This window comes from Martes martes, assembly GCF_963455335.1.
Source record: "Martes martes genome assembly, chromosome: 4".
In the NCBI taxonomy this organism is placed as follows: domain Eukaryota; kingdom Metazoa; phylum Chordata; class Mammalia; order Carnivora; family Mustelidae; genus Martes; species Martes martes.
Genome location: NC_137891.1, coordinates 170,969,600 through 171,041,430, shown reverse-complemented (window position 1 = coordinate 171,041,430; position 71,831 = coordinate 170,969,600). Strand labels below are relative to the sequence as shown.

The 71,831-nt window shown below is 40.4% G+C and overlaps 2 protein-coding genes across 2 annotated transcripts in view; both read left to right on the top strand.

Moving 5' to 3' along the window:
* Positions 1–23,898, top strand: part of FAM76A (family with sequence similarity 76 member A) — a 24,359-nt gene extending 461 nt beyond the window's left edge. The window contains exons 2-9 of the mRNA XM_080801120.1: positions 970–1,034; positions 4,401–4,455; positions 5,242–5,394; positions 8,355–8,512; positions 11,974–12,060; positions 18,869–19,004; positions 20,954–21,055; positions 21,570–23,898. Coding sequence (XP_080657246.1) covers positions 970–1,034; positions 4,401–4,455; positions 5,242–5,394; positions 8,355–8,512; positions 11,974–12,060; positions 18,869–19,004; positions 20,954–21,055; positions 21,570–21,656 — 843 coding nt within the window. The 3' untranslated portion in view covers positions 21,657–23,898. The remainder of the gene's footprint in view (positions 1–969; positions 1,035–4,400; positions 4,456–5,241; positions 5,395–8,354; positions 8,513–11,973; positions 12,061–18,868; positions 19,005–20,953; positions 21,056–21,569) is intronic.
* An 8,605-nt stretch (positions 23,899–32,503) lies between these two features.
* On the top strand, positions 32,504–69,051 carry STX12 (syntaxin 12). Its single transcript, XM_080801121.1, has 9 exons — positions 32,504–32,772; positions 47,716–47,785; positions 49,325–49,424; positions 53,405–53,542; positions 59,271–59,314; positions 60,874–60,979; positions 64,669–64,741; positions 65,469–65,551; positions 67,051–69,051. The coding sequence occupies exons 1-9, from the start codon at positions 32,655–32,657 to the stop codon at positions 67,141–67,143; spliced, it is 825 nt and encodes a 274-aa protein (XP_080657247.1). The 5' UTR covers positions 32,504–32,654; the 3' UTR covers positions 67,144–69,051.
* Positions 69,052–71,831: the final 2,780 nt, after the last annotated feature.

Genomic DNA, 71,831 nt, shown 5'->3' with positions numbered 1-71,831 from the left:
CAGTGGGTCCCCTGCTTGCCCCCAACCAGACGCACCGACACCGAGATCCCTCCTGGGCTGGCTTCCCCGCCGTTGGTTGCAGACTGAGGGACCCCCTGCCCCGCCTGGGACTGAACTCCAGAGTTGGGTGCTGCCTGGGAGGAGAGTCTCCCAACCCGGGCGCCTCACGGGCACTTTCCAGCCAGTCTGAAAGTCGGAGGTGGCGCGGCTTTATAGGAAAGCCCTACAATGAAGCGCAGGAAGCAAAAGGATTTTTCAGCACCCAGTTGGTGACCTTCGGTCCCGGCCCTAACCAGCTACTGTTCAGTTTTTACTCCTGAAGTTCCAAGTTCTTTTTTTCGTTTGAGTTGCTTCACCTGCTTTGCCTATTTAAGTTAATAGAAGTGCTGTGAGGTGACAGTTAAAAGTCACCAAGCCGGCCTGGGACGGATTTTGCGATATTCCCAGATAATTCAGTTTGTGCCTCTAATATGGGTAACTCATAACTGTATGTCGCCGTTGCCTCAAATGGCCATGACTTGTCACTCTGTTTACTCTGTAGGAAAGAGCTCAGATGTTTGAGATATTTATATACATATATATCTTTTAAGGAAGTTTCATATAGGTAAGCAATAATGATTTTAATTTAGCATTTTCATTTTCCAAGTGAACCTGCTCGAAAATTAAACGGTGGAAGTGGCAGAACTAGAACTAGAATCCAGGGCTTCTGATTTCCAGTCTGAGCCTTATTCATACATTCTTTGTTTTACAATTTATGACTAGTTCCTTATAAATTCCTTCTTAATTCCCACATCAATGCAGGCCAGTGATGCCAGTATTACAGAAGAGAAAAATAAGGCCCAGAAAGTTCAAGTGACTCACTCAAGCACAGTGGCTATGCTGGGAATAGTACCTAGGTCTTCTGCCTCCTACTGAAGGCTATTTCCATTTCTGACTGCCTTTTAAAATTATATCCTCATTTCATTTCAGGAATGTCGGATTGCACACCCTGTTGTGAAGTGCACCTACTGTAGAACTGAGTACCAGCAGGAGAGGTACAGTTTTTGTTGATCATGGAAGATGTTGATAGGCTTATTCCTCTTAAAATCGACAGTTAGTTGCTTTTCACGTTACAGATCTGTAATTGAGTGCATTATACACAGATTCTGTTTTTTTTTATTATAACACATTGACAAATACAAAACACACGTATCATTCCCTAGTTATCCATTGATTGCTTAAATTTTTAAAGTTACTTTTTTTTTCAGATCCTTGGTCATTTTATATTGTGTTTATAAATCTTTATGACACAAAGAAACCACAACAGTAAAACAATGAACCCCGTGTTTCAGTATGTTTGTATTCAGAGTGTCAAGAATTTATAATCCAAAAGAAGATACTTTTGGAAATGTGACAATTCTGATAAGGGTTTCTTAGCCCTAGTCACATTTGAAACTCACTTGCCTTATGTAAATCTCATTTTTTTTTCAAATGTGAAAAACATATAGGTGTCAGTAAACACACATTTTTAGGAGACTTTCAATAGTAGCAAAGTAGTTTATTGGTGTAAGTTCTGTGGGACTACAGCTGTAATAGTTTCTTCAGGGTGAAGAACAGGGTGGGGTCTGTTTGCAAGCTCACACATAGACCTAGAAACCTAATTTTAATCAGTCTTATTTCAGTTCTAGGAACATTTTCCCCAACATTTTATTATGGATATTTCCAAACCAGAAATGGTTGAAAGAATTAGACAGTAAACACTCATATATCCACCAGTTGGATTCTACAATTTATATTTACTATATTTGCATCTATGATCCATCTTATTTTAAAGTTGTGGACATCACTATATTTGATCCTAAACAGTTAAGCAGGCTTAACAAAGTTCCAACATTTGTTTATGGTCCTTTATTTTTTTAGAGGTAAATTTTGTGTACACTGAATGCTTGAATCTTAAGTACGTCATTCGATGAGTTTTGCAAACTGTGTACATCTGTGTAACCCCAAACCCCTTGCAAAATATAGAACATTACCATCACCACAGAGAGTCCTCTCGTGCCTCATCCCACTCAGTCCCTACCCTTCTTGTCTCCCGCACACTACTGTTTTGATTTTCCTTTCCACCACGGATCAGTTTTACCTGTTCTAGCTCTTCATAGAAATGGAAACATATAAAACATTCTCCAGAAGCATTATGTTTTAGCTTTTATATTTGGGTCTATGATCCATCTTGAATTAGTTTTTGGGTGTGGGGGGGGGGAGATAATGAAGTTTGACCCTTCATTCGCACCGTACATAAAAATTTATTGAAGATGGGGATGCCTGGTTGACTTAGCCGTGGAGCATGTGACTCTTGATCTTGGGGTTGTAAATTCAAGCCCCATGTTGGGTGTAGAGATTACTTAAAAAAAATAAATCAAAAAAAAAAAATCGATTCAGGGGCACCTAGGTGGCTCCGTTGGTAGAGTGTCTGCCTTTGACTTGGGTCATGATCCCTAAGTCCGGGGATCAAGATCTGTATCGGACCCCGAGCTTAGTGGGGAGTCTGCTTCTCCCTCTGCCACTTACCCTCCTCGTGCTTTTTCTCTCTCTCTCAAATAAATAAATAAAATCTTCTAAAAAAATTGATTCAAGATGGATCATAGAAATAGTTTTTCTTTGTATGTTTTCTAAGTTGTCAGGAGCATTTGTGTGTGTGTGTGTGTGTATCCCACTTCTTCAGTAATAAATCTAAACATAAACCAAAATGTTCAGCACCACAGAATTGCTGATGTGAAGCCTCTTCCTGAAAACGTTTCCTTTAAATGCACCTTACTTTTTTTTTTAACCTCACTTTTTTTTTTTTTTGAAGATTTTATTTATTTATTTGACAGAAAGAGATCACAAGTAAGCAGAGAGAGAGAGGAAGGGAAGCAGGCTCCCTGCCGAGCAGAGAGCCCCATGCAGGGCTCAATCCCAGGACCCTGGGATCATGACCTGAGCCAAAGGCAGAGGCTTTAACCCACTGAGCCAACCAGGTGCCCCTCACCTCACTTCTTGTACTGCCTCTTTAAAACGGCAGAAAATTGCCCTGGAAAATATTTTGTTTGAATATTCCATTTTTAATTTAAATGTTTTCTACTTTGAGACTTCTTTTTGTTTTAACTTTACGGTCACTTTTGTAGGACTCTATGAGAAAATAATCATAGAGGCTAATAGGCTGGATTTTTATGTGATTTTATTTTCAGCCCCAGAATATAGTTTATTCTTACACATCAAGCATTTGTTTGTACCTCTCTTTGTGAAGAATTAAACTTTATTTGAAGGTGGTTTTATTCCCCCATGGTAGTTTATCAGTTTAGATATTTAGGTAACATTATCATCTCTGGACCTTCACAAGACAGAAGATGTTTTTATTTTTGTCAGTGCTTAGTTCTTAGAGAAATTGAAAGTATTGATAAAATATTTGGTCATGGGTGCCTGGGTGGCTCAGTTGGTTAAGCAACTGCCTTCAGCTCCAGTCACGATCCCAGAGTCCCGGGATTGAGTCCTGCATCGGACTCCCAGCTCCACGGGGAGTCTGCTTCTCCCTCTGACCTTCTTGTCTCTCATGCTCTCTCTCACTGTCTCTCTCTCAAATAAATAAATAAAATATTTAAAAAAAAATTTGGTCATACCATCTATTTCCCCACATCTAGGATTTTCTTTTTTCTTTCCTTCTTTCTTCCTTTTTTTTTTTTTTAAAGATTTTTATTGATTTATTTCACAGAGACAGCGAGAGAGGGAACACAAGCAGGGGGATTAGGAGAGGGGAAGCAGGCTTCCCTCTGAGCAGGGAGCCCGGATACGGGGCTCTATCTATGCAGGGCTTGGGACTTGATCCCAGGACCCTGGGATCATGACCCAAGCTGAAGGCAGACGCCTAACAACTGAGCCACCCATGTGCCCCACATCTGGGATTTTCGTATGCTTTTACCTACACAGGAGAGTGTAGACAGAATATAGTCAACATGGATAGAGTCTCTTAAGTTTGTATTCCAAACGCATATACTTCATTTCTCATCTCAGGTTTCTCAGATGTTCATCCGAATTGAGGAATTCCTGCGAGTGCATTTCAGTCTAATCTAGTATTTTTTTGAGGGTCCTGTCCATATTTGATAATTTTGGTTAGTGATACTTTGAGATGTGATAATCAGAAATAACTCACTCTCTACTTTAAAGTCTCATTTAGTCTGAGCTAATAAAATTAATAACCACAAAATAAAAAAGAGATAGTGGCCAGATACTCAGCCTTCAGTTAGCCAAGTATCCAGACCACATATTACCTTGGCACTTAGCAGTGAGCAAATTCTGTGGGCTTAAGGAGAGACCAATTTTCAGATGTTGTAAGTAAAACAAGTTTTTTTCTTATAAAAGCCTTGTGTGTCTTTTTTCCTTAACAGTAAAACCAATACAATATGCAAGAAATGTGCTCAGAATGTGCAGTTATATGGAACGGTAAGTAGGGTTTCTCTGTACCTAACAGTGAGTACTCAGGTCCTTGGAACCTTATATTCTGTGGATTATTAATGTAATTACTATATTTTTATTAGAACTTCTTATGTGTAAATACTTTCTCAGTGAACTTTATCCAGTATTTGAGCTTTCGAGCTTAGCTAATAGTATTGAGAAGGTCTGTGTTTATGGTCATGATGGCAGGATTGTCATAATTTTCCTTGAGGGCTTCAGTAACCAGTGTGAAAAGAGGAGGAGAAAGATGGATCCTATGATGTGACCTCTTTGGTAGCATTTGACTTCATTTGGATGAATGGATTTTTTTTTTTTTTTGGTCTCTCAGTATTAGGGTTCTGGATATTATGTCCTTGCAGGGAATCTCCTAGCCTGTGATACAGTGATAATGACAAAGAGGTCTTTTGAGAAATTTGGAAGCACTTGCTGGTTTCTTCAAAGTACTGGTTCTGTTGAATTTCTCACAGAAGTCCCAGCATATACACGAATGGGCTTTTGTTATTTGTTCATTTATTTGTTTTAAAATCAATAGTCTTGTGCAGAAAAACACCTTACATAGTGTTGGGAATTGGGCTTCATTCGATTGGTGTAGAAGGAAATTTATGAAGTTGGGAATACATTTTTACAGTGACTAACGAACAATGTAATAGGAATGATTGCTTTAAAAAATGCACTGTTATTTTATAATATACTCAGTTGAAACTTTTTCTCTCTTTTTACACCAAAGAGCCAATTAAGACGGAAAAAAACACTGAAACTTTTTCTCTCTTTAAGCCCAAACCTTGTCAGTACTGCAACATAATTGCAGCGTTTATTGGCAACAAATGCCAGCGCTGCACGAATTCAGAGAAGAAGTATGGACCACCATATTCGTGTGAACAGTGTAAGCAGCAGTGCGCATTTGACAGGAAAGATGACAGAAAGAAGGTAAAGCTCTGTGTTTTTGTTGATTTTTTTTTTTCTTTCAAAGAAATTAAGGTGGGTCACTTATGTCAAAAAGACATAAACAAGGGGCGCCTGCTGGGCTTAGTGGGTGGGACCATATGACTCTGAATCTTGGGGTTGTGGGTTTGAGCCCCATGTTGGGTGCAGAGATTCTTAAAAATAAAAATAAATAAAATCTTAAATAAAATAAAATCTTAAAAAATCTTAAAAATAATCTTAAAATAAATCTTAAATAAAAATAAAATCTTTAAAAAAAAAGGGGGGGGGCGCCTGGGTGGCTTAGTCACTTAAGCATCCGACTCTTCATCTTGGCTCAGGTTTTGATCTCAGGGTTGTGAGTTCAAGCCCTGACTTGGACTCGGTGCTGGATGTGGAGCCCACTTCACTTAAAAAAAAAAAAAAAAAGACATATGACAGAGAAAAGAATTCTCAGTTCCTCTTCCAGATGTTATTGACCTTGAAGATTTTTAGCCTTTATTTTCTTCTTTTACTAAATGTGGACCATTTTATTCTCTTTTTTAAAAAAATAGCATATATATTTTTTTAAGATTGTTTAATTAAGTGATCTCTACACCCAAGGTAGGGCCTGAACTCATGACTCCAAGATGAACAGTTGCATGTTCTTTTTGACTGAGCCACTCAGGCACCCCCGGAGTATTGTATTCTAGTATCTCATGAGTTAGTATTTCATGAGAATCTGAATTACAGTGATCAATATCCCATGTAAGTGAAGTGATGACTGGCAAAAGTCTATTGAATTCTGTAAAGGAAAGATTGTGACTTAAGCAGGATGCATGACCAGTTTTACTCTCTGACTCTTTTAAGTGTTTCTATCCGTTGAAACTAAAAAATCACAAGATGACATGGAAGAGAGCCCTATGTGGAGGGATGGGGCGTTGGTAGAATAAAAGTGGTTTAGATTTGTTCTGTTTAAAACCCAGTGGCGGGGCGCCTGGGTGGCTCAATGGGTTAAGCCTCTGCCTTCGGCTCAGGTCATGATCTCAGGGCCCTGGGATTGAGCCCTGCATCGGGCTCTCTGCTCAGTGGGGAGCCTGCTATTCACCGCCCCCCGCCGCCTGCCTCTCTGCCTACTTGTGATTTCTGTCTGTCAAATAAATAAATAAAATTTAAAAAATAAATAAATAAAACCCAATGGCTTCCAGCTGCACTTAGAATAAAACCCAAACCCCTTCCCTGGCCTGCACGGCCCACAGCTGCCTCTCAGTCTCATCTGACCTCTCACCTCCCACCCCTCACCTTGTTTCAGCCATGTTGGCTGCCTTTCAGCCCTTTAGACATGCCCGTGTCATTCCCACCTTTGTGCTAGCTGTTGTTTTGCCTGATACATCCTTCTCCAAAGTGTCTTTAACCAGTTCCTCATGCTCAGATGCCTCTTCTTCACAAAGACCCTTTACTGACTCACTCACTCACCCCTTGTCATATTACCCTGTTTTATTGTCTTCATAGCATGTAACATCGTGAGAAATTAATCTTGTTTATTTGCTTATATGTTTGTCTACCTCCACTAGAATATGAGCTCTGTCTTGTTCTTTGCCACATTTCCAGTGGCCTGGCATATAGTAGGTGTCCCCTCCAATATTACAATATATGTATGTATTATAATATATATGTGTGTGTATGTATATATATTTTATATATGTTACATAAATGTATATGTATATATTTAGATTGATAAGAGTTATACTTTATTGAGAAATATTTCCTTTCTCTTTTGTTTTACCAAACATGGCCAAAATATTAGTCTGAAATATATCTCCACCTTGCTGTTCCTTACTGAGAAAAAGTTTACTTCTCATTTTCTACCTTTTCAAAAGTGACTGAAAAAGTGATTATTTTATGTATCTTTTTATATTGAGGCATAGCATACCTTATATAAGTTTCATATGTACAGCATAATGATTAGGTATTTGTGTGTACTGGAAAGTCATCAGCACAATAAATCCAGTTAACATCCATCATTATGCACAGTTAACAGAATTCTTTTCTTGAACTTTTAAGATTTACACTCTTAGCAACTTTCAAATATGCAACGTAGTATTATTAACTGTAATCATCATACTGTATATTATATCCCTGTGACCGATTTATTTTATAACTAGAAGTTTATACCTTTTGACTACTTTTACCCATTTTACCTACCCTCCACTCCCTACCTCTGGCAACTATCAATTTGTTCTCTTCAATAAATATTCTTTTTTTTTTTTTAAGATTTTATTTATTTATTTGACAGAGAGAGATCACAAGTAGGCAGAGAGGCAGGCAGAGAGAGAGAGGATGAAGCAGGCTCCCTGCAGAGCAGAAACCCAACGTGGGGCTCGATCCCAGGACCCTGGGATCATGACCTGAGCCGAAGGCAGAGACTTTAACCCACTGAGCCACCCAGGCACCCCCAACAAATATTCTTTTAATGAAAGAATACAGTACAGAAACTTTTTCAGTGTCCAGAGCTACTTTTTGGAGATGCTTAGGCTCACAAGAGCTAACTCTTACTAACCAAATTCCATTAATTTACAATGGGAGGATATAACTCTCCAGTGACCAGAATACTCCTGCCTGCCAGTGAGAGCACATTTTCCCTAAATCAAGATACTGGAGAAGCTGACTTAGGAATCAGGAAGTAGCATGTAATAATAGTTGGAGTATAAGCCTCGCAGTCCCATAGACCTGGGTTAGCTGAATGATCCTGGGCGAGTTACTTAATCTTATTATGCATCAGTTTCATCTTTCCAGTGGGAAACAACAGTAGCTGCTTCACAGGACACAGGGAGATTTAGTTGAGGTAGAAGACTTGCCTAAGTTCACACACCTCACAAGTGGCAGAATTGGGACTTAACCCAGAGGTTCTAGCTCCCAGTACCTATATTCTGTAGTACCCATGTACAACATTCTCTTTTCTTTATCTTTGTCTCCTTGTCTTTCAGGTAGATGGGAAATTGCTGTGCTGGCTTTGTACACTTTCGTACAAACGAGTCCTTCAGAAGACCAAAGAGCAGAGGAAACATCTGAGCAGCTCTTCCCGTGCCAGCCACCAGGAGAAGGAACAGTATAGTCGACTAAGTGGTGGCAGCCATTATAACAGGTAACCCCAAGATGCACAAGATAGGACTGGAAGTACTGGTTGGTCTGATAGAATACACAGTCAGCCACGGGAGATGCCATTTAGTATACATTTTCCTGGTCTTCTCTCTCTAGTTACTAGCCTCTACCACATTTTACAGTTCGTATATCTTCCAAGTGCCAGAGAGATTTCCGTAAGGTATCAGGATTTCCTGACTTTGTTTGTACTGTCTGAAAAGTTTGTGGAACTTTCCCTGTAATGTTCTCCTCACCTTTGGAGTGGGCTATCTCCTTAGAAGTTTGGACATTTCACTTTCTGAGGCATGCAGCATTTTTATGCATATTTGATCAGGAGGTTGGTAGATGTTCTAGGTTTGTCCTGGTGGAATCTAGTCAAAAAGACGTCCTTTCATTGTAGCCTTGCTTTCTTTCAGAGTATCTGAAGTGTTGTTAAGAGTTCTGGGTCTGGATTGAATCCCAGCTCTGTCAGGTTCTCTGTGTGGGATCTTGGGCAAGCTTTTTTCATCTTTAAAATCGGGAAATAATGGTATTACCTCATGGAATTGTTGTGAAGATAAATTATATAGTACATGCATAGTGATTAGTTTTATAACTGGCATTTAGGAACCATTCACTATATTTTAGTTACTGTTTGTTACTGTTACCATTATGATTTTGTTTGTTCATTTAGCAAACATTATTAAGTACTCTCATGGGCCAGCGACTCTGCTAGGAAGGCAGAGATGAATACAAGAATCAAGCTGCTCATCGAGAGTATGCAGTCTGGTAGGGAAGACAGACCTGTAATCCAATCATTGTAATATAATTCGATGAGCATGAGAAACATCGAGATACAGGCACGAGAGGCAGTAGTAATTAACTGCCTTGGAAAGTCAGGCAAGAGAGCCTCAGAGAAGAGCTGGTGTTAGACCTGGAGCTTAGGATGAGTTGGAATCCTCACAGAGGGAATGAGCAGAGGCTTCGTAGGCTGAGGGAATAGCGTTTGCTGAGACATGGAGGGTGTGAGACCCTCCATGGAACCCTGGGGAACTACAGGTCCTTTTATGTTGCTGGACCTTATGTTCGAGAGCCAGGAAATGGAAGAAAAAGGGGTTTTGCAGACATGTTAAGGAGCATGAACCTGAGCCTGGCGTCCTTAAAAAAAAATCAACCCTGATTATTGTGGAGAATACACTGGAAGAGAGACTGGAGGCTAGTTAAGAAGCTTTTCATATGAGTCCACGATAAGAGATATTAATATTAGAATCTCAACTGAGGCCGTGGCACCGGAGATCAAAGAAGCAGATTCAGGAAGATAGTTTAGAGGGAGAATTATGAGAGATTTAGATAATTTGATGAACAGGTAGAAAGGCAGGAGCTGGGTGAGTAAGGGATAATTCTCAGGTTTTTTACTTGGGGGAATAGGTAGATTCTTAACGGAGAGAGAATATAGGAAGAAGAGAAGTTCAGTTTTTAAAAGTTGAGTTTGTGGGGTGCCTGGGTGGCTCACTTGGTTAAGTATCTGCCTTCAGCTCAGGTCCTGATCTCAAATCCTGGGATGGAGCCCTGCGTCAGGTGCCCTGCTCAGCAGGGTGTCTGCTTCTCCCTCTCCCTCAGTTTCTCCACCCACTCGTGCTCTGTCTGTCTGTCTCTCAAATAAATAAATAAGATCTCTTTTAAAAATTTAAAAAAAATAAAAAGTTGAGTTTGCGGCGTCAAAAAGAATTATTTTTTGGGAGCTTAGCCTAGAACTGAGAAGAAAGGTTCAGATGTGGCCCATTGGTAGCAAGGAAGAGTCAGTGGGAATAGAAGTTGGTATAAAGTGTGGATTCCTGCTGCTTCACCCCAGACTTTAATTCATTAGGATGTAGGATAGAGTCCATGAAGCTGCATTTGGGGAATACCATTTCCAACCCATATGATAAGTAGTTGTTAAAATCATGCTCTTGGATGATGTAATTCAAGTTGGAGGCTGAGAACAGAACTCTAGAAGCCCTCAAGAAGGATGTAGTAGGGGTGCCTGGGTGGCTCAGTGGGTTTAGCCTGTGCCTTCGGCTCAGGTCATGATCTCAGGGTCCTGGGGTCAATCCCCGAATTGGGCTTTTTGCTCAGCCGGGAACCTGCGTCTCCCTCTCCCTCTGCCTGCCTCTCGCCTACTTGTGATCTCTATTTTTCTCTGTCAAATAAATAAATAAAAATCTTAATAAAAAAAAAAAAAAGAAGAAGGATGGAGTATTTGCAGACCATGTATCTGATCAGGGGTTAATATAGAAAATATATGGGGGCGCCTGGGTGGCTCAGCAGGTTAAAGCCTCTGCCTTCAGCTCAGGTCATGATCCCAGGATCCTGGTATCGAGCCCTGCATCGGGTTCTCTGCTCAGCAGGGAGCCTGCTTCCCTTCCTCTCTCTTGTCTGCCTCTCTGCCTACTTGTGATCTCTGTTAAATAAATAAATTAAAAAAAAACTAATAAATAAATAATTATAAATAAATTAAATTATTTTTAATAAATTAAATAAATTAAATTTAATAAATTAAATTATAAATAAATTTAAAAAAACTTAAAAAAGAATAATATTTCCCTAGGGGGGAAATATATATATATAAATATAAAATATATGAAGAGTTCATACAACTCAATAATTAAAAAAGCAAATCATCCAATTTAAAAATGGACAAAGGACCTGAATAGACATTTTTCCAAAGAAGACATACAAATGGCCAGTAGATACATGCAAAGGTGCTAAACATCACTAATCATCAAGGAAATGCACATCAAAACCACAATGAGCTATTACCTCACATCTTTTAGGATGGCTATTATCAAAAAGACAAGAAGGGTGCCTGGCTGGCTGGAGTTGGTGGAGTGTGCGATTCTTGATCTCAGGGTCATGAGTTTGAGCCCTACATTGGGGATGGAGCCTACTTAAAATTTAAAAAATTAAGAAGATTTCTAGAAAAGTACTTTTTAAACCATAAGATGAATTATACTTCTTATTAAGATTTTATTGACTCTGTTCCCATAGTTATTAATAAAGCAAGTAATATTTAGTTAAAGCTAAGAATTTTGGGGGCCTATGAAAGAGAGCTAGCCATGCGTTCAGGACCTATGAAATCAACATGTTGGTGGATTTTAATAATCAAGAATAGGGCACCTGGGTGGCTCAGTTGGTTGAGTGTCTGCCTTCAGCTCAGGTCGTGATCCCAGGGTCCTGGGATCAAGCCCCACATCGGGCTCCTTGCTCAACGGGAGGTCTGCTTCTTCCTCTCCCTCTGCCTGCCGATCCCCCTGGTTGTGCTTTATTTCTCTCTTTTTTGTCAAGTGAATAACTGAAATCTTAAAAAAAAAAAAAAAACAAGACCGATTAGCTCTTCTTGTATAGAAGAGCTATGATATCATGTTGGTCCCATTTAACAAACTTTTATTGTGATGTATTATAAATCTTTGATTTCTAATGTGTGTGTCTCTATTTTTGCATTAAAAGCCAGAAAACACTTTCTACATCTTCAATTCAAAATGAAATCCCAAAGAAAAAATCCAAGTTTGAGTCAATCACAACCAATGGAGACAGGTAAGCCAGTTGGTGTGTGTGCGTGCTTCCGTTTGAGCTTCTGATACAGTTCCTGAAACAGGACATTCCAGGGTATGCCTTGGACCTAATCTAGGGTTGTTATTGAGCCTCTGAGCATCATTACATTAGCCGCTTGGTATCTTATCAATAAGTGGTGCCGATGTTTGTTTATAACTAATCCTGTCAGTAAAAGACAAGCACATATAACTGGATTTAATAGCACCCGAATTCTGTAGTCCACAAATAAGTCCCCCACACTGATTCCAAGAAGTCAGGAGCTGTATGCTTTTCAGTATGATCTGTGCCTGTGGCCTCCTCTAGGCAGGACAGGAGTTGGTCTTGAGAGGTGGAACAGAGACCAGTTAGAGTTAAGGCAGTATTGCTCAGTCTGTGAGGGGTAATCCAAGCTTCCTTAGTATGCAGAAAGCCCAAGGCAGATACTGAATTAGCAGAGAATGAGATGCATTCAAATATTTTTACTTCTTTTAAACCTAAATACATATTTTTACTTAATATAAGCCATTTATAAAGTTTAAATGCTGCAATTTTATACCAAATACTCCTGTGTTTATTCGCTAAAAAAATATATATTTTTATTCTTTGCTTTCTCTTCTCCTGAACGATGCTTCCTCTTGCAAGCTGCTTTGTCCTAATGTCCAGAGTGCCCCATCTGTGTTGGTAGAGTGGCTGGTTTCCAGCCAAGTCTTGGGGCCACCCATTTTCCCATTTCTGCAGGCCCAGGCATCCTGAAGAGAGACACTGATATACTCTTCTCGAGAATTCTTACAATCATGTCCATTCTGAAAACTCCTAGTATCAGTTCTTCCTCACAGCCAGTGGTGGGTATGGGAGTAGACTAGTACATAGGCTTACCAGGGCTGAATTTCGTTTAGGGGAGCACAAAGCATCTGTGAAATTTATTCTTTCCTGTTACCTTTTTTATGAAGTTGATTTTAGATTCTACAAGGTGTCTAATTTTTTTTTAAAGATTTATTGATTTATTTGAGAGGGAGAGAGTGTGTTGGGGAGGGGCAGAGGGAGAGAATATCCAAGCAGACTCTCCACTGAGCGCTGAGCCCAACCTAGGACACCATCCCACAACCGATGAGATCATGATCTGAGCCAAAACCAAGAGTTGGGTGCTTAACCGACTGAGCCACCCAGTCACCCCTACAAGGAGTCTTTTTATCAGCCAGTATCACTGATTTATACTTTTTGAATTGAACCTTCTGGAAATGTTTAACTTATATGGGAGAAAGAACCATAAAGACCATCTTCTCTGGTCAACTTCACTGTTCACTGAGCAGATATTCCGGCCATTACAAAGATTGTCCCATCACCTCTGCCAGGATGCATGATCCTGCAAAAACCATGTCAAGGGGTGAACCTTTCTGAGTTCCCTGCCTTTATAGAGGTCTAGGCCAAGACCCACAGCCTTTAGATGCATCATTTCTGTTTTGTGCTCACTTATGACCCAGACTGTACTTGAATGACCTGGAAGAAATTCATTTATAACCCTTAGTTGAACCAACCAGTCCTTAAAGTTTACCTTCTTTTAGCTTATTTTGTTCTTGAGATACTGCCATTATTCTTGCTGTCCACTGCTATGAATATACAATGTGAAACCTAAGTTTTCTGTTCAGAGTGTTTTCTTGCATCTGGTCACCAGTAAAGATTGTTTTCTCAATGCTGACCCTAACACGGTCTTGCACAATCTCCTCTGGAAAAGATCTGAAAAGATCATTTCTTTCTTGAAATGTCGATGCTAATTTTTAAAATAAGTTCCCCTAATAACTTGAAAATTTGGAAAATTTGGGGGGGCCTGGGTGGCTCAGTCATTGAGCATCTGCCTTCGGCTTGGGTCCTGATCCCCAGGGTCCTGGGATTGAGCCCCGCATCAGGCTCCCTGCTCAGTGGGAAGCCTGCTTCTCTCTCTCCCACTCCCCCTGCTTGTGTTCCCTCTCTCGCTATGTCTCTTCTGTCAAATAAATAAATTAAATCTTTTAAAAAAATTAGGAAAATTTTTTGCTTCCACAAAAATTATTTTTGTACATGTATAAGGTCTGTTGTGTTTGAATGTTTGTGCATTAAGCAGGTCCTAACTACCAATTCCACTTGTTTGCCTTTCTTTTAAAAGTTCATAGCATAAGTTAAATTACATTTTTTCCTTTTCTTTTTACTTTTTGTGAGGTTCTTTCTTGCTTTCCTTTGAGAACATTTATTTTATTTTTTTTTTAAATTTAAGATTTTATTTATTTATTTGAGAGAGAGACAGAGCACAAGTAGGAGGAGCAGCAGGCAGAGAGGGAAGCAGGCTTCCCTATCGAGCAAGGAGCCCAATGAAGAACTCGATCCCAGGACCCTGAGATCATGACCTGAGTTGAAGGCAGATTCTTAACCGACTGAGCCACCCAGATGTCCCAAAAACATTTTTTTAAAAAAAGATTATTTTAGAGAGAGAGAGTGTGCACATGCACATAGGGGTAGGGGCAGAGGGAGAGAATCTCGAGCAGACTCCCCTCGGAGTGGGAGCCCCACACAGGGCTGGATCTCACAACCCATGAGATCATGACCTGAGCAGAAACCAAGAGTTGGACACCAAACCGACTGAGCTACCTAGTCACCCCTCACTTTGAAGATATTCTGATAAGCCTTTTTTTTTGATGGTCCTTTTGTAATGTCATGCAAACCCGCAGTTCTTTTCCTGAGTATCTGTCTTGAATTCAGTTCTGTACCAGATGTTGGCAAGTCTCACTTGTGAGCTCTCTGTTGTAGCTGCTTCCCCATTTTCACTTGACTGTTTTCCTGGCCCCATGTTTAAAATATCCATGTATGCTCTTGTCCTTTCATTGTTATCCCCTCTTGTCTTCTGCAGGCTGCTAACAACTTTCCATTCATCTTGCTGTTCTACCGCATTCTTCTCTCTTAGTTTTTAAGTTTTGACACATATTTGATGTTTTTTCTCCTTTTTTCCTTTTCCATTAGCCTTCTGTATCCTGCAGAGAGAACACATCACTTTAGGTTAGGTTTTGTGTTTTGTTTTTTTCAAGATCTTATTTTTTTATTTAAGAGACAGAGTGAGAGAGAGTGCATGCGCACAGGGGGAGGGGCAAAGGGAGAGAGACAAGCAGACTCCCCGCTGAGCAAGGAGCCTGACTTGGGACTTGATCATGACCCCGAGATCATGACCTGAGCTGAAGTCAGATTAACCAACTGAGCCACCTAGGCACACCTAGGTTTTTTATAAAACCTTTTCTCAAATAATTTTATTTTTTATTTTTAAAAAGATTTTATTTATTTATTTGAGGGGGGAGGGGCAGAGGGAGAGGGAGAGGGAGAGAGAGTCTTAAGCAGACTCTGTGTTGAGCGCAGAGCCTGACATGGGGCTTGATCTCACAACCCCGAGATCACAACCTCAGCCAAAATCAGATACTCAACCAACTATGCCACCCAGGTGTCCCCTCAGATAGCCTTATACTTCTAAATTTTTTTTTTTTTTAAGAATTTATTTATTTATTTATTTGACAGACAGAGATCACAAGTAGGCAGAGAGGCAGGCAGAGAGAGGAGGAAGCAGGCTCCCTGCAGAGGAGAGAGCCCGATGCGGGGCTTGATCCCAGGACCCTGGGATCATGACCTGAGCGGAAGGCAGAGGCTTTAACCCACTGAGCCACCCAGGTGCCCCTTTGTTGGTTTTTTTAAGTATCCTGCAGAATTCATAGCCTCCCTCTCGTATTTTCTAGTTTGTTGAAATTGTAGCAAAAACCTTCCAATTTGAGGAAAATCTGAGTTGATTTCTAGCTTTCCTTCCCAGAGGAAATGCACCAGCTACTTTTTGATCATATTTATTTATTATTCTGTTGGTAATAAAAAAGTACCCTCAATAATAGGTGATGCCCAGGCATACCTTGTGGTTTATTGTTTCTAAAGGACATTCTTTTCCTTTCCTCATAGGTTTTTGTTTTTGTTTTTTAAAGATTTTACTCTATTATTTTTAAAGTTTTTTTTATTTATTTGACAGAGAGAGAGAAGAGATCACAAGTAGGCAGAGAGGCAGGCAGAGAGAGAGGGGGAAGCAGGCTCCCTGCTGAGCAGAGAGCCCAATGCGGGGCTCAATCCCAAGACCCTGAGATCATGACCCGAGGCGAAGGCATAGGCTTAACCCATTGAGCCACCCAGGCACCCCAAAATTTTACTTTTAAGTAATCTCTACACCCAGCATGGGTCTTGAACTCAGGATCGAGAGTTGCATCCTTAACTGACTGAGCCAGCCAGTCCCCCCTCCTTGTAGTTTTATTTCATTCTTCATTTGAAACATGCCTGAAAGAGTAGATTTACTTTGTGTGGCCTTTGAGGACAGACCCAGGGCCAGAGGACGGGAATGACAGGGAGGCAGGTTTTGGCTTAACCTGAGGAGGATTATTCTTATATTAAAAGGTTTAGAAACGACAAGAAGCTTCCCAGAGAAGTGTAGTGAGTTCCCTGTCATTGGAGATATTTGAAAAGAGACTGGATCTAATTTTCTGCCTTGCTAACCTAACCATCTGTTTTCATTTGATTTCCAGCAGTTCTTATTAATCAAAAGTTAGAGAGTTAGAAAGGTCAGGCCCTAACACAGGATAGACATGACTGGTTTTGTCAACAATGTATTGGAATGGGAATAATCCTCTCTTAAGAAGCAGGTAGAGAAGAGCATTAGAAACTTTGGGGACCACAAGATCTATATTAGCCCATGACTCTGTTTCATTTGTCATTCTAGTTATGGGCTTACGTAAATTCTTTTGGATGGAGGGAAGACAGTCCCTTGGCAGGTATTGAAACTGGTGGAGACTGATGGGTTCTGTCAGTATTTTCTCCTGCTTGCCTTGTTTTATTATATGGCATTTACTTTTTGCCACCCAGTAATTCTGCGTATTCATCAGTTATGAAAGCACAGGTTCATTCTTCTGACATGCTTCATGTAGACCAAGAGAGAATATTCTTATCAGTGGACTGTGTCTTCTAGCCATAGAAATGTTTGACTTGGTAACTGTGATGCTGTCCAGTGATTCTGCTTGCTGTTTAGAGTTTCTGCCTGTGTAGAGGAATGCTGGTTATTAGATGTAGTTCAAGATGGAGGAACGAACCAACAGCAAGGGGGACCTAGAGTCGTTGCCATATTGATGCAGGGAGCTGGGAATCAACATTCTGCTGTGTGCTTAGGAAAAACAGGTCTGTGTTTTACTTTAAAGGTTGCCCTGGGAATAGTAAGAGCTTTCTTTGGGAAGCCTTTAGAGAAGGGCAGGATTTGACTCTCATGGTGATGATTCCTTAACTTGTTTTGGGTATAAGACATCTCTGACCAACCAGGGAAAGCTACGGATCCTCACCCTAGAAACCACCCATTGTATGTATACATTGACTTGTACATATAATTTCAGGGGGTTACAGATTCCCTGGAGCTGGGCCTCGTTAGAAAACACTGCTAAGAGGACAGAGTTCACCTGGCACTTGGAAAAGATGAAGTGCTCAAATGCTGTTACTGGGAAGAATCTGTTAAAAACCCAGGTTGTGGTGTGACTGGAATTTGCTAGAGTCTTTTCCTGGAGTGCTAGGATGGAGCCCCACATCCCGCTCCCTGCCCAGTGGGGAGTCTGCCCCTCCCCCTGCTTGTGTTTTCTCTCTTTCTCTCTCAATAAATAAAATCTTTTTTTTTTTTCTTTAAGATTTTATTTATTTGACAGAGTGAGAGAGAGCACGAGCAGGGGGAGCTGTAGGCAGAGGGAGAGGGAGAAGCAGGGTCTCCGCTGAGCAAGGAGCCCCACCTGGGACTGGATTCCAGGAACCTGGGATCATGACCTGAGCTGAAGGCAGCCGCATAACCAAATGAGCCACCCTGGTGCCCCAATAAGTAAAATCTTTTAAAAAACTTTCATCTTTTTATAATTTTTTTTTTAAAGATTTCATTTATTTACTTGACAGAGAGAGAGATCACAAGTAGGCAGAGAGTCAGGCAGAGAGAGGGGGGAAGCAGACTCTCTGCTCAGCAGGGATGCTGAGGCAGATGCGGGGCTTGATCCCAGGACCCTGAGATCATGACCTGAGCCGAAGGCAGCGGCTTAATCCACTGAGCCACCCAGGCGCCTCTATCTTTTTATAATTTTGAAAAGGGACTGACCGACCCTGAGATGGAATGCAGCAGCTTCTTTTTTTTTTTTTTTTTTTTAAGATTTTATTTATTTATTTGAGAAAGAGAATGGGGGGGGAGGGACAGAGGAGAGGGAGAAGCAGACCCCCCACTAGCAGGGAGCCCCACGACAGGCACCCCTTTGTAGCGGCTTCTTAGCAGCTGTACCACATCACAGTGCTTTGGGGCAGAAAATAAAGAACCAAAAGATGAACTCTATGGGGAGCTTTAAAAGAAAAATACGTGAGCTTACAATTGATCATTTATCCAGATTCTGGGGAAATTAGGCACAAAAAATTGACTGTTTCACCCATAAATAATTGGGAATCTTCAGTGCACCTGAAACAAAATGTCCTTGACTCTTGGAGAATGCATTTGCTTTCACCTTGAATGTGAATGCTGCAGAAATGCTATGGGTTGTGGTTTGGTTGGTATAGTTATCTCATGATCACCTTGCCTGTGCAGTTTCACAAATGCTATTGAATCTGGCATGGTGTGGAGCATTGTGCTTACTGCTGGGAATTCAAATAGTTGTTCTTACCCTTGAGCTTGTCGTCAAGTGGCCTATGGCGTGTCCTCAAGGAGAAAAAGGTTTATCCCTCCAAGTTATGATTTTTTTCGTCCCTCCATGTTTCTACTCAGCTTTTCCCCAGACCTGGCTCTGGACTCACCAGGCACTGACCACTTTGTCATCATTGCCCAACTGAAGGAAGAAGTGGCCACTCTGAAGAAGATGCTGCATCAAAAGGATCAAATGATTTTAGAGAAAGAGAAGAAGGTACAGTTTTGTTAATGCCTCTCAGGCCAGAATGATGCCAGGGTAAGCATGTGTACCATGGGGCATGGTGCTGACTCTTGTTTAACTGGTATTTATTTGGTACTGACCACTGACACTTTGAGAGAGCCCAATGGCAAGGTTGGGCTATCCTGGGAGAGACTTAATGTCTGCCAAGATGACTTGTGATCTGGTATGACCGTGGTGAAGCTACCTTGGTCAGGTGCATTTAGCAAGTTGATTTTTCTCAGCATTTGGAGGGAACTTCCGCTTTTCAGGGAGGATTTGTGTTGACCAGGCTTACAGAGGTTATGTATAAAATTACAGTGCCCCTCTTAATTCACAGTGGGGCATACCTGCTTACCACTCTTCTCAGTGTGAGCTGCTTTGGAAGGTTGTAATCAGAAGGTGCTGAATGAGCACAGAGTCAGGACAAGAGGAGGTAGTTATGTAATTGGAATTTTTAATGCTCTCAAGCTAAGAGAACCTGATGTCTCCATCTCTATTATTGGGAAGGCCATGTCTGTGGGGCAGTAATACTCAAAATATGTGGGCCAGGTCTTTTTTCTTCCTGGACAGTGTTCAGGTAGGCCTTCCTTCATGACTCTTGTCATGATCCCAGGGTCCTGGGATTGAGCCCCGAATCGAATCGGGCTCTCTGCTCAGCAGGGAGCCTGCTTCTTCCTCTCTCTCTGCCTACTTGTGATCTCTGTCTGTCAAATAAATAAATTTTTTAAAAAATTAAAAAGAGCAAAAACAAATAGTAGATTGTTTCTCATCACTTTTAGGATCAAGGTCACACTTCTTGGCTTAGAACACAGGCCCTTCCACATCATGCCTGCCTATCTGTAGTATCGTCTCCTGCCACTCTCCATGCTCATCAGTCATTCGAACAAGCTGTCAGTTACCTCGCACTCTCTGGCTGTGTCCAAACAGTTTCCTTTGCTTGGATGCTCTTCTCCCTATGTCGTGTGCCAGTTGTAGCTAATGTACCTCAAAACTCAGCTCACACATCACTTCCCTCTCTGTTCTTTGAATAGTGTAGTCAGTAGAAAAAGGCCTGGGGTTTGAATGCTAGCTCTGTCACTTGCTAACAATGTATGATCTTGGCCATGTTACTTAACCCTTTCTAAGCCTTGGTTTTCCCATCTATAAAATGGGAAAAATAATATTGCCCCCCCAAAGATTTATCATAGGATTGAATGAAAAATATAATCAAATAGTTTAGGGCCCCTGGCTGGCTCAGTTGGAGGAGCATGCAACTCTTGATCTCGGGATTGTGAGTTCAAGCCCCACGCTGGATACAGAGATTACCAAAAAAGCCAGAAGAAAACAAAAACAACCACAGAGAAAGATTACTAAGCAAAAACAAAACAATTATGTATATATTCAAACATTTTGCCTGGAACAGGGTTAAAAATTCAATAAATGCTTTTATTCTCCTGGCTTCTCTCAAACTATTAGTCATATTGTATTATAATTACTGATTTATTTGGAGGATTATTGACATGTATTGAATACATAAAATTTTTATTTTTTTAAGATTCTTTATTTGACAGAGAGCACTCACAAGTAGGTGGAGCGGCAGGCGAAGGGAAAGGTAAAAGCAGGCTTCCTGCTGGGCAGAGAGCCCAGCGTGACATGGGGCTCATGACCTGAGCTGAAGACAGATGCTTAACCGACTGAGCCACCCAGGCACCCCAATACATAAAATCTTTAAAACCTGCCAGTGATGAGGTATCAGAAATGATATGTCAGGATTTTGTATAATTTTCAAGAAATCTTCAGAAAAAATAGGATACAGAATCTCTTGGCTTTGATGTAGTTATGGATCTTCAGGAGAGCCTTGGATTTCATTCATTTGGGAAACCATTTAGTTCTTTGGTACCAGAACATTTTTGGTTGCACAGATATTTCTTCTGGTCATTCTGCCTTTTTTTTCCTCCCCTCAGATCACAGAGTTGAAGGCTGATTTCCAATACCAAGAATCTCAGATGAGAGCCAAAATGAACCAGATGGAGAAAACCCACAAAGAAGTCACAGAGCAATTGCAGGTGATTCTGCTTATTTTATGTGCTAACCCTGGTGTATTTAGCTGATTGTATTTTAAGTGATTGTCCCTTAGATTTCTTTGTTCTCAGGGTATTGACAAATTCACATTAATTCACCTTATAGTTGTCTTTTATTGTTTGACTGTTGGGTGTGTTCTGATCTTTTCCCCTCAAAAACAGTGAAAATAATAAATGTGTATTTTCATTTTTGGATAAGCCAGATGTGATTCCAGATGTCTGGATTATGAATTCAGCTTATCCAGCACATTAAGGCACTCCATGGTTTGTTTGTGTTGCACAAAGCACCTTTTGTAACCGTGGATCCCAGGAGGCTGTAGTGTGCTGATTAACCTCCAGCAAACACTGTCTTCCTCTGAACCAAGCCCTAGAGCTTTCTGTTGTTTTCTGCCTCAAGAGCTTGTTCTCTTCCTGACCCTCTATATTGTATGCCCTAGCATCTGCATGAAAAACGTGTCCTGTCCTGTTAAAACATCTTGCACTGACTTTTTTTGTTTAGGCCAAAAACCGAGAGCTCCTGAAGCAGGCAGCTGCCTTGTCCAAGAGCAAGAAGTCTGAGAAGTCAGGAGCTATAACCTCTCCATGAGAGACCATAAGGAGGCTCCCAGCCAACAGCAGCAGGATTCCTGGGTTAGCCTTGGTGACTGGGCTGTTCTCTGGGAATTGAAAGCTTTCTTAAGAAATCTCTATTTTATTACAGTTACCCTTCTTTGTGGGATTGCAGTGGGCTGAATGGAAACATCTGGTTAGTGCTGTGTCATGACTGCATGCTTGGATGTTTGGGGTTCCAAGCTCTCTGTCTCATGCTCTCACTCCTCTTCCCCCCCACTCCCAACCCCCAGTACTACTCTCTGTCTCTCTGTCTCTCCCTTTTGGTACTACTCTTTGTGTGTGTGTGGTGGTCACTGCTCAATGTTACGTGCAGAATGATTTTTTGTTTGTTTGTTTGTTTTGTTTTGTTTTGTCCATCATTGCATCCTGCCGTACCCATGAGCAAATAGTTTGGCATTAATTACATATCACTGCCACCCTCTGAACTTTGAAAACTGCCACCTTAAGACTTGGTAAATGGAAGAGGCTTTCTCTCTCCAATAAACCTTTTGCTTCAGGGTATATTCTTGGGTTTTTTTCCAGGTATATTATGTATGAACTTTGTACTATGTATAGCCAGAGTTTTATTTATTTTTTAAAAAAAGAAACTTTTTCTTGATAAAGGAATAATGGTAGCCTAGCTTGTTCTTCTTGTAAAAGTGATGCCTCTTTAAAAAAAAAAAAAAGTTCTACTCTCTACCTTTTCGTAAAGGAATAAGACCTTTTCTTGTTACCTTGGAGTCTTAAAAACTGATTGCTGAGGTGAAACAATTCAATGCAGAAGTATGGAGTTAAGTGCCTTTTGGAGGATTTCTTGGAAGAGCATTTAAGAAGAGGATGCTTAAGGGAGATAGCAAAGATTTGAACAGTCTGTCTTTTTAAATAAGGGCAGAAAGAAAGGTTGTCCAGGTTTTACTGGACATTTCCCTCCCCTATCCCTTTCTTGATTGTTTTATGTGACTGATTTTAAATTCCCACACTGCCACTTCTTTTAAAAAAAAAAAAGCACCCTTATATGAGTTGTTATATTGGGCCATTGTCAGAGAACATTTTTTTTTTTAATGAGCAGATTCAAAATGGGATCATACTCGAACTACAGAGCATTTTGAGAGTCAGTATGAGCTGCTCAAATATGGACTTTGAATCTGATTGCAAGAATTGATATCACTGTACCTTCTCCCCACTCCTCCTTGTCCACCCCAGCCTGTACACTCCCTGCTTTGAATGGAAATATATTGAAAACAGGTGCTTATCAGAAGCAGCTTGGCCTCAGCCAGAATTGTTAGTGTCCTATTTTCCCTTCTTGACCCAACAGGCACATGGATTTACTTTTCTAGGAGAGGAGATAGATTTGCACTTCTAGCCATTCTCTCAGGTCCTCTGCGGGATGTTTGTGAAAGAAATGAGGGATGTGTAATATGCCATGAAACACAGTAAAATCAACTACCTTGGAATCCTTAATGGAGAGGGAGGGGTGCTGAGGCTAGAGGTAACAATGAGGGCAGATGACCTTTGCACCTCAGTGTACCAAAATTGTAAGCAGTCAGTTTAACTTGCAAGGCATTTCCTAGAGGCAGATGCTTATGATTTGTAATAACATTCTCACAAGTGGAGCCATGCACAGAATTGGACGGAGATGTGGAAATGGGTGGCTTTTTTTCTGAGAAGAGAAACAATGGACCATGTTGCTTCTATCTCACTCTAGTAGGGGAAGTCATTTTCCCTTCTAAGCAGGGGGAACGGCAGTGCTAAATAGTTTTGTAACTTTTTGAATGAGAAACTTTTAGGTAAAGATAAACTGTCAGATAATATTTTTCAGACGCATTTACATTTGACTATGGGGAAAAGATGGTGAAAAAAGTTACAGTCATGGTTTTTTGGGTTTTTTTAATTTGGAAGACTTGAGAAATTCTGTTTCATGAAGTGATAATATAAAAACACATAGTTAGTTTTATACTAAATCTTTTTTTAAGGTCTTGGCATTTAATATAAAGCAGATTCACACATTTTCTAACTTTCCACAAGTTCCAAAAAGTAAAGGAAGAAACCTCAGTCTTAAAATTTTGGTTTTTAAAAATCATGACACTGTTTTACCATGAAATTGAGTAGCTAACTTTTGGTAACACCTTTTGTTCATTTGTATGTTTGTATAATGGACATTTTGAAACACAGGAATGTTTTGGTTTGTACAAACTTTGAAAAATGTGTGTTAATAAAAATTCAAATTGACCCAAGTATAATTGTTGGATGATTGATTGATTGATGGCTGGTTTACCAATGGACATATCCCATGGTGCCCATCAGCCTAGAAAACATTTGTCTTGCTTGTAGATTTAAACAATTAAAAGCCTAACTGTGGTAACAGGGAGTTTCATATCTCCATCAGAGAATAAACTCTCTTTTTTCTTCTACTTTATTTTCCAGGTTAAGTGCTTATTTTGTTATAAACACTATGCTAGACGATGAGGATACAGAAGTGAAGAAGATTGACAAAGTTACTGTCCTTATGGGCTTCTATTTATACTTGATCTTAGCCAAAAGGCCAAGAAGCGATATGTGGGCTTCTATTTAGTGAAATACTGGACAACACTAGTTGTCTTGTTTCTTGATTTTGTATTTACCATTATTTTTCAAAATACAATGTAGGATGAATCTTTATAAGGTACAAGTGAAAGGATTTTGAGACATCTCAAGAAGGAGAGGAATGTTACTAGTTTGAAACTTTGGTACTGGTGGGTTTTACTTTTTTATTTTTATAAAGATTTTATTTATTTATTTGGCAGAGTGGGAGAGACAGTGAGAGAAGGAATACAAGCAGGGGGAGGGGGAGAGGGAGAAGCAGCCTTCGTGCTGTGCAGGGAGCCTGATGCGGGGCTTGATCCCAAGGTTCTGGAATCATGACCTGAGCCGAAGGCTGATGCTTCACAACTGAGGCGCCCCAGTACTGGTAGGTTTTAAAATTAATAACGGGTGCCTCTCATGTACACTGGAATGTTTATAGTCCCACGGTAGCCAAACTATGGAAAGAAACTGGATGTCCATCAACAGATGAATGGATAAAGAAGATGTGGTATATATATATATATATATATATATATATATATATATATATACAAGAGAATATTATGCAGCCATCAAAAAACAAAAACTCTTGCCATTTGCAGCGACATGGATGGAACTAGAGGGTATTATACTAAGCAAAATAAGTCAATCAGAGAAAGAATTATCATATGATCTCTCTGATACGAAGAATTCTAGAGGCGGGAGGGTCATAGGGGAAAGGGAGGGAAAAAAATGAAACAAGGAGGAAACTGGGAGGGAGACAAACCATGAGAGACTCTTAATCTCAGGAAACAAACAGGGTTGCTGGGGGGTGGGGGGCGATTAGGGATAGGGTGGCTGGATGATAGACATTGGGGAGGGTATGTGCTATGGTGAGTGCTGTGAATTGTGTAAGACTGATAATTCATAGACTTGTACCCCTGAAGCAAATAATACATTATATGTTAATTTTTAAAAAACACATACCTCGTCACTGTCGCATCCTGATCATTCTATTCCATAGACTCAATGACAACTTACTTTCCCTAAATTGAAGACTGTTTTATTTTGTAGGTACCATGGTCTGAATATGCCTCCCGAATTGATATGTTGAAAACTTAACCCCAAAGATTATAGTGTTAGAAGGTGGGACCTTCCTTTGGAAGGTGCTTAAGCTCTGCCTTCATGAATAAAATTAGAGATACCTTGCCTCTACCACCGTGTGAAGACACAGCCAGAAGCCATGGAATGTAGACCAGAAAGAAGGCCATCACTAGGATGTAACCGTGCTGGCACCTTGATCTTGAACCTCCCAGCCTCCAGAACTCTTGAGAAATAAATTTCTGTTCAAAAGCAATGCAATCTGCGATATACTGTTATAGCAGCCTGGAAAGACTAAGACAGTAGGCTATGTTTACCACCATCTTTATTGTGTGAATTAATTTATCCATTTACCCGGCCTTAAGAACTGCTTTAGGGGAAGTATACAGTATAAACAGTTCTTCAAAAAGGTCTTCAGCCTCTTGAAATAACCGTCAGAATTTAGGACTTTGCAGTTTAAGATCATATGTTACCTACAGTATAGCTGTCTTCAACTGGTGGTTGGCTCAAGGGTCTTGAAGGAGGGGCCATTTTTGGGAAGACCAAAACTGTCAGGAGTTGCAGGGTATCCTGGTTATTATTCCTACATAAGAAACTACCCCCAAATTTAAATATGCCCACAGACCCTATTGATCAAGAATTTGGAAAGGGCACTGTGTGGATGACTGGTCTTTGTTCTATAGTGTCTGGGTCCTCAGTTGGGAAGATTCAAAAGCTGAGGAATGCTTCCTGGGGCTGGAATCATCTTTAAAGACTGTTTATCTGTGTATCTAGTGCCTGTGCTGGGATGACTAGAAATCCAGTAATGCTGACTAGAGCACCTTACATAGGACCCCTCCATGTGTAACTTGGCCTTCCCCAGTATAGTGGGTCAAGGATATCACACTTCTTCCATGGCGGCTCTAGAACTCCAAGCACAAGTGATCCGTGAACAAAGCTGAAGATGCAGACGTCTTCTGATGTGTCCTCAGAGGTCACGTTACCTTACTCATGCAGCACTCTATTGGTTGAACAGCCAGAACCCCATCCAGAGTTGAGGGGAGGGGCCATAGATCCCTTCTCTTTATGAGAGGATGACAAAGTAGAAGAGCATGTTGGATGGAAGCTATTGTGGTGGCTAACTTAAAAAATAGAATCTGCCACGTAGGGAATAGATTCTGGAACCAAACCAAATCCAAAAGAGCAAGGCAGAAGCTGCAATGTCTTTCATGGTCTACCTTCAGATGTGACTCTCCGTCATTTCTGCAATACCTTACTGGTTACAGAGGTCAAATTACTGACACTATTCAAGGTGGAATGGTGCCACCCACGTGGAGGCAAGGAGGTAAGGATCATTGGGGTCTGTCTTGTGGACTGGCTACCACATTGCCCTTTGGCCTATAGAACTGAGTAAAAATGATGTGAACCTCTAGATTTGGAAGCCAGAAATGAAAGCTGTCAGTTTGGGAGAAGCAGTTCGTATTCCTCAGCTCTTTCTGGAATCAATGACTACTTTCCCTACCAGTGTCTGCCAGGTTGTTACTGCAACAGATAATCAACTCTGCTTGAAAAGTGATACCGGTGCCATGCCATGGTTAACTCTGAAGTCAAGACGCCTGAGTTTGAGTTCTGTCTCTACCTAGTTTACGGTTGTTGTGAAGATTAAGTCATATCTGTAGAAGTCATTAGAACAGTGCTTGGCATATAGTACGCACTAGATTTTGTGAGCAATTTTTATGTGTGACTTATATAGAATCTACATTTTCTATTTCCTGAGAGGGAAGGTAATAGAGTCATAAGTTGGAATAACCGTGGATGTTCACTTGTTTTTGGTTTCCATAGTTACTGTATCCCAAGATCACATTTAGGCCCTCAGAACACTATGCAACCCACAACTGGTATATCCTTTTTTTGACTCCAATCTACCCATCTCGTGCATGGCACTTTATCACACTGGTTCTTAGAGTGTCATTTTTTTTTTTTAGTTTAATAAGATCGTTTGTATACAGTAAAATTTACCCATCTTTGTATATAGATCAAAGAGTTTTTATGGCTGTATACCGTTGTGTAATCACCACAATCAAGATATAAAACATTTCTATCAACCTCAGAACTTCCCTTATGCCCCTTAGTAGTTAATCCCCTTCCCCCAACTCCAGCCCCTGGCAACCATTAATTTGATTTCTAGTCCCATAGCATTGCCTTTTCCAGAATGTGTCATAAATGGAATCATACATTATGAAGGCTTTCATGTCCGACTTCTTTCATTTAACACATGCTTTCGAGATTTGCCCACGCTGTTGCATGTCTCAGTAATTCATTCCATGTTTCAGTAGTCTGTTCCTTTATTTTATAGCTGAATAGTTTTCCATCATATGAATATACCACAATTTGTTTATTCAGTAGCTGATGGGACATTTGAGTTATTTTCAGCTTTTGGTTATTATGAATAAAGCTGCCTTGCATTTATGTACAGATCTTTATAGAAACATGTTTTCATTTCTCTTGGATAAAACACCTGGGGGTGGGATTGCTGGATTGCTGGATTGTATGGCAAATTTGTTCGATTCTCCAAGAAACTACCAAATTCCTTTCCAAAGTGGCTATTTGATTTTGCATTCCCATGAGCAATGTATGATGAGTGCTCATTTGAATGGTCTTCATTGCAACCTACATGAATATCTCCATTGACCCTTCCCTACCATTCCCAAGAAAACTTGCCATATTGGTGACAATGATACTTTATTTTTAAAATAGGAAACTTATTGGGGCGCCTGGGTGGCTCAGTGGGTTAAAGCCACTGCCCTCGGCTCAGGTCATGATCCCAGAGTCCTGGGATCGAGCCCCGCATCGGGCTCTCTGCTTAGTGGGGAGCCTGCTTCCTCCTCTCTCTCTCTGCCTGCCTCTCTGCCTACTTGTGATCTCTGTCTGTCAAATAAATAAATAAAATCTTAAAAAAATAGGAAACTTATTTACTGATGTACAGCACACTTCAGAAGAGGACACATCACATGTATATGACTTGATTAATTTTCACAAAGTAAACACACCTATGTAATAATCACCACCTGAATCAAGCAGACTGCTACCAGCATCCTAGAAGCTCACTTCATGTGCCCATTCCCAGTCACTCCCTCTCTCAAAACTAACTACTGTCCTGACTTTTAATAATAATTTTGCTGGTTATGAATCTAATCAAAATGGATTAATACAGAATGTACTCAATTATTTCTTTTTCTTTCTTTCTTTATTTTTTTTTAAAGATTTATCCATTTGAGAGAGAGCGAGTGAGAGAAAGCATGAGAGGGGAGAAAGTCAGAGGGAGAAGCAGACTCCTGGTGGGAGCTGGGAGCCCAACGCTGGGACTCAATCCCAGGACTCCAGGATCATAACCCAAGCTGAAGGCAGTCGCTTAACCAACTGAGCCACCCAGGCGCCCTGTACTCAATTTCTTCTGGCTTCGTTTGCTATACATTATGTTTGCTATTTTTTTTTTTAAAGTAGGCTCTATGCCCAACGTAGGACTTGAACTCATAACATCAAGATCAAGGGTCAAGGGTCACATGCTCACCAACTGAGCCAGGCAGGCACCCCATAATGCATTGTTTGGATGAGTTCACCCACATTGCTCACGTAGGAGTAGGAAATTTATTTTTGTGTTCTATAATACTACTACAATTTATCCATCCTATTGTTGATGGACATTCAGATCGTTTCCAGGTTGGAATTAGTAAAAATAAATGCTGCTCTGGCCTTCATCATGATAGCCTCAAACTTGAAACAATTCAAATATCCGTTGATAAGAGAATGGATAATCCAGGGACGCCAGGGTGGCTTAGCTGGTTAAGTGTCTGCCTTTGGCTCAGGTCATGATTCCCATTCTAGGATCCAGCCCCACGATGGGCTCCTTGCTCAGCAGGGAGTCTGCTTTCCCTCAGCCTGCCTGCTCCCCCTGCTTGTGCCCTCTCTCTCTCTGACAAATAAATAAAATCTTAAAAAAAAGAGAGAGAGAAAAAAAAAGAGAGAGAGAGAGAGAATGAATAATCAAATTGTGGTATATTCATATGATAAAACAGTACTAAATGATAAAAAAAGACCAAACCAGGGGCGCCTGGGTGGCTCAGTGGGTTAAAGCCGCTGCCTTCGGCTCAGGTCATGATCCCAGCGTCCTGGGATCGAGCCCCGCATCGGGCTCTCTGCTCAGCAGGGAGCCTGCTTCCTCCCTTCTCCTCTGCCTGCCTCTCTGCCTACTTGTGATCTGTCTGTCAAATAAATAAATAAAATCTTTAAAAAAAAAAAAAAAAAAAAGACCAAACCACTGATATATGCAACATCATGGATATATCCCAAAAATATTATGTTAATTGAAATAAGCCAAATCCTAAACAATACATAAAATTTGATTCCATCTCTATGAAGTCTAAGAACAAGGAAAACAAATATGCAGTGATAAAAGTTGGAAAGTGATTTCTGGGGATGAGAGAAACTGATTACAAAGGAGCACAGCTTGTTAGCGCAACGTGTACAAACCTGTAGTTCACTGGTGTTTTTGTACAACCCTGACCCATTTGTTATGTTCCTTTTTTCCCCCCTATAAAGTATGTGGTAGAAAGGAGCATATCTCAAGGAAACTTCCTTGGGTGATGATTAAATGGTCTATATCTTGAGATGGGTGGTTGTTCTATGGATGTATACAAGTGTCAAATTGAACGCTTAATACCTGTACATGACACTGTATTGTAAGTCAATTATAACTCCATCGAAATAATTAATACAGAAAAATGCTGCTTAGTCCTAAAAAAATGCTATTTTGAACACTCCTATACTTGGTTTTTGGAACACATAGGTATTCATATCAGTTGAGTATTTAGTTAGGGGTAGAATTGCCTGGTCATAGAATATGTATGAATCACGGCTTTGCAACGTAATAGCTGTAGAGCACTGGGCAAGTACCCAGGACCTCTAGAGAACACCAGATTCCTTATCTGTTACCAAGGAGCTAATCTCCCAGTGATGAGTGCAAACCATGAAAACCGTTTTTGTCAGTTAACAAAAGGACATAATGCTGAGAAAAATCACAGATTTTCAGGATATTTGCTATTCGAAATATCAGTAGGAATGGAATATTCCACTCCTGCCTGGAGGATTTGAGTTACTTTGACACAGAGGAGCAGCCTTAATTTCCAATCCAGGTGCAGAGCTTCAGATAAGGGGTTTCCAGATACAACAGTCCACATTTATCTTCACGTTGTAGTTTCCAAGGAAACAAGATCCTGAGTCCTCTTGTTAGCTCAGGCCTGATGATAATCCCCTTACATGTTAGCCTGGTGTGCTTTGAGGCTATCAAAACACTGCTTCTTTTAAATTTTACCTACACTCCATCTTTTCCCCAAATCCTAGGATAACTCTATCTCCTCCTGTGCTTGGTGAGACACCCCATGAAACCTCTGGTGTGCAGTCTCCCTTGCAGCATTAAGTTAATAAACCTAACTATGTCAGACCACAGGTGGTCTTTATCAGATAGGTTTTATCTTGGGGGATACTGATAAGGTTCATAAAAGGTGTTCATATTGCCTGGATAGGCATTTAAGAAGTGGTAGTTATTTTTTACTATTCTTGTATAAATATAATAAATGTTCATTTGACATCCAGCATTTGCAAGACACAAATGTATCGCTATGACAGCACAAGATAGCACAAGGCACAGATGGAAAACCACTTTTATTTTAGATGGAGAAAGAAAACAGTAACAAAACCTTATGTCCTCAATTCCTAGGAGAAAAATACCTTTACTGAATTTCACTCTAAATAGAGTCAAGTGTAAATGAAAAAATACTCAAGACTATTTTATAGGTAAAAAAGTACAACTTACGTGATTAGCTATAAGACTTGATATAAAACTATGGATTCTAAGAAATGGTAGCATTTTAATAACCAGAATGAGAGCTCCCAAATGTCATCTGTCCCTTTCTATAGAGAAAGAAATGCTCTTAAAAATGCCACAACGAAAACATAAATAGCTTTGCCTACAAGATCTCTAAAGCTCTTTCCCTCATTTGGGGTCTCCTCCCAAATAGGCAAACAGCTTCCTCTCTTGCCAGTCCCCAGAGATTGCAGAGTAGGCAGGGGTGGGGTTGGGTGCAGAACACAGGAAACAAACATTGCCAGTTTCCCCTTCACTTCTTCCTATCTAGATCTCTTCCAAAACCCAAATCCTACCCACGTCTGTCTGTTTACGATAAGCTCACAAAATTCAGTCTTCTATGGGAACATTGAGGTCATACAAATTACTTGGGGAAATTACAAATTACAAATCTGCAAATTACTTGGGGAATGATTTTTTCCCCACCCTCAAGGGAATGATTTTTAAAATTTGAGAGTGTAGTTCTCAAAAAAAAAAAAAACAAACCAAACCTGGTTTGGGATATATAGTAAAGGAAGAGGCTGTTTGGGAAGGATTTAGATGGAGAATGAGTTTGGGAATGTGAGAATGCGTTTAGGGAAATATCGAGATGAGTATGGAGTTAGCTTAGTGTTTGGGTTTGCAGTCAAACTTCAGAAAAGCAAATTAACCACTGTGGTCTTAATTTTCTCAGCTTTGTAAAAGGGAAAATAACTCTTGTCGAATTACTTTGCTTCAACAATTAAAAACCGATTTTCCATTATCTATTCTGAACGTAAAAATATGGTTAGAACATTGTCATTTGCTATGATAGAGCTTATGAACAAATGAATTGCAATGAAGACTCTTACAAAGTATATGCTCAATAAATATTATTATCATCGCTTCATTGTTTAGATTTAGAAGACGGGTGGAGGAAGAAATGAAAGCGGTCTGTAAACCATAAAAGCGCTCTGCAATTACTACAAAGCCCTACAGGATGCAAGTAGAGTGAAGAATTTCAGGAGTTTGGTTACCGATCTGAGTTTCAGGGTTGTCGAATTCTCCCATATTTGGGCCTGAATTCTCAGACTAGAACAGAAAAGGCAGTCAGCGCTGAGATCATCTGGTACAATTTTACGCTAATCGAAAATTCTTGCCTCCTGTCACCGTGCTCCGGCGAGAAACAACACTACCACACCAGCTCCTCCAATCCGAGCCCAGACCGTGTGACGTCACGCCCCGCCCTGTTTCCCCAAGGCCAAGGCGTCCAGTCTCTAAGCTACGGTCCCCGGCACCAGTTCCAGCGGCGCCTGCGCACTGTGAGGCGGGGCGCGTGCGCGCGGCGTGGGGGCGGGGCTAGTGCGCACGCAGCACTAGTCCCTTCCCCCGCCCTTTCTCTTCTCGGTTTCCCCGTCAGGCTGCGGGTTCAGTCTGGCGGCTGCTTCCGGTAGGACTCGGTGCAGGGGGAGTCGGTCCCAGTTCCTCGTCATGTCCTACGGTCCCTTAGACATGTATCGGAACCCGGGGTCCTCTGGGCCCCAGCTCCGGGACTTCAACAGCATCATACAGACGTGCAGTGGCAACATCCAGCGGATCAGCCAAGCCAGTGAGCTGGGGGACCGGGATGGGGGGGCAGGGGCTGCCCCGGGGACAGGCCCGGGTGAGGTTGTCGGGATGCGGAGCCCGGCCGAGGCTATGGCCAAAGCCACACCTGAGGCCGTCTCGGGCTCTCCAGTGCGGGGGCGGCGGCTGCCATCCTCGAGTCTGTCAGGCCGAGGCTCCCTGAGGGTCCCCTACCCCAGCTGAAGCTTGAGTTTCTTCTCAGGTGTACTGCCCTCATGGTATGGGGGCCAAAGCAGCAGCCTGACGCCTTAGGGTGGGAGGTGTATGTGTGTCATCTCGGGAGCAGTGAGTGAGTTCACTTGGCGCAGTGGTCAGCCGAGTTTTTCCTGTCATCTGCCTTACCCCCACCCACCTCTCTTTCCTCTATGGCCAGTTTGGATCGGGAGTTGTTTACTGATCTAGACTTTAAGTTACATTCTGCTCAGCTTTTTGCTCCTTGGAAGTCAGCAGTTTTCAATTAAGGGAAGTGGAGAGTGCATGTGTTTGGGTGACTTAATATCCAGCTCTTCCTGTAATGAATTTGGAAGTCAGATACAATGACATGTATTTGAGTGGTAAGATGACTTCTGTTTTAATAAAGAGAATTCACCGAAAACATTCCCATTTACATGGTTTTGTCTTTTGTAGCAAAAGATCTGCACATATTTTTGGATTTCAAGCTGATGAAACTTCTGCATTCCTTCCCTGTTCAGCAGCTTTTTAAAACAAATCTCTTACACAGAGAAGTTCAGGGACTTGGCCACAATCACATAGCAAGCAAGACATGGTAGAGTTGGTGGTGGATTTCAGAATGTCTTTGCTCATCTTAAAACTAACCCCCACCCCATCACTAAGGTCTGAGTAAGACTGATTGAGCTGATTGAGTCAGATAAAGGCAGTTTCTTGTGCCTGAAAATCATCACAGAGCCTTATAAACAGGTCAGTGGCTCAACTTTACTTGGAAAGAATAGTGACCAGCATCCTTGTTTGTTAGCGTGTTTTTGTGAGCTTGGCTGTACTCTGTTAATAGGTGGAGCTCAGTTAGTCCTGAATTATAATTATGTTCTCTATAAAGAGGGGGAAAGTTTCTGATGACAAGTGTGAGACTGGGTGAATTAGAAGTGGAAGGAAGATGACGTGGCCTGCTATGTATAAAAATTAAAAAGAAAATTAATGTGACCACTGGTTTGAAAGTATAGTACTTTGTGTTCCAATATATCCTTTTGTGAGGGAACTGTAGTACCAGTTAGAAGGTTCTGGCTCAAGGCTGAAAGTTATTGTTGAGCTAAACCTAACCTTAATGTCTGTGAAATATTCTACATGTATTTGTTTGAGTATTAGGCATATGAGTATAGGAACTGGCATGGTGTGGATTCTTTCAACAGGGAGCCCTTGGAGTACATAACAACTGAAATATAAAGTTGAAAGGGTTTGGGGCGCCTGGGTGGCTCAGGGGGTTAAAACCTCTGTCTTCGGCTCAGGTCATGATCCCAGGGTCCTGGGATTGAGCCCCACATCCGGTTCTCTGCTCGGCAGGGAACCTGCTTCCTCCTCTCTCTGCCTGCCTCTCTGCCTACTTGTGATCTCTGTCTGTCAAATAAATAAATAAAATATTTAAAAAAAAAGTTGAAAGGGTTTGGTACTAGAGAAGAGATCTAGCAGCATTGAGTAGGTATTCAGGGGAGAAAGATGCCGTTTTCACTTGGGAAGGATCTGGGGGGTGGGGTTGAGGGAAGGGGCAGAAGGAGAAGTAGGCTCCCCACTGAGCAGAGAGCCTGACTCAGGGCTCCATCCCAGGACCCTGAGATCATGACTTGAGTCGGAGGCAGCTGCTTAACTGACTGAGCCACCCAGATGTCCCTTGTATTTAGTTATTTAGAAATGTATGAATTGAAAAAAAAAAAAAAGAAATGTATAAATTGAATTGGAAGGAAGAGACTGGAATTAGAGACACCAGTTAGGAATTGTGAAAATGAAAAGGAAGGAAAGGAAAGGCTTCTTTGGTGACAGAATTAAATAGGATTTAGCTGTTGGTTGGGTATCTGGCTCAAGGGATCATTGGAGTCAACCATTAAGAACACTAATAGAGGGGTGCCTGGGTGGCTCAGTGGGTTAAGCCTCTGCCTTCGGCTCGGGTCATGATCCCAGGGTCCTGGGATCGAGCCCCGCATTGGGCTCTCTGCTCAGCGGGGAGCCTGCTTCCCCCTCTCTCTCTGCCTGCCTCTCTGCCTACTTGTGATCTTTGTCAAATAAATAAATAAAATCTTTAAAAAAAAAAAAGAACACTAATAAATAACATATTGAGTACATACTGTGTGCCAGGCAATGCGGGAAGTGCTTTATATTCAGTATCTTACTTAATCTTTGAACAACTCCATTAAGTAATTACCAATATTATTTCTTTTTATGGGTTAGGAAACAGGCTGAGAAGTTTTATTTTTTATTTTTTTAAAGACCAGTAATTAGCCTTTTTATAATTTTTAATTAATATTACAGTATTGCAGCAGCTGGCGGTTCAAGTTAGAAGTGACTTGGTTTTTTCACTCTCCGAAGGAAACTGGGGAAAACCTGAGGCTATAGAACTTTCTCATATGGTGTGTCTAACCTCTGCTGCTAGATTGTTAGCTCCTTTCATGAAGCATGGGGCATGATTTACTCATTTTTATATTTCTAGTACTTATCTCAGTCCCAAATATATGATAGATTCATACATTTACTGTTGTTAACAGATACTCTTTGAGCACCCTCTGTGCACTGGGGTTGGAGTCATGAATAAGAGACAAAATCACTGCCGTGAGAGTGTGTGTGAACATATGTGTTTGTATACAGATATGTGTGTGTGTGTATATATATATGTATATATATATATATCCAGTAGTAACAAGTGCTGTGAAGAAAATGGCAGGGTAGGGGGATGGAGGTGAGCAGAGAAAGAGGGTGGGTGTGTTATATTTTAAATCAGATGGTTAAGGAAGGGCTCTGTGAGGAGACATTTGAGTAGACACCTGAGTGAAGTGAGGGAGAGAGCCGTGTGAGTAGCTGGGGGAAGGCATTCTGGGCAGAGGGAATAGCAAAAGCAAAGATCTTAGTGTGTTCTTCTTCTTCTTTTTTTTTAAAGTTGGCTCAGTGCCCAGTGTGGAGCCCAACTCAGGGCTTGAACTCACAACCCCGAGATCAAGATCTGACCTGAGACCAAGAATCAGAGGCTTAACCAACGGAGCCACCCAGACGCCCCTGAATGTTTATTTTTAAGTAATCTGTACACCTGATACGGGGCTTGAACTCACAACCCTGAGATCAGGAGCTGCGTGTTTCACCAACTGAGTCAGCCAGGTGCCCCCTCTAGGGTGTTCAGAGAATAGCAAGGAAGCTAGTGTGGCTAGACTACGGTTAAAGAAGGGGAGCATAGTAAGAAAAGTCAGGGAGGTAGCCAGGGTTCATATCATATATGATATGAACATATATCATATCATTTAGGGTCTTGATGCTTACTGAATGGTACATTTGAATGAATGAGGCTTTTCTACCATCTTTGGAGTCTTCTGCCACATTCTCCCTGTACTATGTGGTAGCTGCCACATCTTAGAACCTTAGGTGGTGTCAGTTGGAATTCTTCCCTGAGGGTTGTTTGGTGAGGAATTAGGAATTTGAAATTAGCAGGGTTACACTGTTTCCACCGTGTTATCAGGTTAATGACTTTCCCCACATCTCTCCAAGAGCTGGTTGGTGGTCATACTAAGTATCTACTCTGAATGTGAGCTCACAGACATATACCTGCGGGGAGTATGTATCCGTTGAGAATTTGAGAGGAGAGTTGTTCTTTTTTCCCAGCTGTTTAGCCACAGATGTAGGTTTGAAATTGCTGAGCGTATCAGCTGAAATACAGCAGGCCACCACTTGGGTTGTTATGGGTACAGCTAGGGTCGATTGCCGGGTACAAAAAGGGCTGTTATCAGTATGGGTGGGGTACAGAAGAAATGTACTTGACTCAGCCTATTATGGAGTGGGGGTCCGGGCAAGTATTACTGTGTCAGATATAGGAAAAAACCTAATAGCCTCCAAGTTATCTCTGAAGAGATTAAAGAACAGCATTTCTGTTCTTTAATGTTGCTTATTTATTGCTATGGTTTTTTTTTTTTTTAACTAAAAAAAAATGAGGGGCGCCTGGGTGGCTCAGTGGGTTAAGCCTCTGCCTTCGGCTCAGGTCATGATCTCAGGGTCCTGGGATCGAGCCCCTCATCGGGCTCTCTGCTCGGCGGGGAGCCTGCTTCCCCCCCCCCCCCCCCCCCGCCTGCCTCTGCCTACTTGTGATCTCTCTCTCTGTCAAATAAATAAATAAAATCTTAAAAAATAAATAAATAAATAAATAAAAATGAAAGGGAGTTGAATTTTTAAAACCAATTATCATGAAGTCCCATAGACTGTTTTTTCAGTTATTTTCACATTTGCGATTTGCTTTTTATTTCATTACCATCTCTTAAATCTTCCTGATCTCAGCATCTGTATCACAGCAGTAAACTCTCAGTGTCTCTGTTTCCATTCTTATTCATCCTGATAACGCTTTCAGTAGTAGTTTGTCTAAAATCCTGTTTTCATTATGCCACTCACCTTCTCAAGAGCCTGCCGTGGCTCTCTCTTGTCTGCTGCATCACTTTCTACCTTGTTTTCATTCTCTGTCATCTTTTTTTCCCCCTAACATTTTATTTTTAACCAATCTCTATTTCCAGTGGGGGGCTCAAACCTACAACCCTGAGATCCAAAGTCACACATTCTACCGCCTGAGCCAGCCAAGCGCCCCTCACTCTCTGCCATCTTAACCCAGATTAGCCCGATTGTCTCTACTCCTCTGCACCCTTGCCACAGGCAGGCTATTTTTCTTAACATCCTTAAACACTGGTTTTTGCTCCAAGTTTTTGCTCATTCTGTTCCTCCTTTAATATCTTTCCCTAACTCGCTAGCTATCTAAATTATACAAATCCTCTGAGCTGTGCTTCAGTCCTGCCCTTTGTAACTATCTACGATCTTTAGATAATTGTGTATACACAATATACATTGTGTAGATACAATGTTTAGATTTGATTTTGAAAGAAAGTCAAGTCAGAAAGAGCATGGGTTTTAAGGTCAGCAGTTCTGTGACTGAGTCCTTGCCCCTCTATGCGCTATTAACCTTGGGCAAGTCATTTCCCCTTTTTATCTATAATGCTATCTGTAAAATGAATAGAATTGTCCAGTTGTTGTTTTTAAGATTTATTTGTGTATCAGAGAGGGAGAGAGAGAGCGCTAGCGAGTAGGGGAAGGGCAGAGGGAGAGAGAATCACAAGTAGAGTCCCTGCTAAGCGTGGAGCCCCATGTGGGGCTCGATCCCAGGACCCTGAGATCATGACCTGAGCCAAAATCAAGAGTTGGCCACTTAACTGCCTAAGCCACCCAGGTGCCCCATGAGTAGAATTATTAAAGTGGGGTGTTTGAAAGTAGAGTGACTGGCACATAGTAGACATTCAGTTAATGGTGATATTATTGTTTGAGTCTCTTGCCCTACTATGGTTGAGTAATTAGGTAAGCAGGCTCAGGAGTCAGACTGTCTGGGTTTGAATCCTAGTCTGCTTCTTACTACCTGTGTAAACATACAGCTTTACCTCTGTAATTCTCAATTTCCTCATCTATAAAGTAGGGGTAAAAATAATATCTACTTCATAGGGTTTTGAGAATTAAATGATGTGATTGTGTAAAGTGCTTAAAACAGTGCCTGCAACATAGTAGATGTTTAAGAAATGTTGGTTATCCTTTTGTTGTTGTTTCTTTGAATTTGCAAGCACTTTTCATTTACAGTTTAGTACTTTTCCGGTATTCTTTAATTAATTTTTTTTGACCTTGTCATTCTGACCAGGGAGATTATTTTTCGTTTTCTGGGGCTAGAGTCTATGTGCATTGTGTGGTTAGTTCTCTTTAGTTCCAGTGCCTGGCACAGCAATGGATATGTAGTTGGCATTCAGTATGTACTTAATTGATGTTATCATTGCTAAATATATTGTTCTTGGTCTTGAGTTTGATAATTATACCTATCCTTAATTGAGTTCTTTTATGTGCCAGACACTGTTCTAAATTTAGCTCCATATTATCTCATTTTATCTGCTCAAAAACTCTATGAGAGTTCTCCTGTTACTCCCATTTTTTAGGTGAGGAAACTGAGGCACAGAGGAGCGAAGGCTTTTGCTCAAGATTATAAAGCTAGTTTGGATGCCTGGCTGGTTCAGTTGTTGGAGCATGCAACTCTTGATCGAGGCGTTGTGAGTTCAAGCCCACATTGGGTTTAGAGCTTACTAAAAAAGGATCATAAAGCTAAGAAGTGGTAGAACCAGGAAAAACACATAGGCAGTTTTAATTCAGAGTATGCTCTTTACCGTTACATACACCGTCACTGGTACAGTAAATGGAAGATTGTGCCTTTGATATTTAGTGCTCATGTTTAGTTTAGAGCCTTAATATTGTAATATAATGACTACATTTTTCAAGTCAGGTCATTTTCATTGTAGCTATATGAAAACAGAATATAAACCTGATTTTCAGAGTAAGACACTGAGATAACTTCATTGTCATAATCACCACATAGGCTATCCTTTACCCATTTGGAAATTTTCATTTGGTGTAAATAAAGTTTTTTTCCTTTGAAAAAGAAACACTGTGATGGTGGTTACTTTGATATGACTAGACTTCGATTTGGATTAAGGTTCATTTGGAGATTTGGGGGTGCCTTGGTGGCTTAGTCGGTTATGTATCCAACTCTTGATTTCAGCTCAGGTCATGATCTCAGGATCATGATCTTAGGGTTGTGAGATCGAGCCCTGCATTAGGTTCCATGCTCAGTGCAGAGTCTGCTTGAGATTCTTTCCCTCTACACTACCCCCCCAAATAAATAAATAAATAAATAACATTTAATTTAATTAATTTTTTCAGTGTTCAAAGTTCATTGTTTATGCACCACACCCAGTGCTCCATGCAATATGTGTCCTCCTTTATACCTACCACCAGGCTCACCCAACCCCCCACCAAATAAATAAATAAAATCTTAAAAAAAAAAAAGTTCATTTGGAGATTCAGATTCTACTTAAAGCTGGCATCAGCTAAAAGCACATAAAGAGTGTTCAATTTAGAGTAGTTCATAGTGTGGATATCAGCTGTAATGTATAACAAATTGATTTGTTTTGTAGTCTTAAAAGTTCTAGCCAGGACATGCTTTTAAAAATAAGAGGTCAATGATAGAAATTGAGGTCTAGTTTTAAAAATAACAAAATTGCTTACACAGAACTTAAGGACTTGTCTTTATATTTGGCCTAATCATCTGGTTTCCAGGATTATGTAGCATTTCGTAGACTATTATTTTCATCCAAAATGTTTTAACAAGTCTACCTAAGGTAAAATTTTTATTTACCAGACTGCTTAGAAAAGGAGTTTTCTCACTAACCAAGTTGACCAGAAATCCTTATAGATTCAACCCATTTTTATAAAAATCTTTCCAAAAAGTATCACTTTACTTCACTGTAAGTACACTCCAGTGAAAATAACTGTGTATGGGAACATCCTATTCCTTTCTGGGCTTTAGGTTTACTAAGGGATAATATTCTTAGATATAAAATAGATGGGTCATTGAGTCACTATTTTTGAATAGATCCCTGATGTTGGTGGTTATGGAGGGTAGTACACAAAAAATTCTGCTTCTTTGGATTCTAGTAAAGTAAGACACTACTGTCCTTACAATTTGAGTTTTGGGGTATCTGTTACCTGAGTCTTGCTGGAAACTTTTAGGAAAATATCTTAATATTCAGAAATTTAGTAGGAGTTGATGGAGGCTTGGATTAATTCTGGTGCTTAGTTAGGAAATGACTCTAAATCCCCCTTCCCCAAACTTTTGTAATTGGCACCCCCACAAATTCAGGTAACCTCAACAAACAAAAGAAGTCAGAAAAGTCTAGATGAAAAAAGTTCTCAGTTGAGAATACACAAAGAAGAGCTGATTTTTAATAGATTTTTTCCATGTCCTATAAAATACCCATTGCTCTCTAGGGTATTTACATATTTATATCGTTTTTTAAAAGATTTTTTATTTTATGTATTTGACGAGAGAGATCACAAGTAGGCAGAGAGGCAGGCAAAGAGAGAGGGGGAAGCAGATTCCCTGCTGAGCAGGGAGCCTGATGCGGGGCTCCATCCCAGGACTCTGAGATCATGACCTAAGCCAAAGGCAGAGGCTTAAGCCACTGAGCCACCCAGGCGTCCCTCTAGGGTATTTATTTATTTATTTATTTATTTTTAAAGATTTTATTTATTTATTTATTTCACAGACAGAGATTACAAGTAGGCAGAGAGGCAGGCAGAGAGAGGAGGAAGCAGGCTCCCCGCTGAGCAGAGAGCCCGATGCGGGGCTCCATCCCAGGACCCTGGGATCACGACCTGAGCCGAAGGCAGAGGCTTTAACCCACTGAGCCACCCAGGTGCCCCCCCTCTAAGGTATTTAATACAAAAAATTTTTAAGTTTATTTTTTAGTTAATCTCTATATCCAGTGTGGGGACTGAACTCAAAACCCTGAGTTCAAGAGTCACATGTTCAGAGTTTCTGGGTGGCTCAATAGGTTAAGAGTCCATCTTCAGCTCAGGTCATGATCCCAGGGTCCTGGGATCTAGTCCAGCATCCCGCTCCCTGCTCAGCGGCGGGGAGTCTGCTTCTCCCTCTTCCTCTGCCCCTCCCCTAGCTTGTGCTAGCTCTTGCTCACTCTCTCTCTCAAATAAATAAATAAAATCTTAAAAAATTAAAAAGTCACATGCTCTTCCAACTGAGCCAGCCAGGTGCCCTGGGTATTTAATAAGTTTTGATAGATGATTATTGATACCTTGATACTTTGACATGTCTCTAGAGTTTCTAAGGATGGTACTCTGTAAAGACAGTCAATAAGATGAGATCTGTTTCCTTAAACTTTTTGTAAGACCTACCTTAACATGTCTTCATATATTCAACCAGCTATTTTCTGGAGGTGTATATGTGTGTGTTGTTATGCAAATTCAGAAATGAGTAGAATGTGGCCCCTGCCCTCCTGGATGGGAGGACAGAGCACATACTTCATCCACTCCCATTTGTACGCAGGTGGAACCTCTCTAAACCAAACTCTGGCTTGCAAAACACACTCCTTGATTACACAGCATCATGTGTAATTACACAGCATCAAGCTCTGGGACTAGAGCTTATTTATTATCATTTTAGCACCGAGCAGGATGGGAGGACTCAAAGAATATTTATTCCTCACACAGTTGTAAAGATTTAATGAGGAAAAAATAGTATAGATGGTAAGTATTGTAACAATAGTAAGTGCTCAGTATGTGTTAGTTAAACCGGAATATCACATACAATTGGTGAAAAGAGACCCAGGAACATGAAATGACTTGCTTGGCACCATGCATCGAGTTAGTGGTCAAGTGTGGCTTGGAGGTCAGGTCTCACTATTCCCAGCTCATGTTCTCTCATATCTTCTGCCTTAAAGAAAGTGTCATGATATAAAAGGGAGGTTAACTCAACCAACAATGACTTATGTACCCACTGGGTGCCTGGCACTCGACTGGATTCTGGGGAGTACACAGGAATGTTCCCAAAGGTGGGAGGGAGTTGGGGAAGAGCGCAGGTTAGAGCAAGGACATCAGCCTACCTGGGCCAGAGAGCTATTGAGTTAGGGAGGTATCAGATAAGCAGGGTGGGGCTAAGTGGAACACTGGAATTGAGGCCTGCCCTGTGTCACTCCATTCTGTTTCCTTTAAAAGCCTCAGCCTTTTGAGAAAACATAACGTGGCACAAAGAATATAGCCATTGGAATTTGCCCTGGGTTTGAGTTCCGGTTATTATGATACTATGTGGCTTCCCATTTCATTCCAGTTTGAAGTTCTTGCTCTAGTTAAGAAGGCCCTATATGATCTGGCCTTTACCTCTTTCGCCACTTCTCCTACCCCTCTCTCGCTTGCTTTACTGTAGCCTCATTGGCCTCCTCACTGTTCCTTCTTCACAAGAAGCACTCTTGCCTCGGGGGTTCACTTCATACTCTGTTAGAAACTGCCCCACGCCCCCCCCCCCAAAAAAAAAACACAAGAAAGCAAGCTGCTTCCCCATGTCTTTGTATGGCTTGATCTTTCACTTCCTTTCTATCTCTTCTCTGTGTCACCTTCTCAGAGAGGTTTTCTCTAACCACACTATGGAAGCTAGTGTACTCTCCCCACCCTGTCTTTCCAGCCCTTACCTGAATTTCTCTTTCTTTTTCATTTTTTTAAAGATTTTATTCATTTATTTGACAGAGAGAGAGAGCATAAGCAAGGGGAGCGGCAGACAGAGGCAGAGGGAGAGGGAGAAGCAGGCGTCCTGCTGGACAAGGAGCCTGATGTGGCACTGGATCCCAGGACGCTGGGATTATGACCTGAGCTGAAGGCAGACGTTTAACGGACTAAGCCACCCAGGCGCCGTTATTTATCTTTATAGTACTTAATCACCACCAGAGGTACATGCTTACTGTCTGTCTGTTTTCTTTAAAATGTTAGCTTCTGGGGTGCCTGGGTGGCTCAGATGGTTAAGCAACTGCCTTCGGCTCAGGTCATGATCCTGGAGTCCTAGGATCAAGTCCCACATTGGGCTCCCTACTTGGCAGGGAGTCTGCTTCTCCCGCTGACCTCTCTCCTTTCATGCTCTCTCTCTCTCTTTCAAATAAATAATAAAATCTTTAAAATGTTAGCTTCTTAAGAGCAGTTGTCTTCTAGAGCATAGGACATAATAAAGAGTAGGTACTCTGAATGAATGAATGAATGAGTGAGTGAGTGAGTGAGTGAACTAATGAAAGAATTCTGTCTCAGTCATGAGCCTCAGTGTACCCATCTATAATACTGAGATAATAATGTTTATTTAAATGGTTGTTGGGATCAAATAAAATCATGCTTATCAAGTATAAAGGAAGAATACTCCTGTTTTTCCTCTACTTCAGTATTTCTGACATTAGATGTGTGGGTTTTCCACACACCAAACAATTCTGAGATTCTCCAAACAGCAGTTAGATATCCTGCAATTTAACCCAATTCTGACACTTCTACCTGGAGTAGTATCAGATGCCACAAGGGCTGAGTCCCATGTAACTATTCCCCTTCAGACACCAGTTGCATCTGGTTGTCACTTGTGCTTCTGACCATTGGACTCTAAATCAGAGATTCCCATGAACCACCCCTTGGGTTTGATTAATTTGATGGAGCAGCTCACAGAATTCAGGAAAACATTTACTTATTACAATATCAATTTATTATAAGAGGACATAATTCAGGAACAGCCGGATGGAAGAGATGCCCAGGGCAAGGTATGTAGGAACTAGCTTGGACACCCTCCAACACCCTCCCTGTATATTCGCCTGTTGATCAACCCAGAAGCTCATCAAACAGTGTTCCCACATGTTTTTATAATGCTTAGTCTCAATCTGCAGCGCCTATCATCCCCGCCCCCTACCGCCATTTCCCTAAAGTCAGTGGGTGGGGCTGCAAGTTCCATCGTAATCACTTGGTAGTTCTGGTAACTAGCTCCACCCAACCTAAGGCTGTCTAGCTCTACCTCACCCTAGGAACCTAAACTCAGTGTGCTCAGAAGGGGCTCTTTATGGGGTACCTGGATGGTTCAGTCCCTTAAGCAGCTGACTTTTCACGTTGGCTCAGGTGGTGATTTCAGGGTCCTGGGATCGAGCCGTGCACAGGGCTATGCACTCAGCAAGGAGTCTACTCGAAGATTCTTCTCTCTCTTCCTCTGCCCCACCCCCTGGCGCGCTCTCTCTTTCTCAAATAAATGAATAAATCTTTAAAAAAAAAAAAGGGAATCTTTATGAATAACAAAAGACACTCCTATTACACAAAATTTCAAGGGTTTTAGTTGCTTTGTGCCAGGAACCAGGGACAATGACCATATATATATATATATTTAAGATTTTATTTATTTATTTGACAGAGACACAGCAAGAGAGGAAACACAAGCAGGGGGAATGGGAGAGGGAGAAGCAGTAGGCTGCCTACTGAGCAGGGATCCTGATGCAGGGATGGATCTCAGGACCACCTGAGCCCAAGGCAGACGCTTAACCAACTGAGCCACCCAGGGCCCCCCAAAATATATTTTCTATTATAGCATGTCAAGTACTTAGCCCTGTGTCTGGCACATAATAAGTGCTCAATTAATGCTAATGTCAGCCCTCTTATAAATTATTTGTATGGCTAGCCAGCTGATAGCTCTGTTGGTATCCTGATTCTAATTTGACTGAGATAAGAGGGGAAATTCCACATGTTAGTAACGAAAAACTTATTTATATCTTACAGATGTTGTCTTAGCAAAATACATTCATTATAGTGCTTGCTTTTTCCTGTGGAACCATTAAGCTAAAAGTAACACTTAATAGGATAATTAATCTATTTTAGGAAAGTTGGACAAAAGGCAAAATTTAAATCACTTGAACACTATATTTCCATTATAAAATTGAAGTTACATTTTGGCTAAACAAAACAAAAACATGGTCTCAAAGTAAGATAAAATCATAATTTGAAGTGCTACAAGTTTATATATTCTTGACTTTGGAATTTTTTGCTTTCTAACACGGATGATGTAGTGATTTTGGCTAGACAGAAATAACTTGTACATATTTCTAAGGACTAGGTTGTTCATTTTCTGCTTATGAGTAGAGAGTCACCAGCAATCAATTAGATTTTGCTTCATCGTTTCTTATCAGACTTAGAGGCTATTAATTCATCTGTGTTTGTGTAAGGTAACTTGGTATTTAATAAACTTCAGCTTGCCTTTTTACTACTCTCTCTCTCTCTCTTTTTTTTAAAGATTTGTGTATTTGTTTTAGAGAGAGAGCATGGGGGGCGGGGGAAAGGGAGATAGAAGCAGATACCCCGCTGAGTTCAGAGCCAGTCTACAATCCTGGGACCCTAAGATCATGACCTGAGTCAAAATCAAAAGTTGGACTTTTAACTGGCTGAGCCACCCAGGTGCCCATTTCTTTGTTACTCTTGGTGACCAGATTAGGAGCAAGATTATGATTGACCCTCAAATTTTATTATTTTAAGGAACACCCTATCATAAGTTTGAATAAGTGAAGGTTTTTTTTCTTAGTGGGCATGGAAGCACTGTATGTACGTTGTCCCCGTAATATATACAAATGATGTAATATATATTGATTTCCTCCTCATCTTCCACTAAGCCAGTCATTTAGCAGTCTGATATCTCACAAGTGAAACTTTGGGATTAATGCTGAGAGAATAGGAAAGGCCTTCACAAAAGAGACTATGTTTTGGCTGGAAGAGTCATGTACCTATTGTGTCCTGTTATCTCTTGAAGTTCTGGTGAAACTTGAAGATAATCGTGTTTCCTCTGGGCAGGGAGTACTCTGTTATTATGTTCTGTACTCCAGCAGCTTGGAATAGAAGACAGTGAATGCTTTTCAGAAGCAAGCAAGCAGGGGCGCCTGGGTAGTGCAGTCGGTTGAGCATCTGACTTGGTTTTGGCTCAGGTCATGATCTCAGGGATGTGAGATCAAGCTCAGCGTGAAGCCCCATGTCAGGCTCTGGGCTCTGCATTCCTCAGAGTCTCCTTGGAATTCGCTCACCCTCTCCCTCTGCTCCCCTCCACCCCTTCCACCATAGCACACGTTTTCTCTCTCAAATAAATAAATCTTTAAAAAAAAGCAAACAACAACAAAAAAGAAATACAAGAAAATTCCAACCTCTACAAATGAATGAATGAATGAATTTAACTCCTTCATCCTCCCCGCCAGTCAGGAGAAGAACAGAAAGCAGGACACAAAAGAAATCAAAAGGTCAACTGCACTTCAAAAAAACCCACCCCAAACCCCAAAATATTTAGAATAAGAGAAAAAAAATAGAAATCAGGGCTCTATTTCTGGTGCACAAATCAGTGAGGTCCAGGGCTATTCACAATCCCAGGCAAGCTGATGTTGGAGTGTTTTTCCTTATAGGTAGATGATCAGTTTCTCTGGACCTCTGCTTTCCTAGTCCAGGGCTAGAGGCCTAAACATCTAGAATTCAAACATGACCATCTTAGCAAAATATCTAGGATGTTATCTGAACAAAACCATATATTTGACTGTAGGCAACATAGTTTAAAGGACATAGGCCTTGGAGTACAATGTATCTGGGATTGAATTTTTTGCCCTGTTACTTAACCATTGTGTACCCTTGCATAATTAACTTATATAAATTTAACTTATATAACTTACCTAAATATATTTCCTCATCAGCAAGATAAAGACATACCTACTTTAGACTGTTGCTGTGAAAATTAATAAAATAATGTATATGGAGCTCCTAATATAAAAGCTCCTGGCACCTGGAGGTGCTCAGTCAGTGGTAATTTATTATTATTATTTTTTCAATTAGCAGTAATCGCGCCTTGGATAAACCTCATTGGCTACGATACTGCCACTGCACAAACCTTATTATTATTATTTTTAATGGTAATTTATTAACAACAAATGTACATTGTCTTTCCAAAAATGTTTGCTATAAAAAAATTATTGTGAAAAAAAATTATTGTGTATTATGAATTTAAATTTTAATTGTTGCAAGTTGATATTTGGTAGTAAGGCCCTTGCAAAGGTATTGAAATTTTAAACCAGCACCATGGGAAATCTGGAAAATTTTGGAAGTTCTTTGGGAATGATGAACAAAACTGCCACGCTCTACTTGGTGACATAGTTATCTATAGGAGAAAGGTGAACCTCATGATTAGTTTTAGAAGGAATAGACATGCTGAAGTTTTGATCATAGCATGCTTTCTGTTAGTTGCATGAACTTATTCAGGATGTGGACAGAGAGACCAGTGATCTGAGAAGTAGGATGCTCATGATGAATGTATTTTTCTTTCCCCCCCACTCCCCAGCTGCTCAGATAAAGAATTTGATGAGCCAACTAGGAACTAAGCAGGACTCAAGCAAGCTACAGGAAAATCTGTGAGTAGTTTCCTAATGTGGTTGGGTTCTGTGAGGCCCTGAGAACCCTTTTGAGGACACACCCACTGTCCTTGCTGCATGGCAGCTTAGGTTTCCAGGAAAGCCTGTGGAGTCAGCATGACAGGCAGTGGGACACGAAGTAATGGCTGGATCTAGAGGAGGGACAACAAAATAATTCATGGGTTGTGATCTCTGCTGCCTTTCAAAATCCTTGAACACAGATTCTTTCTTCCCTCGGGCTGTTTAGCAGAACCCTCTGAGGAAGTAGGGAAGGGAACTTTGACCACTGTTAACCTGTAGTCTGCCAAAATGAGCCTCCTTGTTGGCCCAGGACTCCCGATGATCTGCAGAGCTCATCTAGTCTGGTGGGATTTCCAACTGTAAAAATTAGAAAAACGTATTCACAATGATCTGAGGGGTGTCTGAAGGAGAGGAGAATGGACTGGTAGTAGGGACTCACGATTCTTTTTATTACATCCTTCTTGACCCCATTTCTCCTTTTAGAAGTTCTTTTCTTCATCTTTAAAATATACTGAGCGATATTCTTTGTTTTCTGTCCTCGACAGTGTGAAGTGAGAGAATGACTTACTACTTTGAGCCTTTTCCAGGGAGATGTGAAAAACACATCTTTGGATGTGTTAATAATGTCTAGGAGGTACAGGCTCCTGATTGCCTCCTTCTTGTTTTTGACTCCCTCGTTTTTTATCTTGGAGGCCCCTTTGCAATGAAAAAATAGTAATGATTGAGTAGTATGGTTTCTCTGTCCTCCCTTAAAACCTCTGTAGAAATGGCCACTGAGTAGAGGAAAATCATGACCAAAAGGGGCTCTTTTTGTGTTTCCACTACTTTCCAATCCCACGTAATATAATGCATAGTCCTCCTTTTTTAATATTCTTCCCCTTATACTCCTTATATGTTTTTATGCAGTACAGGGCTTCTTTGTTTTGGAGGGAGGAGCCAGAAAGTCAAGCATGAAGGACGATAGGGAGCCAAGAATAAAGCTAAAAAAGCACCAGCTTTAAGCAGGAACATGGGAGTAGATCTCCGGAGGTTGTTCCTTAGGGTAGAAGCTGTGCTTTTAATGCATGTTTCATCCAACCCCCAGTGTCTGGATCCCATCTCCAATCAGTGCCTGTGACAGACAGCAGCTAGGCAGAACTGCCGGGCGATGGACGGGAGAGTTTTGTGAGACCTTGGTGTGTTCAAACTATCAGATTTAGATGTGGGGGCAGTTGCTCTTATATTTCTATCAGAACTGCTGATGGGCCTTTCTTTTCTTCCCAAAGAGTTAAAATACCTATCAGCAGGTTTCACTGAGGTAGGTTCTTTCTTCTCAGTAACATGGAGATGCCTTACAGTGGGTTTGACTGAGTAGTATTTCTGGAATTTTTTTTTTTTTGTGACCCTGGGCCTCTGGGAACCCATTCCTTCAAGCACCCCTTTTATTCCTTGCACTGGGGCACTCTGAGAACTAACTGTACTAACTGTAACAGCTCTCGAGCCGTGGAAATATCCTGAAACATGTCTTTTCTCTCTTAGGCAACAGTTACAACATTCTACAAATCAGCTCGCTAAGGAAACGAATGAATTACTGAAGGAATTAGGGTCCTTGCCCCTTCCCTTATCCGCTTCAGAACAGGTTGGTATTTTCTGGTGTGTGTGTTCGTTTAACAGGAAAGGACTTTGTTTTAATGGGAAGGCAGTGTGTGAAACAAAAATAACTTGGCCTTTGGTGCTAGGTAGACCTTCTCTGACCCTCAGTTTCCTTATCTGTAAAATTGGGCTATGTGACTATTGTGACAATATAAAGAATGTACGCACCAGGTCTTGCAAAGTGCTCAGCATTCAGTAGCTACTCAGTATCAGCTGTTATTATTCATAATAACATACTATTATGGGTGCCTGGGTGGCTCAGTTGTTAAGCATCTGCCTTTGGCTCAGGTCTTCTGGGATCGAGCCCCACATTGGGCTCCCTGCTTGGCAGGAAGCCTGCTTCTCCCTCTTCCACTCCCCGTGCTTGTGTTCTCTCTCTCCCTGCATCTCTCTCTCTGTGTCAAATAAATAAATAAAATCTTAAAAAAAAACAAACCCATACTTACATATTGATAAAATTAATTTAACTGGTAAAGAACCTCAGTGTTTTCATCTCTAGGGTTTGGCCAGCATCTTTATGTTGCAGGTTAGGTCCTAGTTTGTCTTGTAGTCAGTTTCTATAAATTTCAATCAGGTGTTTTTGCCTTCTGTTTTGCAGTCACTTTCATGTCCCATCATGAGTCATTCATAGGTCTCAGGTTGAAGAAATGCCCAGGGGAAAAGATTCTCTTTTCAAGTCATTTTATTCAGCGGTCATTGAAATCCTTTAAAAAACACAATTTTAAACTGGAGTTCATTGTTCCCTTGATGTGGCAGGCCTTTTCTTCACACATTCCAGAAGTCAGTGTGCCTCTGCCTTTATTGTGGCTTCACCTGTTTTAATTATCATTCATAGTTCTACCTCAAATCCTCTCTCTTCCAGGGAAAAAATCAAAAACCTTCTCCATCTACATTAGCCTACTGTGATTCCATTTTTCTTTAGCTTCTCTACCATTCCTAGGAGCACTTGACTTGTTTTCCTTTTTTTTATTGAATTTTTTTCTGATGATGTCCTATCTCTGATGGCTATAAAGACAAAGCCTACAACTTCCCCATTCTGGGTTATTTTTCACTCTGTGAGTTGTGCTTCGTTGGAACATGAAATAATTTTAGTGTGCTGTGATCATCATTTAGAAAATAAAATAGAGGGGCACCTGGGTGGCTCAGTGGGTTAAGCCTCTGCCTTCAGCTCAGGTCATGATCTCAGGGTCCTGGGATCGAGCCCCGAATCGGGCTCTCTGCTCAGCAGGGAGCCTGCTTCCTCTTCTCTCTCTGCCTGCCTCTCTGCCTACTTGTGGTCTCTCTCTCTCTGTCAAATAAATAAATAAAATCTTTAAAAAAAAATAATAAAATAGAGTAGGAGTATCCGAATGTATACCATGTAATAAAGGAAACTATTCTTACAGGAAGCTTTCACTTCATACATATGTGTATATATGGTACTAGGTCAAGATGTCACATTATTTCTGCATGTCTCCATCAAAAAAGTTTAAAAATGTTAGTTTAACCCATACATGGCAAGCTGTTTAATGGAGCACATGTTTAGTCTGTGGAGTTTTGGCGCCCCCCTTGCACAAAAGAGAAGAACCAAGACTAGATGGTTTGTCGTCATGCTACAAAGTAGCTCTGATAAAAAGTAATCTTAATGTAATCGCCTTTGGTTGTCCATAGGTGTGCTGTTATTCATGCTGAAATTTCACTTAGAGACCAGTTCCCTGGTCTGGGAACTGGTATCTCCAATAAACATAAACATAAACTGTAATCTAGAGCTGGATTTCCTGTATTTAAATTCTACCCCTTCCACTTACTGACTGTGAGATCCTAGGCAAGTTACTTAACTTCTTTGTGCCTTGGTTTTCTGATCTGTAAAGTAGGGACTATAATATAGGTTGTTGTATAAGTTAAAGTGAGTTATTATGTTGAAGTACTTATAACTGTATCAGTACATGGTAAGTACTGTATTAATATTAGCAATTACAGTGGGGCTTCCATTAGCTTTATTTATAATAGTTAAGTAGTTAAAACCTGGGCATAATCTAGAAGGAATGTTTACATAAAATTTCGTAGATCAACTTGATAGGATATTATGTAACAAAGACCATAATTGTGAAGAGGATGGTAACATGGGAAATATTTATGATATACTTAAAGATAGTATTTTTTGTGGGGCACCTGTCTGGCTTAGTTGATGGAGCATGCAACTCTTGATCTCAAGGTTGTGAGTTCAAGCCTCACATGGAGCCTACTCAAAAAAAAAAAAGTGTTTTTGAATAGTGAGATTAGGGAATGATGGTTTTTCCCTCTTATTGTTATAATGTTAATGTGAAAATTTTAAAAAATCCCAGAGAAAGGGGGAAATGTTCCTCATGTAAATTTGCTCTCAGGGGCACCTGAGTGGCTCAGTCAGTTAAGTGTCTGCCTTAGCAGGGAGTCTGCTTCTCCCTCTGCCCTTTACCCTGCTTGTGCATGTGCTCTCTCTCTCTCTCAAATAAATAAATAAAATCTTAAAACACACACACACACACACACACACACAGGGCGCCTGAGTGGATCAGTTAAGCATCTGCCTTTGGCTCAGGTCATGATTCCAAGTTCCCAGGATCAAGTCCCCCATTTGACTCCTGGCTCAGTGGGGAGCCTGCTTCTCTCTCTCTCTGCCTCTCCCCGCTGTTCATTCACTCACTCTCTCTCTCTCTCACATAAATAAAATCTTAAAAAAAAAAATTGCTTTTAGTATTACCATAATTCTCCCAGGTGTGATATTTGAGTCATTCTTGAGTTTAGCCCCCTTGTAGCCCTATAGGCAGCTGCTAAGTCATAATGTTTCTTAAATTCATGTCTTTGGGGTTCCCATTACTGACACAATGTCCTCCTGACCTTTAACCTAGAATATTGCAATAGTCTTTTTGACATGTTTCTTTTTTCCATCCCATTCTGTACACCATCACAGACTACTTTTTCTAAATTATCATTTTGTATCCATCATGTTTCCTGCTCAGGAATCTTTGTTGCTTTTTGTTCCGTAGGGATTGAATCCCAAACTTATTAGCTTAGCATTTAAAACCTGCTCCGGTCAGCCCCTTCTCTGTCTTTCCAGTTCTGTCTTTTAGCTAGTCTTATGAAAAAAGCTTTGGTTCCAGCCAAACTATCTCCTTATAGATCCTCTTCAAATATTTACTGCCATGCCTTTGCTCACACTGTTTCTTTGACGAATTTGCCTTTCTCCTTCCATATTCAGACCTTTCTCTTCCTTCAGTGTCCACTTTTTCTTGGCCTTTATGGCTACTTGAGTTCTTACTGATTATACCTGCCTCCAAACTCCTATAGTATTAATAGGATATAGCAGTTATTTATAATGACTTGTAATTTGTGTGTCTATATCCCTTATCTATAAGTAGTTGGTAAGCTGTTTGAGGTCAGGGATGAGTTTTTACTTCTGTGTTCTCAGCACATAGCAGGTGCTCTCAGCATGTGTTTTTTGAGACACAGAATCAGTAAGCTTAGTAAAGATAGCCTGTGATAGTTTTCAGGTTCTCAAAGATTTTAAATCTCATTACAGTATAAAGGAAAATGATTCTGTGGTTTTCAGGGATACTATGAACTCAGTGTGGATGAATATTTTTTAACATTTTAACATAAAACAATCTCTTTTGGGGTTCAGTCTGAGTCTAAAGTTATTTATTCTGCTTTTAGATTCTCCAGGGAACCAAAATTCTCAATTGCAATTCCCTCTGAGATTACCTTACAAGGTAAACGACACATAGTTCCCAAGTTTGTCAGAATGAAAGAAGGAAAATTCAGACTTGGTCTATGGCATTAATGAGGGATTTGAGTTAGCAAAGAACAAATTTATTAAGGAAGAGCCTGTTTTATAGTAATTTTCCTGGTTAGAAATCTTTAGGGGGAATAATTTTGTTTTTAATGGGGAATTAAAACCAAATGATTCAGGGTTAATATGAAATTTCAAGTCCTTGTTTATTTCCGTAGCGCCAGCAGAAACTTCAGAAAGAACGCCTCATGAATGACTTCTCTGCAGCCTTAAATAATTTCCAGGTTGTGCAGAGAAGGGTATCTGAAAAGGAAAAGGAGAGCATTGCCAGAGCAAGAGCTGGATCTCGTCTCTCGGTGAGTTGATTCCGCAAAGAAGACCCTTGTGATTGCAGGATGTTCTTTCCCACCTTGTTGGGTTGTTTTTTCCCCCCTCCTATTTCTGACCATTTTGACCACTAGCTTTTGTTATTATATGCCCCCCTTAATAATAATAAATATAGTCATTAGCTGTTGTGAAAATTCCAGATTGGCACAACTTATATAAAAGATACATATGCAAGGTATCTGGCTGGCTCAGTTGGTAGAGCATGTGATTTTCAATCTCAGGGTCTTGAGCTGGGTGAGGAGTCTACTTAAAAAAAAATTTTTTTTAATAAAAATAAATTTTAAAAATATGTATGCCTGTGGTCTAAGACTAGAAAAGAATATGCGTGAAGATTTGAAAAAGTGACAGAATTATGTGTAATTTCTTTTTTATTACTTTATTTGTCTTACATTAAAAAACTTAAACAAAAGAAACAATCTATTTCCTAGAATAGGTCAGGCTAGATTATTTGCACTAGAACTCTCTGTGAAACAAATTAACAAATACTAAATTTTAACAACCCTTGGGACGCCTGGGTGGCTCAGTTGGTTAAGCAGCTGCCTTCGGCTCAGGTCATGATCCCAGCGTCCTGGGATCGAGTCCCACATCGGGCTCCTTGCTTGGTGGGGAGCCTGCTTCTCCCTCTGCCTCTGCCTGTGCTCGCGCTCTCTCTCTCTCTCTCTCTCTGACAAATAAATAAATAAAATCTTTAAAAAAAAAAAAAAAATTTTAACAACCCAACTTCTCAAAAGTATCGAAGAGCCATGAAAATATTAAGGTCAAAATCTAAGAGAAGATGAGAACCCATAGAGAGGTAAGCTGAGCACTGAAACTGCTTGTTCATGGAGTACATTTACTGAGGGCAAACTTGAACTTCAGTTTTGATGTCCTTATGGCATGAGGGGGAAGAAAAGCCCAGAGTCCACACAAAGCGGAAAATATAAAAGAAGGTGCTCCTCCAATTAAACTGGACCCCAAAAGACTATATCTTTCGGGTATGGGTAAACCAAAAGTAAACCCTTCTTTCCTACAAAAAGATTGCATTAGCACTGAACTGAGTAGGAGGTAGAGGACAGCAAGAGGGAGGGGAAATCCCGACACTAACTTGTACCACAGAGGAACTTTGAGGCAAATTTACTGCCCAAATTCATACTACATTAATGATCCAAAAGCATCAAGGTAGGTGCCAGACAAGCAAATACAAACAAATCCTTTCTGGTTAGACATGTTTATCCTAGCCCTGAAAGAATACCCTCAAATAATTTTTGAAGCGTTGTGAGCAGCACAGCATTAAAAATACCCAAGTACACAAAGAAACAAATAACTCTAAGTAAAAACGAATAGAAACAACAGTGAGGTGAAATGGACCTACTTCATGTATCAGAATTATAAGACAACTGTCCTTATTGTATTTAAAGAAAATCTTGAAAACATCTGCAGGAAGCAGGAAGCTACAAAAAAAACTTTGGAAAAGAGTCAGAATACTTTCTAGAATTGAAAAATATGATATGAAAACTAAAAACTTAATGGGTAGGTGATTTAACTAGAAAATAGAAAATATTTTCTATCTCACGATATTATGTATCAACATGTAGGACAGAGGGTTAAGTTCAATAGGAAGAAAGCTTATGAGAAAGGGAGAATGAAGAGAAAGGATCAGACCTAGTATTTATTGGAGTTTCAGAATAAGAGTGGAGCAACCATAGAATAGAGGGGAATGACTGGTAATGTTTTAGAACTTATGATAGGCACTTATTTGCAGTTTCAAGAAGCCCAACAAATCCCAAAAAGAACAAATAAAAGACTCTAGTTATCTAGATACATCAGAGAGAAACTTCGGAACACCAAAGACAAAGAGAAAATCATAAAAATCACCGCGGAAACAAGAGACTACCTTCAGAGACGCAGTAGTTGGATTGGCAATTGACTTCTCAGCAGCAACGGGGAAGCCAGTCGAGGGCCATCTGTAATATTCTAATAACTGCCTACCTGGGAATCTAAACCCAGTGAAAGAAGTTATACAGAATGAGAATTAAAGACATTTTCAGTCAAAAGTGAGTTAGCTGTCAGCACACCTTACTTAAGAACATTCTAGAAAATATACTTCAGGCAGAAGGAAGGTGATCCCAGATGGGAAGTCTGAAAAGCAGAAAAGAATGAAGAGCAAAGAAGGTAGTAAATATGTGAAAAAATAAACTACAAACAGGGAGAAGATACTGCTATATGTATAATTAGCAAGGGACTAGTAACCAGAATAGATACAGAACATATAAAGAATTCCTGTGAATCATTATGTAAAATATACAACCCAATAGAACATGAGTTTCTCAGACTTTCTGATCTCAGGACCCTGTTACACTTAAAATTATTAGAGACCCCAGTGAGCTTTTTATTTGTATGAATATGTGTTAGAAATTAAAACTGTGAGGTTTTAAAAATGTTTATTCATTTATAAATAATAATAAACCCAATATATAGTAATATAAATATAAATGACATTTTAATTAAAAATAACTTCTTTTCCAAAACAAAAAAGAAATTAGTGGGAAGAGGGGCATTGTTTTCATTTTTGCAAATCTTTTTAATATTTGGCTTAACAGAAGGAAGCTGGATTTTCACATCTGCTTCTGTATTCAGTCCGTTGTGTAGGTTGTTTTGGTTGAGGTATCTGAAGAAAATCAACCTCACAGGGATATGCAATTAGAAAAGGAAGGAGTATTTTAATTAATCTTTTCAGATCATTGTTGATATTATTCTTTGATACTACATGAAAACTTGACAGAAGTTAGTGGAATTGTGGAGTCTAAAACTGTATTAATGAGTTTTTCAGACTCTGCTATATCCAAATCTGTTGGTCTTATGTTTTGATTGGATCTTTTTTCTACATATGATTTTTATATCATATATTTATCTTTCAGAAAATATTGATTTCCTGAGTTACACAGGTCTTCCAAATGTTGATATATTTCATTATACAATATCAAAAGGTAATGTAGTATCTTTAGTTTTATCAGAAAAGTCTTTAGATATTTTAAGGGAGGTTGTGAATCTCTTAAGTTCACAAGTGGTGCCACCCAGGCACCCCTTATTTTTTATTTTTATTTTTTAAAGATTTTATTTATTTATTTGAGAGGGAGAGAGAGAGAGAACAAATGAGAACAAGCAGGGGAGGGGCAAAGGGAGAGGGAGAAGCAGACTTCCTTGCTGAGCAGGGAACCCCACTTGGGGCTCAGTCCCAGGACCCCAGGATCATGACCTCAACCAAAGGCAGACACTTAACCAACTGAGCCACCCAGGCACCCTGAAAGCTAGATTTTTATCACTGGCAACATACACTGTCCATTGTTTTCCTTGATGTGACAGGCTTATACTGTTTATCTTCAAGAGCATATCTGCCAGGGGTGCTTGCATGGCTCAGTCTGTTAAGCCTGCGTGGCTCAGTCTGTTAAGCGTCTGCCTTTAGCTCAGGTCCTGATCCCGGGGTCCTGGGATTGAGCCCTCGACGGGGCTCCCTGCTCAGCAGGAAGTCTGCTTCTCCCTCTGCCTTCTACTCCCTCTTCTTTTACTCTCTCTCTATCTCTCTCTCAAATAAATAAATAAAATCTTAAAAAAAAAAAAGTAGGGGGCGCCTGAGTGGCTCAGTGGGTTAAGGCCTCTGCCTTCGGCTCAGGTCATGATCCCAGGGCCCTGGGATCGAGCCCCCCATCGGGCTCTCTGCTCCGCAGGGAGGCTGCTTCCCCCCCACCTCTGCCTGCCTCTCTGCCTACTTGTGATCTCTGTCTGTCAAATAAATAAAATATTAAAAAAAAAAAAAGTAGGCTTACATGGACCCCAGTTGGGGGGCTTGACCTCACAACTCTGAGATCAAGTTCTGAGCTGAGATCAAGAGTTGCATACTCAGTGGTCTGAGCCCCCTGTGTTTTTGCTCCATGAGTATAAACGTCAGCACAGTGAAAATGGCAAGTAACATCTTTGTATTATTTTGAATAATGGTCAAACAAATGGAAAAGTGCCCAACTTCTTTAATCATCAGGAAACTGCAAATTGAAACCACAGTGAGGTAGTATTTCATGTCCAGATGTGGGGCAAAAATGTAAAATTCTGTGAACACTGAAGGTGATTGTTATAGATATGATGCAACAGAAACTTTTCTACCTGGCCAGTTAGAGTATGAATTGGGACAACCACTGGAAGACATTTTGCCTGTGAACTTCCGAACACATCAGTTCTACCCTAGAGAAAACTAGAAATGTTTATATCATGATATATGTATAAGAATGTTTATAGCAGGGTGCCCGGGTAGCTCAGTGGTTAAGTCTCTGCCTTCAGCTCAGGTCATGGTCTCAGGGTCCTGGGATCGAGGCCCACATCAGACTCTCTGCTCAGCAAGGAGCCTGCTTCCCGCCTTCTCTCTGCCTGCCTCTCTGCCTACTCATGATCTCTCTCTCCCTCTGTCAAATGAATAAATAAATAATCTTAAAAAAAAAAAAAAAAAGAATGTTTATAGCAGAGGCGCCTGGGTGGCTCAGTGGGTTAAGCTGTTGCCTTTGGCTCAGGTCATGATCTCAGGGACCTGGGATCGAGGCCCCCATCGGGCTCTCGGACCAGCAGAGATTCTCTCCCTCTGCCTGCCTCTCTGCCTACAGAGACAGAGAGTGATCTCTCTCTCTCTGTCAAATAAATAAATAAAATCTTTAAAAAAAAAAAAGAATGTTTATAGCAGCATTATTTGTTGGAAACATCTGAATGTCCATCGGTAGTTGAATAGGTAAATGCTTTATGGTATATTCACATAATATCATACAGCAGAGAGAATTAATGAACAACAGTTACATTCAGCATCAGGGATGGATCTGGCACAATCTGGCATGATCCAAGGAAAGCACGGAAGAGTACAAACAGTGTAATTCCGTTCATGTGAGGTTCAGAAGCAGGTAAAATGATATTAAATAAGGATACATGTCTATATTGAAAATACGAGAAAATGATCATTGGAAAAGTCAGGGTAGTGGTTACCTTAAGGACAAGGGGGGTGTGTTGTAATTGGAGAAGGGGATAGAGGTAGGCTTGAGGGCGCTACCAGTGTTCTGTTTCTTGAAAAAGTAAAAATTTAAAACAACAATAGTAACAACAAAAAACCTCAGTGTTCCTCTGGGTGGTTAGAGTTTTGAAATTTTCCGCATTTTGCTTGTTCTGCTAATTACTGCCATTATAAAAAGAGAAAGACTTGTTGTTTAATGTGAATAGATTGCTCTTTTAACATTTTTTCTTAACTTTTTTAATACATGCATTAGACTGATTTTTTGAAATGAGTCTGTCACTTTAGCGCCTGATATGCCATACATGTCCGTATTTTTTAAAATCTTTACGTGTTCTGAAGATTTGTTTCCCTGCAAGTTTTCCACTTGTTCCCTTATTCTGCCTCCCTGCAGATTGTAAATAGGTTATCACTATTACTGTTGTTTACTCCTCTCTCCAACCCATGTTCCTCCACCCTATTCAGTCAGGTTACCATTCTGAGCCCAGATTTGCTTTGAACTACTTCACGCCCGTTTTATAGTCAAGACAGATTGCCAGAGCCCTATGTCATCTTACAGATCCTGTTGGAGCCAAGGGATGTTGCTTCTTTATACTGTAGCGACAGGAAGCCATTGTTTTGTGTGTCTGTCTGTGACATGTTTCTGGATAACAGCAGCAATAATGCCATCTGCTTTCTAGGCGGAGGAGAGGCAAAGAGAGGAACAGCTCGTCTCATTTGATGGGTAAGGAGTTACCCATCCAACCCGCTGGCTTGTTGAGATGGGATTCTGTACTTTCTACTTAATTCTAATTTTAAACATCAGTGTGGAGAAGAAGGAAAAATAAAGGCAGACCTGGGGTGGGTGACTTATAATCCACCGTGTAAAATAAAAAAGTCAAAACCTTGTGCTTTTCCAAGATCTTTGAATTAGGGAAGAAACAATTTCAAGGTAAATAAAAAAGCCAGAGAAATCCCTGATGTCTTTGTGTTGGGGAGAGGGCTTGGCTCGCTAGGAATAAGTACGAATCTATGAATCTACAGATTAGGATTTTATCTCTAATACAGATTTAAGTTTTTCTAAGTTCTTGGGTGTCCGTTTACCCATCTGTAAAACAGAGGCAACTCATTCTTTTAGGAGTAGTACAAGAAAAAGCAGAGAATTTGCATCTGAAAGGCATCTTCTTTCTTAACTTCTCCACACGGAGTTAACTGATTCCATTGAAATGTGTTGGTGTTATTAATTCAGAACTTAAAATGCTTTATCATAGTTATGTATCTCTCTCTTCCCACTACACTGTGAGCACCTCAAAGGGGTGCCTGATGGGCTCTACCCTACTCCATTTTGTGTCTCCAACATGTGGAAGAAACTCTTTAAATACTGTGGAGATGATGTCTGATTTATGCATACTGTTGGAAAAATGCTTAATACGGGAGTTTCAAAATGTTTTATGTCTAGCATCATATGTAGTATGCCTTTCTTCTAAACGTGGTACCTGAAAAGAAGGGTTACAGCATTTCACTAGCTTTTTAACTTTAGTTTTCCCTTAAGAGGCATTTAACCCAGGAGCTCATGGGTGGCTCGGGTGGTTAAGCATCTGCCTTTGACTCAGGTCCTGATCCCAGGGTCCTAGAATGGGGCCCCGGGACAGGCTCCCCGCTCAGCAGGGAGTCTGTTTCTCTCTCTTGCTCTGACCCTTCTCCTGCTCATGCTCTTGCACTCTCTCTCTCTCTTAAATGAATAAATAAAAAAAAACCTTAAAAATATTTTTTATAAAAGAGGCATTTAACCCAAAATATAATCTCAAGGAATGTTCTGAAAACCAGAAGATGTGATTCTGTTAGATTAATTGGAGGAGCACTGACAGGTCACTTAGCTTGCTTTTCTCCACCCACTTAGTACCCAAGAGACCAACACAGCTTACTCTCTGAAAGTGCTCTAGAAGAGGATGGGTCAGTGTGCTTCATTGACTTGAAGTCTCTGTCTGCTTTCCTTGTCTAGCAAGCCCTAGCAGGATTGCAGAGTGTACCCCTAACTAGAAGACACCAAGGAGGCCCATCCCTTATAACCCTGCTTCATCTCAGTTTTGCCCAGGGAAGCTGAGACTTTGTTTTCTCGTGGTATTATCAACTCTCTGCCTCCAGATATGAAGAATGTGGCCCTTAAGGACTTTGTATCGATGCCAGAGGGGTTGGAGCCCTGGTAATGGCCTTGGATGGGCTCTGCTGGTAGTAGAAATGTTGTGGGTGTCTTGTGCACACCTTAGAGGGGAGGAATCAACTAATGTGCTTGTCTCCTTGCAGCCATGAGGAGTGGAACCAGATGCAAAGCCAGGAGGATGAGGTGGCCATCACCGAACAGGATCTGGAACTTATTAAAGAGCGAGAAACAGCAATTCGGCAGCTGGAGGTAAGAGCCAGGTCATGTCTTTTATTTGACTCAATGTATCTGCCACTCTAGTCCACCTGGATTTTCTCTCAGCCATTAAGAAAAAGTATGAAATGAGTCCTTATGTGATTTTCATATTATGTCTCAGTGTAATCATGGTGAATTTGAACTACTTTTATGATGGTACTAGTCATGGTGCCCAAGAAGATTCAAATCCTTTCCTCCATTACTATATCTTACATGGTCTCTGGGAGAACAGGATGAAGAACAGAGCAAGGCAAACAAATATTTTATTCCTCATTAAGACTCAGTCAGTTGGGCATCTGCCTTTGGCTCAGGTCATGATCCCAGGGTCCACAGCAGGCTCCCTGCTCAGCGGGGAGCCTGCTTCTCCTCCTCTCTCTCTGCCCCTCCCCTGCACTCATGCTCTCTCTCCCACTCTCTCTCTCTCAGGTAAATAAATAAAATCTTAAAAAAAGACTTTGCCCCCAGACCTCAATGCCAACTTCTAGATCGGGTGGGATTCTATGGAGAGAGCCCCTTTGGGGCGCCTGGGTGGCCCAGTTGGTTCAATGTCTGCCTTCAGCTCAGGTCATGATCCTGGGGTCCTGGGATCAAGCTCCATGGCAGGCTTCCTGCTCAGTGGGGAGTCCGCTTCTTCCTCTGCCCTGTGTTCCCACCCCACCCCCACTCATGCTGTCGTTTTTCTCTTTCAAATAATAAAATCTTAAGAAAAAAAAAGAAGAAGAAGAAGAAGAGAGCCCCTTTGCTTAGTAGCTCAGAATAAAGGCAGGCCAAAAAGTTTGCTTAATTTTTGTGCATCCCAAAGTCCAATCCCAAGTTGTGGATATGACTTCACTACAGGGAAACAGGAGGAGTTTTTGAGGTGGGGGTTGAGGTAAAAGTCTCGAGGCCTTTCTTACGTGATTTTCCAACTTTAACTTTACGTCATGACCAGCATATTCTAAACCTGAGTAGTTTTCTCCTCCATGCAGCCAGAAGACTGCCATCCCTGGAGAGGGCAGTGAGGAGGGTGGGGTTGTAGAGAGAGAAACTTGGAGATCCTCCATGACCTTTGTCTGTGGCAGTGGCTCTGAACTCTGACTGTACCTTAGAGTCACTTGGAATTTTTTTTCCCCAAATGCCCAGCTGTTCTCCTTCCCTTGCAACTATTAGTTTGAACTATGTGAAATTCCAAATTTTACATAAGTTAAAAATGAGCAAATATCCACAAGATTTTTTTTTTCAAACTTCCCAGGTGATTATAATATGCATTCAGGATAGAGACCATTAGTGTCTATGTTTAGATGGAACAATTCATCCTCAAATTTGATGATTTTATTGCCTTCAAAGATGCCATATCTTTCTTTTTCACCTACTGCAACTAACCATCGACTTGGTTCTCTAACGTTAGAAATACTGTTCTAGCAGAGAGCTGAGTGAAACACAGAGCTAAGGAAAGGATTCTCTCCTCTGTAGAATCCCACCCGATCTAGAAGTTGGCATTGAGGTCTGGGGGCAAAGTCTTTTTTTCCCTTTTTTTAAGATTTTATTTATTTACCTGAGAGGGTGAGAGAGAGAGAGAGAGTGTGAAAGAGAGAGCATGAGTGCTCTTAGCTCCTTAGCCCAGGAACATAATGGGCGTGTCAGAAATTCAGCATTAAGTCCAAATGGTTAGCTGGGACTGGATTTTCATATCCAGTCATTTCCTACATCTAATATACAAGCCCTATTCTAATGGAAGAACAACATACTGTTGTGTCTCCTTGACTCTCACATTGTGCATCTGACATTTCTGGCTACCAAATGTGTGGGCCTTTTCCACATCAAGCAATCCTTCGACACCAGCAAGGTGTTTTATAACTTAACCCAATTTAGATACTGTCTACCTGGAATTAGCTTCAGATCCCACAGGTTAAGGGCTCAGTCCCACAAGACTGTGCCCTCCCCCCAACTTGGGAAGCCAGCTAAGTCTAGGTTGTTACCTACACTTCTGACTGACAGGCTATCAATTGGAGGTTTCCATGACTCCCTCACTGGGTTTTATTAATTTGCTAGAGCAACTCAGAACTTAGGAAAACAGTTTATTTACTAGGTTACTGGTTTATTATAAAAGGATACAACTCAAGAACAGCCAGATGGAAGAGATACACAGAGCAAGGTACGTGGGAAGGGGTGTGGACCTTCCGTGCCCTCTCCACCTGTACCACTCTCCTCGACCTCCATGTTCACCAGCCCGAAAGTGCTCTCAGTCCTGCCATTTAGGATTTTTATGGAGGTTTCATTATGTAGACACGATTGATTAAATCATTGGCTCTGGATGGTTGATTCAGCCTCCAGCCCTCTGATAACAAGGTTGGTTCCCCTGGCAACCAGCCCCCATCCTGAGGGGTTGTTCTTTAAGCTCTGTGGTTGAAAGGAGTTTGTTATAAGTAACAAAAGCTAATTTTCTCTCTTTACGACTTAGGAAATTTCGAGTATTTTAGGAGCTCTGCTCTAGGAATGTGATGAAGACTAAATATATATTTCTTATTATAATCACAGATTCACACCCCTGTTATAACCAAGCTAAGCTATTTGCCCTTTAACTCAATTAACTTTTTGTTTATTTGGCTTCTCTTTCGCTTTAAGGTACAACTCAAGTCTTGCTGCTTCTGCGAGCCTTCCTCTGCACACCTTTGTATACCATTTACTAGTCACTTCCTCTGTAATGACTTTTCTTATTTATCTTACTGTGTGCTCATCCCACCCCCGTTAGCTAGTAAGCCTTTTTGTATCCACAGCAACTAGCAGACTGTCCCAACTACAGAAGACTCTTAGCAAGTAATTAAGGTTTTGATGTGCTGGTAAGAACTAGTCTTGCCAAGCTATGATTCGGAAGTCATGGCTTTCAAGGCATTGTTTCTGACTGTGGCGTTCTGAGAGGCAGTGTATTGTAATCCAGAGAGCCTGGGCTTCGGAGCTATTCTGGCTGCAACGCTTAGTTTCCTAATGGACCAGCTTTGTAACTGAACAGTTATATAACCTTTCTGAGCCTTATTATCCTCAAAGATACTTGACTTCATAGAGTGTCTGAATGATTAATGTAAATATCAAAGAGGCATAGTAACATTATGAAAACATCGTGAACTTTTAATTCTCAGCTTTGCCACTTGCTAGCTTTGAGACCTTGGGACAAGTCATCAAACCTTCCTGAGCCCCAGTTTTCTCTTCTGTACGATGGGGATGATACATGTCTCATTGTGTTGTCATGAGAACCAACTAAATAATGATTAATCATAGCTGACACATGACATGCTTATTGCACAGTTCCAAGAACTTTACACATATCAACTTACTTAGTGCTTCTGCACTTTAGTATGAGGTGGGTACTATCATTGTCCACATTTCAGAGGGGACAGGCCAGAGGGGTTCTTAACCTACGATGGTACAACAAGACTATGGAGGATTAACCTCACATAGCAAGACTATCCTCTCTAGCTGACTCTCAGGCTCCAAGAGTCTGTTTAATTACCTACTTGGTATAGTTCTTGGCACATTGTAGGCATTTAGTAGATATTAATTAACTTTATTTTCATTTTCAGTTTATGGAGAAAGCATGATTTATAAGCCTTAGAAACACATGTGTTATGTTTACAGCCAAAATTTTAGCTAAGTAGAGGGATCATCTAACATGTTGCTTTATGTTTGTTATTTTTTGTGTTCCCTAGGCTGACATTTTGGATGTCAATCAAATATTTAAAGATTTGGCCATGATGATCCATGATCAAGGGGATCTAATTGGTATGTATCATTGATACCTTAACCCTCAAGGTGAGTTGATAGCAGTACTTGTGTGTGAACAAGTCAGTAAGACATATCTGAAGGTATTAGACATTTAAAAATTATTAAATTCTTTTTTTAGCCCCCCTTTTATATTGTCAAATGTAGAAACTAAAGTGAGACCTCTGTGATTGCTCAGCTCCCTTGCCATTAGCCTCCTGCTAGTCTTTGGCTGTTGAGGGAAATAGCTGTTGGGAAATAGCTGTTGGCTTCCCAGCTTTTATCCCCAGAAACTTACACAGTTTGGGGATTAGTAACCTTTTTTTTTTTAAGCTTTTTATTTGGAAATGATTTCAAGTTTAGAAAAGTTGCAAAAATAAAAAGACTGCAAGGAATTCCTTTGTAACCTTTACCCAGATTTACCTCTTGTTAACATTCTACCCCATTTGCTTTAGACTTGCTCCCTCTCTCTCTAAATATACGTGTGTATGCATAATTTTTTCTGACCCATTCATGGCTAAGTTGCATACTTCACAGCACTTTGCCGCTTAAATAGTTCAGTGTTTATTTCCAAAGAATAGAGCTATTGTCTTACCCAGTTAGTAACTTTTGATTCCATGGCTGGATAGTTGGAATGGTGGTAGTAAAACGAGGGCCAACATCATCAAGAGTGTGTTTAATTTGCAATCTTGAAACATCTGATTTGGTAAAAACATCCACTGCCCTCCTTTTTTTTTTTTTTTTGCAGATAGCATAGAAGCCAATGTGGAAAGCTCAGAGGTACACGTAGAGAGAGCAACTGACCAGTTACAGCGAGCTGCTTACTATCAGGTAAGAGCATGTACCCAGGAAAGTCACTGGGCTGCCGACTTCAGGAGCCATCACAGCTCATTGACACACTGAGAACAGCTGCAGCCTTTGGCTTAGGTTTAACCTGGAGGCCGGTGGTCGTAGTTGCTGTGGTGGTCCATTTGTAATATACTCCTCTGTAGAGAAATCTACAAAAAGACATCAGTCCTTGAATAAACTTATATAGAAGCCTTTTAGCTACAAAGCTAACCCCATAAGCTGGCATGCTACCTAAATCTGGCATAAAGCTAATTTTATATTATGAACAGCTAAAATTTGTTTCAATTAGCATAGTAATAGGTACAAATTAAGACTTTGTGGATACTTTGTGTTGACTGTGGCCACAGAGGATGGACATAAAATCAGTTCTAACTGCTATTTGTGAATAAAGAGGGGGTCCTCATTTTTCTATGAATAAATGGGAGTTAATCGTTCTACTTTGTATGAAGGGATAATTTTTTTACATATTAGCTGAAATGCTGGTTTTATGACTTTTACCTGAGTCTTTATCTCAAGTGTACAAATACTGTGAATGAGGTCCTTTTCATTTCCTCTCCATTTGGTGCTGTATGATTTTTTAGGTGTAAACAGCATTTCAGTCATTTTCCATGTTCCTAGGATAGTTGTATTTTACCTGGAAATGTTCTTTAAGAAATTTGTATTTAATAATAGTGTTTCCTTTTAAAAACTGAGTGGTAATGTTAGTGTCAGACAGTAAAGGAAATATGAAGTAAATTATATGCATCCACTCAAAATTATGTGGGAATTAAAAGAGATGTTTATAATAACAACAATTTAATGCTAAAATATTAAGTGAGAAAAATGTCAAACATCATACAGTGTGATCCCAATTCTGTCAGATAACAATATGCATAGATAAAACATCATGAGAAAATATAATCAAAATGTCAGCAATTTTATCTGTAGGTAATTATTTTCTTTGTATTTTTTAAGATGAAAACAGAATTTTATAATTGGTGTAAAACCTTTATTAAAATACATATGCACAACGGGGCGCTTGGGTGGCTCAGTGGGTTAAAGCCTCTGCCTTTGGCTCGGGTCGTGATCCTGGGGTCCTGGGATCGAGCCCCACATTGGGCTCTCTGCCTGGAGGGGAGCCTGCTTCCTCCTCTCTCTCTTCCTGCCTCTCTGTCTACTTGTGATCTCTGTCAAATAAATAAATAAAATCTTTTTAAAAACCACATATGCACAAATAACTTATTTTATTACAAATAATGCCTAGCAGCATAGGTATAAACAATCCCTTTGCAGAAATGTATTAGGGGATCTGGAATTAAAACTGGCACTACTGCCTCTTGCTGATAACTGTTGAGATTTGGGGAAGGTCTCTGAATATTCGTGCACAGATAGAGTTAATGCTGGATTATGAGGAGGCAGATTTATGAAGCACTCTTGGAGTCTCAGATAGCAAAAATTTTACTTGTCTCATGAGTGTCTTCTTTATATATTTTTCTCCTCAGAAAAAATCTCGCAAGAAGATCTGTATCCTGGTGCTTGTCCTGTCTGTGATTATCGTAATCTTGGTACTTATTATCTGGCGAATTTATAAATGAAGTGATTGCCTCCGAGCCGCCTTCCGCTGAGCTGTTTTCAAGGGCACCTGCTTCCTGGAGTCTTGCCAGAACAAACTGATCACAAGAAGAGAGCATACACCAGAATGTCCTGTAATAATTTAGTTAGGAAATAACTACTAATTAGTCCTTTGGAATTAGTGACCCGTGGAGACAGTATTTATCAATTTATGTATACATTTTATTGATTTCTCAAATTAGGAATTAATTTATGTGGATTTTGCTTTCTCTTGTATTCTGATTGCCCTTCGTCTCCAAGTGTTTACTGAAAATTCCATTCTAGATATTCTTGTTTTGACAGGTGACACTACAGTCTTGTAATATTGTCATTTTATGTGTATACTAGATTCACCTTTTTACTAGCCACTGAGATAGAATTACTTTCTGACAGCCAGCACATTTGTCAGAAACCATTTAATAACCTGATACTTTTTATTATTTAACATTTTAATTTGAATTTCCAAGAAACCTATTCTCTATCTGCTTTGAAAGATTTTAACGTATTTAACGAGAAAGTAAAAAAAGGCACATTCGATCCCAATTCAAAGTATCTATTTGAGCTGGCCAGTCATCAGGGTACCCATTAACGGGCTTTAAAGTTTACCTTATTATCTGCTAGTGTCATCCATGGCCATTCATCTGCACACACACTAAACCATCTTGTTCACTTTTTTAAGAGGTTAATTTAATTTAACATTATGCTCTCTGGGGTCCCTCTCCCCCTGTCTGTATAGAAAGGGAGAATTAGACAAAGCATGCTTTTGGAAAGCAAATAGGAACTGTTTGGAATGATTTAGACTTTTTGTTGTTGTTCACTTGTGGTTCTACATTCCTGGTGAATGATGAATATTGCTGTCAAAAGGCTGCCCCTTCCCCATAAGGGTTGCTGGGCATTTGACGGCAGGAAGATTTTAAAAGCTAGACTGAAGTTGGTTTAAAATTTTTAGTTCTGTGAACCTGTGATAAAGCGAAGAAAAGGTTCATTTTTGTAAATACTGATGGTTTGGAATAGTGATGTTAGACTTATCCTAATTTATGAACAAGAGATTAATCTCCATGCATAGTTTTAGACAAAAAAAATGTTTCAATAAAAGATTGCTGTCTTGTAATAGAAATGTTGTCCACTTCGCTTTTTCACACAGGTCTAGAGCAGTTAAAGGGAATCTAATTTCTGTAGGCTCACACATAAGTGTGAATTGGGCCAATGATTTCAGTTCATCCTTTAGTGAATTAGAGGACTGGGCTACCCTGGATATATTTATGTTCATTTCTTCCACTCTGTTTAGTGTTAATCTCCTTTTTACCAAACTAATGTGAATAGTAGGGAAACAAGGGCCCAGATGCCTAAGTTTCTTTGTACTCTTGCACCATTCCACTCCTTAATACAAATAAACATTTTAAAAGCTTTTGTAGTAAGTTTTTATGAGTTAACTTGTGGTAGCTATTAGGTAATTTGCTGTCCTGAGAAAAATTGAACCTGGCAAGAAGACTGGAGTCAGTTGATTGGTTTGGGGGTGGAATAAGGGCTGCTGCTGCGCTCTCCTTGAAAAACAGGATGACACCCTATTGGAGTGTCACAGTGGCCCAAGCAGCAGCTTCAGGGCCCATTCCTCGGTTCTACAATCATGGCCTCTTCAGCTCCAAAATTACAGCTGGCTTGGGTACATCATTTGTAACATTTCAGACAAAAAATTCCTGATTGTGAAAAATGGTTTCAGTTTGGGTTAAATGAAGCTATTCATAGTTCTGTTCTCTAATACTGTGTAATCCGGTGGCGGTGGTAGTAACAGTGGTTGTGGGTAGCAAATTTGACCTTGGCTTAGAATTTGAATAGCCTGGAGTTTAGGGTAGTTGCCACGAGGTTCTGCTAGATGATCTTAATAAACCTGTTCACAGAATCCTCCTTATCTGTGCTTTGTTTGTCTTGGGGGGGAAGGGGGCACCATGGTCTAGGACAGTGGTTTTTAACCATGGCTTCACATTAGAAACTAAAAAAATACTGATACCTAGGTGCCCCGCCACAGGATTTTAATTCAGTTAGTCTGGAGTATAGACTGGGAAAGGCTCTAGATAATTCTCATGTATAACCATGGTTGAGAGCCATTAGTTTGGAGGTCAAAAGCCAGACCGGAGCACAGAAGGCTGAAGAATCTTGGCTCTGCCATTAACTTGCCATAGGTATTTGGAGAAGACATTTAACCTATAGGCCCCAAGTTTTCCCAGTAGCTCTCTTCTAGCTATAACATTTTTTAAAAGATTTTATTTATTTATTTGACAGAGAGATCACAAGTAGGCTGAGAGGCATGCAGAGAGAGAGGGGGAGGCAGGCTCCCCACCGAGCAGAAATCCCGATGCGGGGCTCAATCCCAGGACGCTAAGATCATGACCTGAGGTGGAGGCAGAGACTTAACCCACTGAGCCGCCCAGGCGCTCCTCTGTAACATTTTCTGATTATAAGGATCCACAGGGGTTTGGTCTGAGCATACGGATTCTATTTGCCTTGGTATTTCTTTCCTTTTCTCCTCCCCTTTCTCCTTCCTTTATGGAATGTTCTGGAAGTACTAAGCAGATCTACCATTCTTTTCAAGTAAATTAAAACTATAGTATATATAGGGTAAAGTAGAAATGTCATTGTGGGCCTTTCCTCTGGGAATGTTCCAGAACAAGAACTTGTAGTTGCTAGACTGATGCTCCCAGGGCAGGTTTTGTCTTACCTGCTAAGGGGTGGTGATACACCCTGCCTTATACCACTGGGCAACAATATAAAATTGGATATTGGAATTACCATTGCATCCTAACACCCTAAGCTGCCTCCATTCATTTTTTTAATTGAAGTATAAATGGCATACAGTATTACATAGTTTTCAGGTATACAACATAGTGATTTGATATCTATATACAATATGAAATGGTCACCACAGAAGTCCTGTTACCATCTGTCACCAAAGTTTTTACATTATTGATATTACCTATGCTGTTATGTAATATCCCCATGAGTTATTTTATAACTGGAAGTTTGTACCTCTGAATCCCCTTCACGTATTTTGCCTGCTGCCGACCCCTCCCCACTCTGGTAACCAGTAGTTTATCTCCCGTATATATGAGTCTGTTTCTGTTTTATTTTCTTTGTTCATTTGTTTTGTTTTCTAGATTCCATATAAGTGAAATCATATGGCATTTGTCTTTCTCTGACCTATTTTATCTAGCATAATACCCTCTAGGTCTGTCTATGTTGTTGCAAATAGCAATAGTTCTTTCTTTTTTATGGCTGAGAAATTATATATATATATATATCCCATTTTCTTTATCCGTTCATCTATCAGTAGACACTTGGGTTGCTTCCATGCCTTGGCTATCGTAAATAATGCAGTGAACATAGGAGTACATATGTCTTTTTGAATTAATATTTCCATTTTCTTCAGATAAATACCCAGAAGTGGAATTGTTGGATCATGTGGTAGTTCAATTTTTTTTTTCTATTTTCAATTTTTCAAAGAAACTCCATACTGTTTTCCATAGAGGCTGTACCAATTTACATTTCACCAACAGTGCACAAGTGTTCCCTTTTCTCCACATTCTCACCAACACTTGTTATTTCTTGTCTTTTTGATACTGGCCATTCTGACACCTGTGAGGTGCTATCTCATTGTGGTTTTGCTTTGTAGTTCCCTGATGATGAGTGACATTGAGTATCTTTTCATGTGTCTATTGGCCATCTGGATGTCTTGGAAAAATGTCTACTTAGGTCCTCTGCCAATTTTTTAATTGAACTTTTTTTATATTGAGTTGCATGAGTTCTTTATATATTTTGGAAGTTAACTCCTTATTGGATATATCATTAGCAAATATCTTCTCTCATTCAGTAAGTTGCCTTTCTGTTTTATTGATGGTTTCCTTCATTGAACAAAAGCCTTTTAGTTTGATATAGTGCCATTTGTTTATTTTTGCTTTTGTTGTCCTTGCCTGAGGAGACAGATCCAAAAAAACGGTTGCTAACGTCAATGTCAAAAAGCTTCCTGCCTGTTTTCTTCTAGGAGTTTTATGGTTTCAGGTCTTATATTTAAGTCTTTAACCACCTTGGCTTAGTGTGTGTGTGTGTTTTTTTTTCGCCCGCAACATGGACTTTTTTTTTTAATATTGTAGTTTTATTTTTTTCAGTGTTCCAAGATTCATTGTTTATGCACCGCACCCAGTGCTCCATGCAATATGTGCCCTCCTTAATACCCACCACCAGCCTTACCCAACCCCTCTCCCCTCCAAAATCCTCAGTTTGTTTCTCAGAGTCCACAGTCTATAACTTAGAAGAGTGGTTCAGTTTCACTGTTTTGTATGTAGCTGTCCAGTTTTGCCTACATTTATTGAAGAGACTCTTTTCCCCTACTATATATTCTTGCCTCTTTTGTCATAGATTAACTGACCATATGAGAGTTAGTTTATCTTTGGGCTCTCTACTCTGTTACATTGATCCATGTGTCTGTTTTTGTGCCAGTAACATACTGTTTCACTTACTATAGCTTTGTAGTATAGTTTGGAATCTAGGAGTTTGATATTTCCAACTTTGTTCTTTTTGTTCTTAAAACTCCGTTCTTTTTTACGGGTGCCTGGCTGGCTTAGTTGGTGGACTGTGTGACTCTTGACCTTGGGCTCATGAGTTTGAGCCCCATATTGGG

Coding starts and splice junctions, on each gene's coding strand:
- STX12 (XM_080801121.1), top strand. CDS start 32,655: ATGTCCTACGGTCCCTTAGACATGTATCGGAACCCGGGGTCCTCTGGG. Junction 49,425..53,404: donor CCTTATCCGCTTCAGAACAG/GTTGGTATTTTC, acceptor TTATTTCCGTAG/CGCCAGCAGAAACTTCAGAA. Junction 65,552..67,050: donor AGCGAGCTGCTTACTATCAG/GTAAGAGCATGT, acceptor TTTTCTCCTCAG/AAAAAATCTCGCAAGAAGAT.